Consider the following 71,417-nt stretch of genomic DNA (forward strand, 5'->3'; position numbering starts at 1 on the left):
AGCACCTATTTATAAACTCCTAAGACAACCACAGCAGGAGTTAACTGACCCCAATCATATGCTTGTTATTACACAAAGCTAAGTTATACAACTAGCGAAAGGATCTTACTGTTACCACATACCAGTATTTATATCCAAACCCACTTACATGAAACACATTCACACGATAAATCATACATTCAGGGATAAGTCAAAGTGGGAACCAAACCCACAACCCAGCTGTTGCTGATACCATGATCTCACCATCTAAGTATGGGGGCTGAACAAGCCCGCGGGTTTCTTCCTGTCGACGGCCCTGTTTGACACCAACACAGGAGGGGACTGGAGCTTTGGTGGTAATACCTGAAGCATTTAGGAGGGTTCTGACGAATCAGCGACATGTGGTAGCTAAGCCCCGTTGACGTAACGACTCGGACTCAACTTACCTAATGAACGACAGTAAACACGTCACATTCATTCAGGCACTAATGAAGTGTTACAAAGTATTTTTTTAACCTTTCTTTTTTTACTGCACACATAACGGAATAGTTATTGTACACAAAAAGGTTTGTTTGATGTAAGAAGTGCACAGTCAGATGTAACGTTTGAAACATCTTCACTTTGTATTCCCTGCTTGGGCCATCAATGAAATACATCAAAACTAGCTTCTATTCGGCAGGCAGCCTAGTAGTTAAGAGTGTTGGAACAGTAACCGAAAGGTTCGAATCCCCGAAGCCGACTAGGGGAAAAAATCTGTCGATGTGCCCTTGAGGCACTTAACCCTAATTCCTACCGTAAATCACTCTGGATAAAGAGCGTCTGGTAAAACAACTAAAAGGGAAATGTATTTAAGGAACATCATGACCTGATTTGAGTTTTGTTGCACCATAAAACATCAAATGGCACCTTTTAAAGTGACTCGATAAAAAAACCAGACAGCCTCTCTCACACAGACATACACACAACAGCACACGCATATACGGATGCAGCATACCCACCCTCCCTCCCTCCCGGAGGAAAAGTGACCATTGAGATCTTGAATACTCTTCATGTCTCTTCATAGCTGGAATCTGGCACTTTACACTTCTCCTTCATCGTCATCCCCACCATTGTGTCTATTCCCAGGGCCCCCAGGCTCCAGTGCCAGGGTCACACCTGGGGTCGTCATCAGGGAAGGTGATTGGCTGAGACCTCTGCAGGTAGTGGCCTAGTCTCCTGAGGAGGTTGTCCACCACGTTGGGGTGTTGGTCAGACACCTCATCCCTTTCTTCTGGGTCCGCCTCCACATCAAACAGCATCACAGGCTTCAGAGGATTAACAGAAGCAGAACTGTTGGTTCCAGAACTGTTCGCCAAGCCTGGACGGGTGAACCATCGGTCACAGCCTGGAGGAGGACGGTGGAGAAATATGAAATATAGCAGGGACGTGTGTGTGTGTGTGTGTGTGGCTGTGCGTGTGTCTTTGCGCATACAATCGGTGAATATACTACCCTCATGCTATAGTGCTACATGCTACAGAGATCGAAACTAATAAAAACCCAGTCACACTTTACTTCCTCCGCTGATCAAACGCACCCGGCAGTTATGATGTGTCAGCTATGAGGTGTCATAAACTGACAGAGACAAGCTAGTTACCTGGGTAGCCAGTCAGCAGCTTCCACTGCATGCTGCGGATGGCAGCGTGGATAGACACGTTGAAGCCTGAGTTGGACCAGGACCAAGGGTTGGAGGTGGAGCCTCCACGCCTCACTGGAGCATTAGAGACAGGCAACCCCTGGGAAGCACTGCCTGGACCTGGGAAGAGGGAGGACGGAGCGGGAGGAAGGAGAGCGGGAGAAAGGGGAAAGGAGAGAGAGAGAGAGGGGGGAAAGGAGGGAGAGAGGGCAGGGGAGAGAGAGGGAGATGTTGGAGAGGAGGGAGAGAGAATCAACAGAAGTGAAATAGGGGATGGACGATAACGGAAGCCAATCTATATTTCCCCAAACACTCTAGTATAATAATAAGAGAGAGAAAGTGGAAATCGCTGAAAAACGTAGCAGTGGTCGACCACTGGACACAAAGCGCTCACTGTAAGAGAGACTAAAGAGGAAGTGAAGTAGAGAGGCCGAGACACTGAGCACTGCAGCATACCTGAGAATGGCCTAGACGTGGGCTAGGCAGGCCGTATAGAAAGATGTGTGAAAATAAACAGAGCAATGAGAAAGAGCTCTTTCTTCCCCACAGGCCAAACAATGAAGCAGCAGGAATGGAGAAGGCTTTTGTAATTGGAACGTTGGCTAAAATGTGGAATTCAAGGTGTGAGATCTCTCTGGACTCGCACAATTTCTGGGGTCGGACTGGGAAGAATTCGCCCTTCCCTTTGATGCCAAGGTCAGCTACTGGGTAGAGCAGAGTGGGCAGTCGGAGTACCAGCTTTGCTCACTTCAAACAGAAACGGCAACTTGTTTTGATTCAAATGAGAGAAGACTGATGATTAGAAGGATTGAGACCAGAGAGTCCTTATATTACACAGATAACGGATTCACTGCTCCTCAGGTTAAGATCGAACGGCCCTCGGTTTGCCTCATCAGATTCACCACATCAGCAATACTTCCCCACTCCTGAGGTACAGTGGGGCAAAAAAAGTATTTAGTCAGCCACCAAATTGTGCAAGTTCTCCCACTTAAAAAGATGAGGGGCCTGTAATTTTCATCATAGGTACACTTCAACTATGACAGACAAAATGAGAAAACAAAATCCAGAAAATCACATTGTAGGATTTTTAATGAATTTATTTGCAAATTATGGTGGAAAATAAGTATTTGGTCACCTACAAACAAGCAAGATTTATGGCTCTCACAGACCTGTAACAACGTCTTTAAGAGGCTCCTCTGTCCTCCACTCGTTACCTGTATTAATGGCACCTGTTTGAACTTGTTATCAGTATAAAAGACACCTGTCCACAACCTCAAACAGTCACACTCCAAACTCCACTATGGCCAAGACCAAAGAGCTGTCAAAGGACACCAGAAACAAAATTGTAGACCTGCACCAGGCTGGGAAGACTGAATCTGCAATAGGTAAGCAGCTTGGTTTGAAGAAATCAACTGGGAGCAATTATTAGGAAATGGAAGACATACAAGACCATTGATAATCTCCCTCGATCTGGGGCTCCACTCAAGATCTCAACCCGTGGGGGTCAAAATGATCACAAGAACGGTGAGCAAAAATCCCAGAACCACACGGGGGGACCTAGTGAATGACCTGCAGAGAGCTGGGACCAAAGTAACAAAGCCTACCATCAGTAACATACTACGCCGCCAGGGACTCAAATCCTGCAGTGCCAGACGTGTCCCCCTGCTTAAGCCAGTACATGTCCAGGTCCGTCTGAAGTTTGCTAGAGAGCATTTGGATGATCCAGAAGAAGATTGGGAGAATGTCATATGGTCAGATGAAACCAAAATATAACTTTTTGGTAAAAACTCAACTCGTCGTGTTTGGAGGACAAAGAATGCTGAGTTGCATCCAAAGAACAACATACCTACTGTGAAGCATGGGGGTGGAAACATCATGCTTTGGGGCTGTTTTTCTGCAAAGGGACCAGGAAGACTGATCCGTGTAAAGGAAAGAATGAACGGGGCCATGTATCGTGAGATTTTGAGTGAAAACCTCCTTCCATCAGCAAGGGCATTGAAGATGAAACGTGGCTGGGTCTTTCAGCATGACAATGATCCCAAACACACCGCCCGGGCAACAAAGGAGTGGCTTCGTAAGAAGCATTTCAAGGTCCTGGAGTGGCCTAGCCAGTCTCCAGATCTCAACCCCATAGAAAATCTTTGGAGGGAGTTGAAAGTCTGTGTTGCCCAGCAACAGCCCCAAAACATCACTGCTCTAGAGGAGATCTGCATGGAGGAATGGGCCAAAATATCAGCAACAGTGTGTGAAAACCTTGTGAAGACTTACAGAAAACGTTTGACCTCTGTCATTGCCAACAAAGGGTATATAACAAAGTATTGAGATAAACTTTTGTTATTGACCAAATACTTATTTTCCACCATAATTTGCAAATAAATTCATAAAAAATCCTACAATATGATTTTCTGGATTTTCTTTTCAATTTTGTCTGTCATAGTTGAAGTGTACCTATGATGAAAATTACAGGCCTCTCTCATCTTTTTAAGTGGGAGAACTTGGACAATTGGTGGCTGACTAAATACTTTCACCCCCACTGTACATCCACATTACGCTGGTAGCGAGCTCTGTTGTAGTCTGGGTACCAGTTATTTTTTTGGCTGACACTCCACTACTTAGAAAAGAATGCCTGTCGGTTTAATGCTGTTAAAAACAACCCTCCCAACATTCATTTTGTATGTGTAGCTACCCACAAGCCCTTGTTCTCCTCTCTCTGAGATGCAACAAGCACAAACTCATTTCTTAGTTCATGGCTCCCTCGCTGCTGTAACATGACAGACATTTAAAACACGTCCCATCTCAGACCACATGACGAGCATTGCGACATTCAAATCTATTGATCCGCTTATGAATGATGTGTGGGCTTTCCTCACAAGCTAATTGTTATCACATGCATTCAGTTAGACAACTGGTGAATACCCCCACCCAGATTCTTAAGTGTGCTGCATTGCAGATTTGATTGGATCCAACCAAGCGGAGGTTGAGTAAATGTGAAAGGGTTTGGGGTGATTTTGAGGTAGAGTTTTACAGTTTGGTGCCAGAATGCCAGTGCTTCACAGGCAGACAGAGGCCCCGGGAAAGTCCCAAATCATCCCAGCTATATCCATTATCTCCAACCCAACGGATAGCATGGGATGTAAGCAATATGGTGGAAACTGAACCTGTAGCCTATCACCATGTTAGAAGTGAAGGTGAACGTTGGTGAGAAGGTCAAGGGTCACAGGGGTAATGGGCTTGTATAGTAGAGGACATGAATATGAAGGATTAGCCTGAATCCTATATAGGGAGAACACTTAGAATACTAAGGAGACCAGAGCAGCCTGTTCTAGAGTTTGATGTTCCCTCCTTTACCCCCATCACACTGTGTTCCCCCCCCCCCCACATACTCGTTTACTCTTATTTCCCCTCTCTCCGCAGGAACGACAGAGTGCAGCAGACGGCCAGGGCCTCTACATCTGGATCCAACTGCACAGCGGGACCAGTCCCAAATTGGACGGGGGAAGAAAGGAGGAGAGGGGGTGGAGAAGAGGGAGGAGGAGGGGAAGAAAGGAGGCGGAAGAGGTAGGGAGAGAAGGAGAGCAGGCGGAGAGGGAAGAGAAGGAGGGAAGAGAAGGAGAGAAGGGAGGGGGGAGGGTGTTAGGGAGAGATATGGAGAGAGGTAAGAGGGGGGGAGAGAAGATGGGAAAGAGGAGAGCGGGGGGGAAAGGAGAGCGGGGGGGGGGGGAAGAGGAGAGCGGGGGGGGGGGGAAGAGGAGAGCAGGGGGGGAAAGAGGAGAGCGGGGGGGGAAAGAGGAGAGCGGGGGGGGAAAGAGGAGAGCGGGGGGGGAAAGAGGAGAGCGGGGGGGAAAGAGGAGAGCGGGGGGGAAAGAGAAGAGCGGGGGGGAAAGAGGAGAGCGGGGGGGGGGAGAGGAGAGCGGGGGGGAGAGAGGAGAGCGGGGGGGAAGAGGGCGTAAGGAAGGTGGTGGACAGGGGGAGAGGAGGAGTAGAGGGAATAGAGGGGAAGTCAGAGGGATTTGGGGTTTGGACGGAGTCCAGGATCTCGCTCTCTTTCTCTGCCTAGACGTTTAGAGAACCCCCTCCCTCTTTCTGCTCCACTTAAAGACGGAATCCTTCAGTCAGATAGGAAGAGGGAGGGGAGTGAGGGATTGAAAGAAAGACTGGGAAGAAGGGATTCGACAGAGGAAAAGTGGGAGAAAGAGGGGGGAAATGTGAATTAGAGGAAGAGAGGGGGAGAGAGAAAGAGAGGGGAAATGTGAATTAGAGGAAGAGGGGGAGAGAGAAAGAGGGGGTGGGAGATTGACAGAGGAACGAGAGAGTGAAAACGGGAGACAGAATCCCTCGTCAAATAGAGCAAGAAAGAGAAGGATGTGGAATGAAAGACAAGAAAGAATAGAATGTAGAATGTGTTGAATAAAAGGAGAGTGGGGTCTCCTGCTAGAGACAACACAGGGAGAAGTGTGCTGGTCACTGTGGTCACAGGGTTCCAACTTCCCACTAACTAATGAATTAATACATTAAGACATGAATGTATGGGGCAGAGAAGTTATTATAGTATGAGATGTTCAAACCTTCAAAAAATGTAGCTTCGGGGCACAATATCGGGCGTGTGTGTATTGGTTGGACTCCCCGAGTTGTACATCGTTCTGGTGAGCAACTGTAGATATCAGGCCAGGTGACGCAAGTGCACCAGGGTGGCTACTAGCTCGTTTAGATCTGCTACCTGCCGTTGACATGACTCTTCTGAACAAGTCGTAGGGTCAGTCTGAATTGTTACGGTGTGAAGGCTTTCCTCTCCGTATCATAAACTCCATCATTTACTTCAGGATCAGTCAGCGAGGAAGCCAAAATCACCAGAAAGTCAATTAGCTTATGTCAGTATAGCTGTTCTTGTGTCAGTATGGCTGCTACCTCCCAGGCACCTCAGTGTTGTAATTTCTAGACTCAAGGCAGGTATAAACCAATCATGTGCCAATTGCTTGAGGCCTTGCCTGGCTGGGACACCCTGGGCCAAGGAAAGCAGCGCTAGCCTTGAACCGGTGGCCATTCAACAGATCTCTGTTCTGAAAACAATAAAAGCCTCTTAATAACAATCAGGGGTTTGAAAGTTGGCTGGTTTCCTGTAGAACCTCCAAGAACCAATGAGCTGAGCCGCTAAATCTCCACGGAAACACCAGAAAGGGGGTCAACTCCAATGATGTCATACATACACATACAGTACAGTCAAATAAGGATGTTTCTGGTTAACTCACACTCTCCTGCGAAAGCGATGACCTAAGTTGACAAAGTAGATCAAAGCGATGATGTACTGTAACATACAGCAGATTGTTGCGTATCCTATCAGTTTGGTGATTGAAACATTTATGCTTGAATGACAGGCAGACAAAAATAGTCTGGGGGTATTTAAGGGAGTGAAGCCAAGATAGCCTCCCTTGTTGTCTAACTAGGTGTAGAAGAAGAGAACCCAATCTCTACTCCACTGCACAGCCCTTTGTTCAACACAGTCAGACACCCTGAACTCTGACCAGGGACCCCCACACCCCTCTGAGAAGGAAGTGGTTAGCGCCACCTAATGTTAAGTGGTTAAGATGAGAATGAGAGTGCTCCATTGTGGTTCAAGGCGGGGTGGGGGGGGGTCCGGCAGTCACAAGACCCATTTCCTGGAATCCCTCCAACAAATCACACACACACCTTCTCAAACATCAAGTATCTCAAGTTTCTACATTGTTTTGGAGATTTCATTGTTACCCTGTGTGTGTGTGTGTGTGTGTGTGTGTGTGTGTGTGTGTACACTGATTGATCAAATCTAATCACATTTTATTTGTCACATGTGCCGAATGCAACTGGTGTAGACTTAACCGTTAAATGCTTACTTATAAGCACTTTCCCAACAATGCAGAGTTAAAAAGGGAAAAGAAAAAAAGGAAATAGTAACACAATAAAATACCTACAACAAGACTATATTCGGAGTACCGGGACCGAGTCAATGTGCAGGAGTATGAGGTAATTGAAGTAATATGTACATGTAGGTCGGGGTAGAAATGACTAGTCTATCAGGATAGATAATAAACAGAGTAGCAGCAGCGTATGTGAAGAGTGTATGTGTGAGTCATCAATATGCATGTGTGTGTTTTGTATGTGTGAGCGTGAGTGTGTGTGTGTGTTTTGTATGTGTGTGAACGTGTGTGTGTGAGCGTGTGTGTGTGTGTGTGCGTGTGTGCGTTTTGTATGTGTGAGCGTGTGTGAGCGTGTGTGTGTGTGTATAGAGCAAGAGTGTCAGTGACAATAAAAAAGGGGGATCAATGCAAAGAGTCCAGGTAGACATTTGATTAAATGTTCAGCGGTCTAATTGGTTGCGGTAGAAGCTGTTCAGAAGCCTTCTGGTCCCAGACTTGGCGCTGCGATACGCTTGCAGTGCTGTAGCAGAGAGAGCAGTCTATGACTTGGGTGGCTGGAGTCAGACAATTTTTAGGGCCCTCTGACACCGCCTGGTATAGAGGTACTGGATGGCAGGGAGCTTGGAACCAGTAATATACTGGGCCGTACGCACTACCCTCTGTAGCGCCTGACAGTCGGATGCCAAGCAGGTGCCATAACAAACGGTGATGCTCTCAATGGTGCAGCTGTTGAACTTTTTGAGGATCTGAGGGCCCATTCCAAATCTTTTCAGCCTCCTGAGGGGGAAGAGGCATTATCGTGCCCACTTCACGACTGTGTTGGTATGTTTGGACCATGATAGATCCTTTGTGACGTGGACACCGAGTAACTTGAAGATCTCGACCTGTTTCACTACAGCCCATCGATGTGAATGGGGGCGTGCTCGACCCTCCGTTTCCTGTAGTACAAGATCAGCTCCTTTGTCTTGTTGACATTGAGGGAGAGGTTGTTGTCTTCGCACCACACAGCCAGATCTCTGACCTCCTCCCTATAGGCTGTCATCATCATCGGGATCTGGCCAACCACCATCATGTTGTCGGCAAACTTAACGAATGTGTTGGAGCCTTACGCGGCCACGAAGTCATGGGTGAACAGGGAGTACAGGATGGGACTAAGCACGCACCCCTGAGAGGCCCCCGCGTTGAGGGACAGTGTGACAGATGCGTTGTTACCTACCCTCAAAACCTGGGGGCGGCCCGTCAGGAAGTACAGGATCGAGTTAAAGAGGGAGGTTTTCAGTCCCAGGGTTGCGTCATCTGTGGATCTGTTGGGGCGGTATGCGAATTGGAGTGGGTCCAGGGTGTCTGGGATGATGGCGTTGATGTGAGCCATGACCAGCCCTTCAAAACATTTAATGGCCACAGATGTGAGTGCTACGGGGCTATAGTCATTTACACAAGTTACCTTCGTGTTCTTGGACACAGAAACTATGGGGGTCTGCTTGAAACATGTAGGTATTACAGACTGGGTCAGGGAGAAAATGTCAGTGAAGACACTTGCCAACTGATCAGCGCATACTCGGAGTACGCTTCCTGGTAATCTGTCTGGCCCTGCGGCCTTGTGAACGTTAACTTGTTTAAAGGTTTTACTCACATCAGCTATGGAGAGCGTGATCACACAGTTGTCCGGAACAGCTGGTGCTCACATGCATGGTTCAGTGTTGCTAGCCTCGAAGCAAGCATAAATGCATTTAGCTCATCTGGTAGGTTCACATCACTGAGCAGCTCAGTTTCCATTTGTAAATCGGTGATAGTTTGCAAGCTGTGCCGCATCCAACAAGCGTCAGAGCCAGTGTAGAAGGATTCTATCTTAGTCCTGTATTGAAGCTTCGCCTGTTTGATGGTTCGTCTGAAGGCATAGCGGGATTTCTTAATGTCCCGCTCCTTGAAATTGGCAGCTCTAGTCTTTAGCTCAGTGCGGATGTTGCCTGTAACTTTGTATGCGTCTCTGTGTGTGGAGTAAAGGTGATCTAGAGTTTTTTTCGCCTCTAGTTGCACAGATGACAAGCTGGTAGAAATGAGGTAAAACGGATTTCAGTTTTCCTGTATTAAACTCACCGGCCACTAGGAGTGCCGCCTCTGGGTGAACATTTTCTTGTTTGCACATGGCTCTATACAGCACATTGAGTCTTAATGCTAGCATAAGTTTGTGGTGGTAAGTAGACAGCTATGAAAAATACAGATAAACTATTGGTAAATAGTATGGTCTACAGCTTATCATGATGCATAGAAAACAAACTCAAAGACAGAAGCAGGAACTGGAACAACTAGGAATAGGACTAGATGTAATATTCATGCATCCAAAACAAAGTAAACAATAAAAAAACTAGGTGGTACTGGTGGTGACTGGGTACTAGGTGATACTGGTAGTGTTATTGGTGACTGGGTACTAGATGGTACTGGTGGTGACTGGGAACTAGGTGGTACTGGTGGTGACTGGGTACTAGGTGGTACTGGTGGTGTTATTGGTGACTGGGTACTAGGTGGTACTGGTGGTGACTGGGAACTAGGTGGTACTGGTGGTACTGGTGGTGACTGGGTACTAGGTGGTACTGGTGGTGACTGGGTACTAGGGGGTACTGGTGGTGTTATTGGTGACTGGGTACTAGGTGGTACTGGTGGTGTTATTGGTGACTGGGAACTAGGTGGTACTGGTGGTGTTATTGGTGACTGGGTACTAGGTGGTACTGGTGGTGTTATTGGTGACTGGGAACTAGGTGGTACTGGTGGTGACTGGGTACTAGGTGGTACTGGTGGTGTTATTGGTGACTGGGTACTAGGTGGTACTGGTGGTGACTGGGAACTAGGTGGTACTGGTGGTACTGGTGGTGACTGGGTACTAGGTGGTACTGGTGGTGACTGGGTACTAGGGGGTACTGGTGGTGTTATTGGTGACTGGGTACTAGGTGGTACTGGTGGTGTTATTGGTGACTGGGAACTAGGTGGTACTGGTGGTGTTATTGGTGACTGGATACTAGGTGGTACTGGTGGTGTTATTGGTGACTGGGTAATAGGTGGTACTGGTGGTGACTGGGAACTAGGTGGTACTGGTGGTGTTATTGGTGACTGGGTACTCGGTGGTACTGGTGGTGACTGGGAACTAGGTGGTACTGGTGATGTTATTGGTGACTGGGTACTCGGTGGTACTGGTGGTGTTATTGGTGACTGGGTACTAGATGGTACTGGTGGTGTTATTGGTGACTGGGTACTAGGTGGTACTGGTGGTGTTATTGGTGACTGGGTACTTGGTGGTACTGGTGGTGTTATTGGTGACTGGGTACTCGGTGGTACTGATGGTGTTATTGGTGACTGGGTACTAGGTGGTACTGGTGGTGACTGGGTACTAGGTGGTACTGGTGGTGTTATTGGTGACTGGGTACTAGGTGGTACTGGTGGTGACTGGGTACTAGGTGGTACTGGTGGTGTTATTGGTGACTGGGTACTCGGTGGTACCGGTGGTGTTATTGGTGACTGGGTACTCGGTGGTACTGGTGGTGAGTGAGTGGAAAACACACAAAAGGGCAACAATGATAAACACACACTAACGTGATGCTGACCAGACCCGGACACAACACAAGTCTATATCCCCTCACATAGACACAGAACACACACACTGACCAATCTCCAACACATACTCAAACACACTAAAGAGAGAGACACAGAAAGGGAGAGAGAGAGAGCGGCAACGAGAGACAATGGCAGAGAGAGAGAAGAAAGCGAGATACAGAAAGGGAAAGGGGGGATACCTAGTCAGTTGTACAACAACGTATTCTACTGAAATGTGCCTTCCGCATTTCACCCAACCCCTCTGAATCAGAGAGAGAGAGCCTGAGGGCAGTTAAGTTCCCAGGTGATACCACAGTCTGAACATGTTTTATCATCTTGCTCCTGTCAGAGTCTGTCTGATGACTTATGGCTCCAGGTATAAGTTGCCCTCAGGCACAGATTTAGGACCAGCTGTCCCTCCCACACCCCAACTTTTACCACGAGGAGGAGTAAACACAAAACCGACCCTAGATCAGCATCTATTCAACTTCCTAGTCCTGCGTATGGGACTCAGTGTCTGTCTCCTTCAGAAGAGAGTGAGACTGAAACTCTAAAGGCGGTCACTCCTCATGTCCAGTCACTTATTCACTCAGTCAATGAGCCACCTGATCACTCACTGATGCGCAACACATCATCTACAGATCTGAGCAGCAGAGTGGAGATGTGGCTACTCTAGTGATCAATCTCCCCCCTGATGATACGTTCATTTGATTCAAGTGTTGGGAAATAAGAACACGGCTGTCACTAATGACGTGGACGGATACATCATGTAGTAGTCAGAGTGGAAGCAGACCAGAGGTTAGGTTAGGTTAGAATGAATCAGACGCATAACGAACATGAAATCACACACGCGCACACACACGTTCTGGCTCGGAGGAATGTATTGTGTCACTTCTCGCCCCCCCCCCCCCCCATCTGGAGCGGAGCCTTTTCATCACTGCATTAATCAAAACTTTTATAGACATCACACACACACTGAAGGGGATTTGGCCTTTGTGTTAGGGAATCAGGCAGCCATTACAGGAGAATGACATCATCTCTCTATGAACCAAGCAGACCTTAACGATTGAAAGAGTCCAGTGGCGTGTGTGCGTGTGTGTGTGTGTGTACGTGCGTGCATGCACAGTGCTGCTCACGCACCGGGACACACACTTCTGTTCGAGTGTGTCTTGGCTGTGTTTTGTGTAGAATATGAAATCATAATATAACGGTCCAATGTGAATCATTTGAAACTAAACAAAGTAGTGCTGACGACTTCATTACCAGCAAGTACCCAACTGTCATACTTGAGTTAAAGTAACGATACCTTAATAGAAAATTACTCAAGAAAAAGTGAAGGTTACCCAGTAAAATACTACTTGAGTAAAAGTTGAAAAGTATTTGGTTTTAAATATACTTAAGTATCAAAAGTCAAATGTAATTTCTCAAATATAAGTATTTGTAATTTGGTGGTGTTATTGTAATTTCTCAAATAAGTATAAATCATTTCAAAATCCTTACGTTAAGCAAACCAGACGGCACCATTTCCTTGTTTAAAAAAAAGTTACGGATAGCCATGGGCACGCTCCAACACTCAGATATCATTTAGAAACTAAGCACGTGTTTAGTGAGTCTGACAGATCAGAGGCAGTAGGGATGACCAGGCAAAAATATAAATAGTAAAGTAAAGTACAGAAACCCCCAAAAAACGACTTAAGTAGTACTATAAAGTATTTTTTACTTAAGTACTTTATACTACTGCAACGGACACTGAAACAGTACTCAGAGGAATTCAGTGCTCTGTGCCTGTAGTTGCGTTGTCCAGTCAATATGAACCACTGTGTACTGGATGAAGGTGAACATAATGACTGTAAATACGTGGTGGTGATCGAGCGGGTGACTCACATGGAGCGATGTCAACGTAGAGAGGGTCAATGTTGTGTAGCAGCTCCAGTCTGGGTGAAGCGTGACCTTTACTGGAAGACAAAGAAACACACTTTCAGTCCGTCTCTCGACTACCCCAGAAGGGTCTGGAAATCTAAAGCAGACATCTACGTTCATAAAGCGGTCCCAGGCTTTGACCACACTGGACCACAAGAGTGACCGCAGCGTGCGCTAATACACAGCAAGAATAACTTTCTTAAATCACATGTTGCTGAGCTTTTTGGGAGGGTAACATGTTTTCAGTGTAAACTTAAATGACCAAAAACATTTTATTATTTTTATTATATAAAGTATGTAGAAAAGATAATGGCTCTGCAGTGCATTCGGAAAGTATTCCAACCCCTTCACTTGGTCCCCATTTTGTTACGTTACAGCCTTACTCCAAAATAATTCAATAAGATCATCTTTGAGAACCAAAAACAAGCCGTATGTATTTTGTTACTACGTTTGAGCAAAAGAACGCAGGATTAGCCATTGCAAAATGTATAGAAATGCAGGAAATTAGCTTAAAAACGGCTAAATGTTCTCTCAGCTCCATTGCACAATATGTAGAATGGCATGAAATGTGCAACAATCTCACAGTACCATGGAGAAACTTGACCACACCCCCTGCTACACCCACCGCCTAAGCCCCTTTTTGGATCCAGAACCCCCCCCCCCCCCCCCCCCCCCCCCACACACACACACACACAAACAAACAATCACACAGCACTCAAAGCAGACTGGGACCATAAAAGACAAACAAACAAACAGGAATGTGTTTCAGTAGCCAATAGGGCCAAGGACACATGACGACACGTACACAGTCAAAACACACCAGACAAAAGGTAATGAAACAGCCAGGTGGCCAGCCACAGCCAATAGGAGAGAGGGCTGGACTGAGAGCAGTTGTTTGTGGGTAACCACAGGCTGTGGGTTTCTGCTGCAGGCCTCAATTCAACCCACTTTCATTGTGTCTGCTTTTAGTTTACGAATCTAATGTGTCACTCACGCAGAATGAAGGCAATGATTGCCTTAGTCATTTTGAAAGCTTCTGGCTAGCTTATGTAAGTCTTGTCCTGGACACCGGCCCCCCTTTAAGTGGTCAATGACTTTATGACTTGTACGATAAGTCAGGAGTGACAGAGTAAGAGAGGGACAGGCGCTATAGAGGGAGGGAGGTGGGGGAGAGAGAGAGAGAGAGAGAGAGAGAGAGGAGGTGGGGGAGAGAGAGAGAGAGAGAAAGAGAGAGAGAGAGAGAGAGAGTAAGAGAGAGAGAGAGAGAGTAAGAGAGAGAGAGAGAGAGAGAGAGTAAGAGAGAGAGAGAGAGAGTAAGAGAGAGAGAGCGAGAGAGCGAGAGAGCGAGAGAGCGAGAGAGAGAGAGAGAGAGAGAGAGAGAGAAAGAGAGAAAGAGAGAAAAGGAGCGACTACAAATTTGTGTGAAAATGAGTGATGGAATTTCCTTCTCTTTGAAGTCCCATCGTCCCGGTAACAAAGAGCTTATTGAAAGACCAGAGAGGGAGACAGATTGGTCAGGGGGGAGGGAGGGGGGAAAAAAAGAGAGGAGGAGGAAAGGGGAGAGGAGAGAGGAGTTGTCAAACACAAGGAAATATTTGACCTGATCTGAGACGTATGAAACTCCTGAAGTGTCTGGCCAGAGTGTAGGACAGACTCACATAAACAACTCAGAAATGATGACAAGGTGCGCACACACACCCCCCACTCCAGGCTTACCTGATAGCGTTCCACACATTATAGCCATCCAGTGGCTTCGTCCCATCGGTCGATCCCCCGGCCAGGCCCACCAGCGTCGGCAGCCAATCAGAGATGTGTATGAGTTGGCGGCTGACAGTCCCAGGTTGTTTCAGCAGCGGGCTAGTTACAAAGCCAACGCCCCTAACCCCACCCTCCCACAGTGACCACTTCCTGCCTCTCAGAGGCCAGTTAGAACCCCCCGCCAGAGTCTGACCCCCGTTATCTGGAGAGAGAGAGACAGACAGAGAGAGAGAGAGAAAGGCAGAGAGAGAGGGACGTCATTCTACTGAAAAGTGTATTATGATGTTTACGTAAATGCATTTTATAGAAAGTTTGATTTGATTCTCATTGCATATCACTGACAGAGGGTAAGAAATAATCCCTCTCCACTGATTAGAGCAAGGCAGCCATTTTATTACTAATGACACGTGAGGGGAACAGATTTTGGTTGTCATTGTCAAGTAACTGGAGAGCCAAACCAAAGCTACCTTTCAACTCCTCCTCATAAAAACACTGTTTGTTCTTTCCCTTTCCACTGACTGATGCACAAATGACACATCAATTCCAAGATGACACATTGAATTCACCATGAGAGTACAGCGTGCTTGATAAGCCCTACTTACCAACATGACTTGATCTAGGAGTTCTGAGGGGATTCGTATAGTGAGGCTTAACAGTGATGCCAAGTGGATTCATCCCATGAACAACAGTGGTTAGACCTCCGAAGCACAACGCTCATAGAGGAACTCCCTCAAGGCAGAGAGACAGGAGGGAGGTGGAGATTAAACATGGCCACCGTTTCTTAGATTGAGGAACTTCCTGGAAGCTGCGAGTCATGGTGGGTTGTTCGACCAATGGCCACGTGTCTTGGGGTTAGGGTTCATGGAACTGATCCATACACAAAAGGCTGTTTGATGACTAAGTTCTAGCTTTGCAAATACATAAAAAGTTTTTTTTTTAAATTAAACAAATTTGTCTCCCTCTTCCTGTGTCTTTTTATTTTGTCTATGCTTCTCAGACAGACAGTCATCCTCCCTTGAGGCCAGTCCAGTATAAACAAAATAGACCATTCACCCTGGGCTCTCCCTGCGCTAGAGAGAGGAGAGGGGGAGGAAAGGAGGGGAAGAAAAAAAGAGGAGCGCCATGTGAGTTCAGGAAGTAGTCTCTGCAGCTTCCAGGTTGTTCTCAAAAGAGAGCCCTCTCTTCACTAATTCATTTTCAAACTGTTTCTGCTCCTTCTCTATGCCAGCTCTCTCCCTCTTTCCGTCTCTCTCTCCAACACTTACTCACACACCCGCTCCTATTCTTTCTCTCACACCCTCTCTTTCCCTTTCTCTCTCACACCCTCTCTTTCCCATTCTCTCTCACAGACTCGCTCCTATCCTTTCTCTCTCACCCTCTCCCTCTCTTTCCCATTCTCTCTCACAGACTCGCTCCTATCCTTTCTTTCTCCCCAGCTCTCTCTTACAGTAAGACCCCAGTGTGCGCCAGTTAGCTAACAGAGAGTTTCATCGCTAAGGAATCTCTCTGAGTGCTCCTCCAAACGTTTCTAAACCGTGTGTTTATGTCTGAACAGGGCTGGGGTGAGACATACTATGTAGGCCGTTAGTTAGCTCACACACTGTGACTCAGCAAGCAGTAAGCCTTGATGGGGCATGAAATAGTAATGATTCATTCACAGTATATTCTCGACTAAAGAGCAAAACCATGAATAATACAGGTTTTATCACCTCGACTCCCTCACAAACGTCATTCTCTATATGTAAAAGCTTTTGGAGGGGAAACACAGAAGACAAGTCACAATCTTTGCCCAACAAGCAGAGTTTAACGGTAAGGGTTAAGATGCGAACTAGTGAAGCAGGCCACATACCTGAGCCCACCACAGACACAAACCTCTCCCCTACCCCTTATAGCATTGTTCCTAACTTCTAATAAGCCTGTAAAGCCATGCTACTCCGAACGAAAGAAAAAAAACGTTATCCCCCCCTCCACCTTCGAAGCTGCATCTGACTAGACACAAACCATTAACAGGCCCAGATTTAGAGGAATCCAACCAGCCTCTCTGCTGTATCACACACTCAAACTGCAACATAGAATCAATGGGTGACACAAGCATCTATTGTTATATGGATCCATCTTCCTATCAACCAAAACCCAGTGCTGGGAATAGTGGTATGTATTGACAAGTGCTCCTCCTACATAATGGTAAAGGGGGCCTCTACACTGGTAAATTAGGTCAATGTTGGTGGATTTCTGATTACACACCATTGCCTTTAACAGTAGGCCTCCACGGCACATCTTGACTTCCCCCTGCTCACACTTGTCTGAGGGTCTGCGGCTACTGGGAGCCGCTCAACTCAGGACTGTTTCCGTTTCCTAATGGCTCCCAGCTGTGTGATAAGGCTCCTCTACAGAGAGGAGATGGGGCTGATGGAACAAACCACAGTCAGATACAAGGACATGCTGACCTCTAGTGGTAACTATGGAAATTATTGAAATTGTTCAGACTGTCAGCATAGTATGAGTTTAGGGTGCGAGTCACCTGAAGCGATGAAAATAATACCTGCTGGAACTATGACACACCACAGATGATGGTGACAAGTCCGCTCTGGTGAATCAAAAAGTGCTATGTAGCTCGTTCAACTGGCTGTGTAGCGCAGTGCAGAGAACAGAGTAAACATTGGCTTTAATCACTGTCACTTTAAAGCCAAACTTCCCAGCTACTCCTGTCCCTCCGTGTGAACTGGCTCTGTGGTGCTGATGGAAAATTCTCTGTGTCCTGCCCGGAGACATTAAGAGTGATTACTCCGTCTTTAACTGCTCACAGAGTTGGGATCTGTTCACATCTGACACTTCATAAAAACCCAGTGTTCCACAACCACATGTAAACTACAGAGAGTGGAGAGAGTCACACACACACACACACACACACACACACACACACACACACACACACACACACACACGAAGCAGAAGAAAACAGTCTAAAAGATAAGCGGTACACACTGGGGGAAAACAACAACTGCCATTCAGGGGGAACGATTAACACTCACACCCCAGCAACACAACATGTTACTGTCGATGGGGAAAGAGAGAGGGCCAGAATAAGTGAGACGTCAGCAGACCTATAAACATTCATTCACAGGATATGAGGCAGATAATACAAACCATTCTAACTCTGTCCTCCAGGGTCCGGGATTAATCCTGCTTCCACACCATAGGGTTCTCAAGGTAAGCACAAAGCAATGTTTGCTGTTGACTCAAGTGTGGGAAGGTTCAGGGACTATGCTCTATAAAATGTCTCTGTCTGAATTTAACCGTACACACACAAGCTCTTGTTATGTACCTGTAGAGAAGACCAGTACAGTGTTGTCCCAGAGGCCGGTCTCCTGCAGTGCCAGCGTAATGTTGCCCACAGCCTCGTCCATAGCGGACACCATACCAGCATACAGCCTGCGGTTCAGGTCCTTTATGAAACTGTAGGGGGCGACGTAGCGCTCTGGAACTTGTAGAGGGGCGTGGACCGCTTGAAGAGCCACGTAGAGGAAGAGGGGCTGCAAGACAGGACAGGACAGGACAGGAGAACACACACCAGCCATGAACATTATTCTAGTCTTGCTTCATTTTTCAAGGCTACACAGAGGAAGAAGGACAGAAAGACTGTGTGGGCATGTGTGTGTGTGTGTGTGTGTGCCGTTACCCTTTTGGAGTTGTGTTTAGCGATGATGCTGGTAACCCGGTCAGTAAACAGCTGAGTGGAGTAGGTCCCTGTGTATCCCGTAGCAACCTCCTCCCCCTCTCTCAGGTCCAGGGCACAGCGGGTCACGTTCAGGAGAGGGACATGACTGCAGCGCTCGTGACTGAAGTAGTCCTCACTGCCTGTCAGATAGCCTGGTGGGGACGGAGTGACAGACACAGGGGGGAGAGGGGGACAGAAGTGGAACAGACAGGTTTAGTCCAATATCTGAAATACTGTAAGACAATAAATACCCTATATTGAGTACATGGTTCAATCTTGATGTACCTGAACTGTTCGCAGTGCTTTCAAGTGTGCAATGGTGTGAATCTGATGTTACACACAGACGTGTGGCGAGCCCTAGCCACATCCTGATGAAGACATAACCGATCATGAGATGTAAGTGAAGTGAAATGGAGGACGGCTCACACGACCGTGTGCAAAAGTGAACGTGTGCGCAAGAGTCATTTTCATCACTGATGACCAACCGGTGTTTCTTATTTCCAGTAGCATACCTAAGAGAGGCAACATGGTCTGTCTGTGTCTGTGTGTCTGTGTCTGTGTGTGTGAGCTGACAACCTACCGAAATAGGAGTCGAACCCTCTGCGTGTTGGCAGGCAGTCTTTGCGGTACATGCCCAGGTGCCACTTTCCCACCATGTGGGTGGCATAGCCTGCCTCTCTCATCAGCTGTGGCAGCATCTTCTCATCCAGAGGGACACAGTAGGGCTGGCACGGCCAGATGATCTGGTGCTGCATGCCTGTGTGGATCTGACAATCAAACCCACAGGCTTAGATAGACATCACATTATTGTGTGTGTTCTATTATGGTGTCTGCGAGAGCTTGGCAGTGCCATTGAGGCCATCTCCATTTTGAAGTAGTCCATTTTATTATTTTACTACTTCTAAGAGTTGGCAAACAAACTTAATAGGGTGCATACTGCCACCTGTAGTGTGTTGTTTGCAGTAGTGTAAAGTACTTTAAAGTACTACTTAAGTAGTTTTTTGGGGTAACATATACTTCACTACATTCCTAAAGAAAATAAATGTACTTTTTACTCCATACATTTTCCCTGAAACCCAAAAGTACTTGTTACATTTTGAACGCTTAGCAGGACAGGAAATGGTCCAATTCACTCACTTATCAAGAGAACATCCCTGGTCATCCCTACTGCCTCTGATCTGGAGGACTCACTAAACAGAGAACATCCCTGGTCATCCCTACTGCCTCTGATCTGGAGGACTCACTAAACAGAGAACATCCCTGGTCATCCCTACTGCCTCTGATCTGGAGGACTCATTAAACAGAGAACATCCCTGGTCATCCCTACTGCCTCTGATCTGGCAGACTCACTAAACAGAGAACATCCCTGGTCATCCCTACTGCCTCTGATCTGGAGGACTCACTAAACAGAGAACATCCCTGGTCATCCCTACTGCCTCTGATCTGGCAGACTCACTAAACAGAGAACATCCCTGGTCATCCCTACTGCCTCTGATCTGGAGGACTCACTAAACAGAGAACATCCCTGGTCATCCCTACTGCCTCTGATCTGGCAGACTCACTAAACAGAGAACATCCCTGGTCATCCCTACTGCCTCTGATCTGGAGGACTCACTAAACAGAGAACATCCCTGGTCATCCCTACTGCCTCTGATCTGGCAGACTCACTAAACAGAGAACATCCCTGGTCATCCCTACTGCCTCTGATCTGGAGGACTCACTAAACAGAGAACATCCCTGGTCATCCCTACTGCCTCTGATCTGGCGGACTCACTAAACAGAGAACATCCCTGGTCATCCCTACTGCCTCTGATCTGGAGGACTCACTAAACAGAGAACATCCCTGGTCATCCCTACTGCCTCTGATCTGGCGGACTCACTAAACAGAGAACATCCCTGGTCATCCCTACTGCCTCTGATCTGGCGGACTCACTAAACAGAGAACATCCCTGGTCATCCCTACTGCCTCTGATCTGGCGGACTCACTAAACAGAGAACATCCCTGGTCATCCCTACTGCCTCTGATCTGGAGGACTCACTAAACAGAGAACATCCCTGGTCATCCCTACTGCCTCTGATCTGGCGGACTCACTAAACAGAGAACATCCCTGGTCATCCCTACTGCCTCTGATCTGGTGGACTCACTAAACAGAGAACATCCCTGGTCATCCCTACTGCCTCTGATCTGGCGGACTCACTAAACAGAGAACATCCCTGGTCATCCCTACTGCCTCTGATCTGGCGGACTCACTAAACAGAGAACATCCCTGGTCATCCCTACTGCCTCTGATCTGGCAGACTCACTAAACAGAGAACATCCCTGGTCATCCCTACTGCCTCTGATCTGGCGGACTCACTAAACTGAGAACATCCCTGGTCATCCCTACTGCCTCTGATCTGGCGGACTCACTAAACAGAGAACATCCCTGGTCATCCCTACTGCCTCTGATCTGGTGGACTCACTAAACAGAGAACATCCCTGGTCATCCCTACTGCCTCTGATCTGGCGGACTCACTAAACAGAGAACATCCCTGGTCATCCCTACTGCCTCTGACCTGGCGGACTCACTAAACAGAGAACATCCCTGGTCATCCCTACTGCCTCTGATCTGGAGGACACACTAAACAGAGAACATCCCTGGTCATCCCTACTGCCTCTGATCTGGCGGACTCACTAAACACACATGCTTCTTTTGTCAATGATGTTCGAGTGTGCCCCTGGCTATACGCAAAATAGAAAAACAAGAAAATGGTGCCGTCGGGTTTGCTTAATATAAGGAATTTGAAAACATTTATACTTTTACTTTTGACACTTAAGTATTTGAGCAATTGCATTTACTTTTGATACTAACGTACATTTTAAACCAAATACTATTTCAAGTAGACTTTCACTTGAGTCATTTTACTCAAGTATGACAATTGGGTGCTTTCTCCACCACTGGTTGTTCGAAAAGGTATAAAGGTTGGAGATTTACTGCCTCCTGCAGTTATGAAAAGTTTGCACGCGAGTAGAATTCATTGGCTGATCCCTCCTGATGACCCGGATAAAATCATGTGATCCTTCCTTAACCAGTGGCATCCTGTCATTCAGGGCACCTGTTTTGAGCCACACATTTTTAGCCCTGTTTTGCATGTTATTTTGGCATTAATACATGTCACATGTCAGTCTTGAGTAAGGCAGCTGCAAAATGTAGGTGTTTCAGCCTAGTTCTTTCTGTGTGGGTGGGGCAGCCAGCGGAAAATACGGAGCGTAGGTGTTATTGCTGTTGTGCGTATTGTTAATAATCAGGGAAGGGGAGGTTAGTTAAAAAATGTACCTCAAAAGGTCATTCGATGATCCATTAAAAGGGTTTCTTTGAAGAACTTATAGGGGTTCCCCCACTGTTCAATTTGAAGAACCCCTAAAGGATACTCCAGGAACCTTTTTTAGAGCGTACAAAGGTTCTAACAATAAACGTAGCATTAAGATGCTTTTGAGAAACTGGGGCCTGTTGTTTACGAAGTGTGTGACGAATACAAATGTATTTTATTTGAATAGCTCAGCCTTTCCAACATAGTGTAGCCTACAAACAGTGGTGGAAAAAGTACCCAATTGTCATACTCGAGTAAAATAAAAGATACTTTAATATAAAATGTCTCAAGTAAGTACATTTTTATTTACGGACAGGCAGGGGCACACTCCAACACAGACATAATTTAACAAACTTAGCGTTTGTGTTTAGTGGGATGACCAGGGATGTTCTCTTCATAAGTGCGTGAAATGGACAATTTTCCTGTTCTGTTAAGCATTCAAAATGTAACGTGTAAGCCTACTTTTGGGTGTCAGGGAAAACGTATGGAGAAAAATAAGTACTTTTTAATTTATTTTTAGGAATGTTTTGGAGTAAAGGTTTTTAGTTAAGTACTTTACACCACTGCCTACACACAGGGGTGTCTCACCTGATATCTTCCGGTCATAAATTGGTTCCTGGAAGGTGTACATAAAGGTTGAACGTAGTAATTCTCCAGCCGGACACCTTTAGCCGACAGTTTGTCCAGATTCGGAGTCTTGATCTCTGAACCGTGGTATCCAACATCGTTCCAGCCGAAGTCGTCAGCTAGAATGAAAACTATGTGTGGCGGCTGTTTACCCTCTAAAAACAGGGGGCATGACAGCAAGATAATTGCAGTGGCAATCATACAACTCAATGTTACAGGAAACATTGTCCCCCTTCCTCAAATCGAAGAACCTCGAAAGAAATGATACTATTCATGTAAACAAGGAAGTACTAGTGCAGTACAGATCTACAGTATCTGCAACGCCTGAACGGCAGTCGAAAGCATGATTCAGAAAGGTAATGTAGTTTATTTAATTAAAAAAGCAACAAATCACAAGATGTGTTGATGAGGAAATGCACGCGCAATATTGTTTCGCTGTCTTCCAGGTTGAATATTTTTAACTTCCTCTACAGTAACCAATCAGATGACTGCCGGTCACATGAGTAAGTGTCTTTATATGGGCATATGAGTCACGCCTCAATGTATTGTCTAGCAAGCACACTAAAAAGAAAAGGTCCCTGGGGTATCAAATCAAAACTGTGGGGGAACCCTTATAACCCTATTTTATTATTAATAATAATACACATTACAATAACAAAAATAACAATATTTTTTGTTCTCTGTGTTTATTATGGTTTTAGTGCAAAGCAGATTTTTTAAAAATCCAAATAGGAGGTAAACTCCCAGCAAAGCCCCAAGTTCAATGGGTATATCCTCTGGCGTCCATAATGTAGAGGCCTATGGGATAGTCATTGACGAGGTATGGAAGGAGGATGGTACATGTGATCTGCATAACATACCAATTGACCTAATTTTGAACTCCTCCTTGTCTACATACCTACAGACACAAAAGTGAGCAGTTCAGTTATCTGCGCCCAATACAGCCAGCCTTCAACATATTCTTATAGCCTACATGTTCTTACCTCTTTGTTGATTGATATCCATTGAATTGTGTCAATTTTCTGTTTGAGAAAGATTTGCACAACTATGAAAAAATAGATGGTATCATCATAAAACAACATCAACATCAAGGAACAAACCTTACCGTACCTTATTTTACTGGAGTATGCCAATTGGGTACTTTTTCCACCACTGTTTGTAGGCTACACTATGTTGGAAAGGCTGAGCTATTCAAATAAAATACAACAGTATTCGTCACACACTTCGTAAACAACAGGCCCCAGTTTCTCAAAAGCATCTTAATGCTACGTTTATTGTTAGAACCTTTGTACGCTCTAAAAAAGGTTCCTGGAGGATCCTTTAGGGGTTCTTCAAATTGAACAGTGGGGGAACCCCTATAAGTTCTTCAAAGAAACCCTTTTAATGGATCATCGAATGACCTTTTGAGGTACATTTTTGAACTAACCTCCCCTTCCCTGATTATTAACAATACACACAACAGCAATAACACAATATTTTAGTTCTCAGTGTTTATTATGATTTTAGTGGCAAAGCAGAATTAAAAAAATCCAAATATGAGGTAAACTCCCAGCAGAACCCCAAGTCTGATGGATATATCCTCTGGGGTGTTGATGTTCTCTGTATCCATAGCCAGAATGATTTTGCAGTGCATGGTGATCGAACAGGTTTCCTGTTATATTCATCAGAGGTGTAGGGAGGGTGAAGTCTGTGAATCCAAAAATAGTAATTATACAGATGATTAACAAAACACGCACACGACAGAATTCATACCTTGTTTTTTTGGTAAATGTGAATTTAAGAAACTTTTTGATAATGGTTTTCATGCATATACTATGTCCATAATGTAGAGGCCTATGGGATATTCATTGACGAATTAAGGGAGGAGGATGGTAATGTGATCTGCATAACCTACCAATTGACATACCTTTTATGCCTACTTGTCTGTATACCTGCAGACACAAAAGTGAGCAGTTCAGTCATCTGCACCCAATACAGCCAGCCTTCAACATATTCTTATAGCCTACATGTTCTTACCTCTTTGTTGATTGATATCCATTGAATTGTGTCCATTTTCTGTTTTAGAAAGATTTGCACAAATATGAAAAGATGGATGGTATCATCATAAAACAATATCAATTTAGATCATGTAAGGAACAACCTTACTTTAAATTGAGGAGATCTTCACATTTTTCAGTTAAGTACCTGCACCTGCTGTCCTATCAAATTCAAATCCAAAGGTTTCAGTTGGGCTGTTAGGTTCTTGCAAGAACCCTCACCAACAAAGGTTCCTCGATGAACCCCACCTCCTATGGGGTTATTGGAAGAACCTTTTGGGGGCCATGTTCAGTGCCAAGAACCCTAAGGTTCTTCAAAGAATTTTGAGGCTCTTAGAAGAACCCTTGTTGAACCCCACGTTTTTAGAGTGTAGGACTTTCTGGGAGTGGTCTGAGAGGGCAGGGGGAAACAGAGAGGTTTGGAACTCTGTTTCAAGTAATTTACCGCCTGGTGATGTCACCAAGCAGGCCAAAACTCCATCCCACCACAACAGGTTGAAAGACTTTTCAAAAAGCTCTTACACTTCAATATATAAATATTTTTTAAGCATTCACTTTGCTTCTGGAGGTTATAGCTTTCAAGTGACTTTCCCTTCGTCTCCAGCTCCAGAGCCATGCTCCAGCAGGGTCGTTTGAGTGGGCGGGATTTAGCGTAAAGACACACCTTGCCCAGAAGGCCAGCCCAAAGCGGCTCAGCGCTCAACAGTTGGGACTAGTTACCACAGCCACAAAGTCACACACCCTGCCAATTTCTACAATTTATGTTCCTAAAAATGTTATTTTAAACCTAACCTTAACCCTAACCTCAACCACACTGCTAACCTTATGCCTAACCCTCCTAACCTTAAATTTAGACCAAAATGCACATTTTTGTTTTCATGAATTTTTACAATATAGCCAATTTTGACTTTGTGCATGTGCTATCTAGTGGAAACCAAGGTTCCAACCCCCTTGTTTTCGTTCAAAGTGAAAAATCAGCTTTAAGGCTAGGGGCATTTCTTCTTCTTTTTTATATAGACTTTTCACATTTTTGGGATAATTCCACGAAATGCGTCCCTTTTGCTTGCCTTTGATATTGAAGAGAAATTGTGCATCAATATTTAATTTAAAAGCCTGTTATATGAAATGAAGTGCCCTTTAACATGGACCACTTAGTCAATAAATCTATTTAAAAATAAATACCCTACTGTTCAAAGTTTGGGGTCACTTAGAAATGTCCTTGTTTTTGAAAGAAAAACACTTTTTTCTACATTTAAAATAACATAAAATTGATCAGAAATACAGTTTAGACATTGTTCATGTTGTAAATGACTATTGTAGCTGGAAACGGCAGATTTTTTTAAATGGAATATCTACATAGGCGTACAGAGGCCCATTGTCAGCAACCATCACTCCTGTGTTCCAAAGGCACGTTGTGTTAGCTAATCCAAGTTTATCATTTAAAAAGGCTAATTGTTCATTAGAAACACCCAATGTATGTAGATATTCCATTAAAAATCTGTAGTTTCCAGCTACAATAGTCAATTACAACATTAAGAATGTCTACATTGTATTTCTGATAAATTTTATGTTATTTTAATGGACAAATAATGAGCTTTTCTTTCAACAACAAGGACATTTCTAAGTGATCCCAAACTTTTGAACGGTAGTGTATATAAATAAGCCAAAATTCAGCACTTTGTCCCGCTGTGCACCCTCTGTGAATTTCCAGAAGATTTTAACCTACTTTTTTTTACTTTTTAACCTATTTAGATTTTAACCTACTTTTTTTTAAATTACTAAATTCTGCAGCATTGATGGTCCCCAAAAACACAATGGCCTCCATCAAGTTGAAGAAGTTGGGAACCAACAAGACTCTTCCTAGAGCTGGCTGCCAGCCAAACTGATCAATCGGGGGAGAAGGGCCTTTGTCAGGGATGTGACCAAGAACCCGATGGTCACTCTGACAGAGCTCCAGAGTTCCTCTGTGGATATGGGAGAACCTTCCAGATGGACAACCATCTCTGCAGCACTCTACCAATCAGGGATTTATCGTAGAGTGACCAGATGGAAGCCACGCCTCAGTAAATGGCACGACAGCCCGCTTGGAGTTTGCCAAAAGGTACCTAAAGGACTCTCCTGAATGCCAAGCATCACATCTGGAGGAAACCTGGCACCATCCCTACGGTAAAGCATGGTGGTGGCAGCATCACAGTGGGGATGTTTTTCAGTGGTAGGGACTGGGAGACTAGTCAAGATGGAGGGAAAGATGAACAGAGCAAAGTACAGAGAGATCCTTGATGAAAACCTGCTCCAGAGTGTTTAGGACCTCAGACTGGGGTGAAGGTACACCTTCCAACGGGACAACGACCCTAAGCACACAGCCAAGTCAACACAGGAGTGGCTTCGGGACAAGTCTCTGAATGTCCTTGAGTGGCCCAGCCAGAGCCTGGACTTAAACCCAATCAAACATCTCTGGAGCGACCTGAAAATAGCCATACAGCGATGCTCCCCATCCAACCTGACAGAGCTTGAAAGGATCTGCAGAGAATATTGGGAGAAAGTCCCCAAATACACTTGTGCCAAGCTTGTAGCGTCATACCCAAGAAGACTCAAGGCTGTAATTGCTGCCAAAGGTGCATCAACAAAGTACTGTGTAAAGGATATTAATATTTATGTAAATGTGATATTTAAGTTTTTAATAAAAAAATTGACACACATAATACCAAAGAGGAAATATGTTTATGTTCGTGACCAAAAATGTCAATTTAATCCATTTTAGATGCAGGCTGTCATGCAACAAATTGTGGAAAATGTCAAGGGGTGTGAATACTTTCTGAAAGCACTGTATAGGTAAAGTGACAAGGCAACAGGATAGATAATAGACAGTAGCAGCTGTGTGTGTGTGTATTTGTGGCGTCATTATGCATGTGTATGCGTTTTGTCAATGCAGGTCTGGATAGCCATTTGATTAGCTCTAAACCAGTTGTTTATCAGTCTTATGGCTTTCGGATAAAAGCTGTTCAGGGTCCTGTTGATTCCAGACTTGGTGCACTGGTATCACTAGCCGTAAGGTAGCAGAGAGAATAGTCTATGGCTTGGGTGGCTGGAGTGTTTGATAATTTTTGGGGCCTTTCTCTGACACCGCCTGGTATAGAGGTCCTGGATGCCAGGGAGCCTGTAATCCATGACTTGTGGTTGGGGGATGTACGTGCTGTCACTGTGGGAACAACATTGTCAATGTACTTTTTAATAAAGCCGGTGACTGATGTGGTAAATTCCTCAATGTTATCGGATGAATCCCGGAACACATTCCACTGTGCCAGCAAAACAGTCCTGTAGCTTAGTATCCGCTTAGTCGGACCACTTCCGTATTGAGCGCATCACTGGTACTTCCTGTTTTGAGTTTTTGCTTGTAAGCAGGGATCAGCAGGGTAGATTTATGGTATGATTTGCCAAAGGGAGGGTGAGGAAAGAACTTGTATGCGTTTCTTTGTGTGGAGTAAAGGTGATCTAGAGTTTTTTTTTTTTTGTCTCTAGTTGCACAGGTGACATGCTGGTAAAAATGAAGTGCCACCTATCAGTAATGATTGCCTCTGTTGCTAAGCAGTTATGGGTTGAATGGTTTCAAGACTCCAACCAAACAATCCGTCCATGCTAGTATGGACATTGGAACCTAGAGTTGAGCTCTTATGCATATTCTGGGTTACTTTAGTTGTTCCTGCTTCTTCCTAACCAGGTGACCAAATAGGAAAGAGGAAGTCATTTTTAATGTCTTTTTTACATCACTGTCAAAGTCTCCATCTCAAATGATGCCATATTCCCTGTATAGTGTGCACTACTTTGGGCCACACAGGGTATAGGGTGTCATTTGAGTATTGTTCATCACATGTCAGTCGTTTTCATCATAAGTCACCATAATCATAACAGTAACACTGTCAACCAGCATAGTTCATAGTGTCAGTTCTTCTGTTTGGAGATTCTAAACGGACCTGGGTCGCAATTAGCACCAGAAGGTAGCTAAATAAAGCACACCTTTTCTGTAAATACTTGAAAGAAAACAGATATCCTATTTGGATCCAGATCTGGTACTCTGGTTCTAAGCTGGGTTCCCCCCCCCCCTAACTCCCCCCGTGTGTAGGCCTTAATCTTAACCTTCTTCTGCAGCCGGTTCTTGGTGGGTTAAGTGAAGACCAGTGGCTCCTAGACTACCATGGCAGGGTATGTCCTCCCCAACATCTCCACCTCCACCCTCTGCCCCACAGGACACAGCTCCACTGGCAGATAGGCAAATGCCAGACTCCTCTGGGTGGTGTAGCTGTAGGTCCCTGATGTAGTGTTGCCAACCACCTAGGAGAGAGAAGAGGGCAATAAGCTATATGCTTTTCTATAAGATGGTTGCAGGTACTGTAGGAAAATGCTGGGTGGTGTAGAGTTTAGAAACAATTATTAAAGTGTCACTCCACAATGATACAATTATTGACAATACATATTACGCATAAAAAAAAACATTGTGGAACACCTAGAATGCATTACATAATCTACATTGTTGGTAACATTGTTGGTGTAAGTGAAAGCCTCTGTTGTGTTGCCTCGTTACCACCGGGCGCACACACACAGCTCACCTTGCCGTTGAGCCAGATGGTCCCGTCGACAGCTTCCTCTTCAGACCTTTAGCTTTGATCTCCTGCAGTGCTGTCTTACCGATGAATTCTGCAGGCTGGAGACAGGGAGAGTGATGTTTGTGTGTGTGTGTACTGTGTGTACTGTAGTTAAACAGCATTTATTAAAGAATACATGTGTGTAGGAGACTTAGAATACTGGCTACATGGCCAGAATTTCACAACATCTAAACATAACCCACCTGGTTTTTGAATATGAACACCTCTACTTGAACCCACAGACGGTGGCTGACTGGTGAGAGAGTAGTAGCTAGTAACAATGTCTACCTTGTTGAGATTGATGAAGTAGTCCAGACCAGCTTCCAGAGGGTTGGTGTCAAAGTTCATCTGATAAAAAAAACAACCCGTCAATCCATACCGCATGAGAGTACGTGTGTGTGTGTGTGTGTGTGTGTGTGTGCACCCCAGCCTCTAAAGCCCTTCTCCAGTCGTAGTGATGACATGGTGTAGGTACCAAAGTTGTCGATTCCCTCATCCTGTCCTGCTTTCATGATAGCATGGTACACCGCTGCCATGTCCTTCGGAGGTAGATAGAGCTCCCAGCCCAACTCGCCTGAAACACACGCAGTCAGTTACGCTGTACATGCTACACATGTACTCTTAAACAATTGTAAGCTAACACACACACACACACCTGTGTAGGAGATCCTGGTAGCTCTGAGGTTGATGCCAGCCAGTTGAAGGGGTTTGCAGTGGAGTAACTTGAGGCCTGCATCGCTTATAAAAAAAAAAAGAAGATGGCAACATTTAATTGAACTTTTTTTTTTAACCAAGCAAGTCAGTTCAGAACAAATTCTTAATTACAATGACGGCCTACCCCGGCCAAAACAGGACGACTCTGGGCCAATTGTGCACCTCCCTATAGGACTCCCAATCACGGCTGGATGTGATACAGCCTAGATTTGAACCAGGGACTGTAGTAACGCCTCTTGCACTGAGTTGCAGTGCCTTAGACCACTGCATCACTCAGGAGCCACTCATGTCCTCCTGAGTGACTTTCTGTAGAACATCTCTAGTCTTTGGTCCAGCCACAGCCAACACCCCAATGTCCTCTGTCACGTTAGCGATGTCTACGTTATCCCTTCTTCTGTCTCCTATCCACCTGGGTTTAGAGAGGGATCCATAGGGTTATATGGTTAAACTTACAATTTCAAGGAATAGAAACGCCTGCACAATGTCGATTCAATTGAGCCACCAATCAAAGTCTCCATTAAGGACTTGATCAGTTGAATCCGGTGTTCTACTGCAGGGCTGGAGCAAAACCAGGTGGAACTTGGTGGAGCTTGGTGGAGAAGATTTGCCACCTCTGCCTGCAGTGCAGATTTCCTGACTGTCAGTATTCTCCTGATACCACTAGGGGGCGAAATACAATACTAAGCTGTCTCAGGGTGTGTGAGAGAGCTGAATGAATAGGAGATGAATTCGTTTTTAATGTGCTGTTCCGTATTGGAGCAGAGAGAGGGGGAGTTTACATTAACAGCTGCTGTGAGGAGTTGGAGTACAGAGTTATACTAGCAGTGGGCATAGTGCTTTCCTTACCTTGGGCATAGTGCTTTCCTTACCTTGGGCATAGTGCTTTCCTTACCTTGGGCATAGTGCTTTCCTTACCTTGGGCATAGTGCTTTCCTTACCTTGGGCATAGTGCTTTCCTTACCTTGGGCATAGTGCTTTCCTTACCTTGGGTATAGTGCTTTCCTTACCTTGGGCATAGTGTTTTCCTTACCTCGGGTATAGTGCTTTCCTTACCTTGGGCATAGTGTTTTCCTTACCTCGGGTATAGTGTTAGCGAACAGTCTGTCCAGTTGTTTCTGGGAGTCCTTCCCTTTAACCATGAACTTGCCGAAGGGTGTAAGGTCCACGACCTCAACCTTCTCCATCACCAGGTTAGACTCCCTCCCCACTGGACCGAACCAGTTGGTACGCCTGAAACTCGGCCTGGGGAGAACAGACACACACTTGGGGGTTAGTTACTTGGTTTATTTCAAATGTAATGACTGAAAGTATTAACTGAGACAGCAGTTAGTTACTTTATATATTTAACAATTATATTTGAATAAGTAAGTTAACTGAAAGTGAAAATACATTCAGAGTAATGACTTCAGAGGAGGTGCAGGGGATAGGAGATGCTTACGGACTAGCGTTTCTTGATAAACTTAACGCTGTGTTATAATAAAACAGTCATACAAGGATGGCTCTAGAAAGGAGACTATTCACTGCAAGTACGTACATAATGTTATGTCACTGGGCCCTTACACGGAAGGTTTCATAGTTTTCATATGGAAAAACTGTATTTTCATATACCATGGGCATCATTTCAAAAATAAATCCCACAGATGGTGCTAAATTCTCAGAGCCAATTAAAAGCTTAGTCAGCCACTGGTAGATGGCCAACTGAAAGCTAACCGTGAGTTGGATTGGCAAACTAGATCCTAACCTGGAGTTTGAACATGTCAATTTGGAACCTAACCCTGAGTTCGATCTCTCAATCGCCTCCAGCTCTTAAAACAAGAGTGGTTTCAGACCAACACATGAATGAAGTGGGACTGATATTATCAGACTGTATAGAGTATTGAACAGTAAGTACAGAGCGGTATTATCCCAAGGCATTACATGTGAATAAAAACTGGAAGCTGTCCAGCCTTTCCCCACCCTCAATCCCAAAAGGAAAGAATACCAAGTCCTCAAACAGTCTAACATACACACAGGAACACACAGCTGCACTGGGACAAAACACACACAACATTGCTACAATGTGTGTGCATGTAGTGTCTTCACACTCAAGGATGCAGAGAGTTCCAGGCACAAAGGAGATAGTGATGTGCCAGACAGACAGCTTAGGAATTAAAAATTCCTAAAGCCACACTATGCTTTCCGTATGTGTACACGCCATAAAACACGCCATAAAACACATGAACCTGAACTTCCTTCACTACTGTCCACTGGCATGATGGTCCAGTAGTAGCAATAGTAGTGTAACATGATGGTCCAGTAGTAGTGTAACATGATGGTCCAGTAGTAGTGTAACATGATGGTCCAGTAGTAGCAGTAGTAGTGTAACATGATGGTCCAGTAGTAGCAGTAGTAGTGTAACATGATGGTCCAGTAGTAGTGTAACATGGTGGTCCAGTACTAGTGTAACATGGTGGTCCAGTAGTAGTGTAACATGATGGTCCAGTAGCAGCAGTAGTAGTGTAACATGATGATCCAGTAGTAGCAGTAGTAGTGTAACATGATGGTCCAGTAGTAGCAGTAGTAGTGTAACATGATGGTCCAGTAGTAGCAGTAGTAGTGTAACATGATGGTCCAGTAGCAGCAGTAGTAGTGTAACATGATGGTCCAGTAGTAGCAGTAGTAGTGTAACATGGTGGTCCAGTAGTAGTGTAACATGATGGTCCAGTGGCAGCAGTAGTAGTGTAACATGATGGTCCAGTGGCAGCAGTAGTAGTGTAACATGATGGTCCAGTAGTAGTGTAACATGATGGTCCAGTAGTAGTGTAACATGATGGTCCAGTAGCAGCAGTAGTAGTGTAACATGATGGTCCAGTAGTAGCAGTAGTAGTGTAACATGATGGTCCAGTAGTAGCAGTAGTAGTGTAACATGATGGTCCAGTAGTAGCAGTAGTAGTGTAACATGATGGTCAGGTAGTAGCAGTAGTAGTGTAACATGATGGTCCAGTAGTAGTGTAACATGATGGTCCAGAAGTAGCAGTAGTAGTGTAACATGATGGTCCAGTAGCAGCAGTAGTAGTGTAACATGATGGTCCAGTAGTAGCAGTAGTAGTGTAACATGGTGGTCCAGTAGTAGTGTAACATGATGGTCCAGTGGCAGCAGTAGTAGTGTAACATGATGGTCCAGTGGCAGCAGTAGTAGTGTAACATGATGGTCCAGTAGTAGCAGTAGTAGTGTAACATGATGGTCCAGTAGTAGTGTAACATGATGGTCCAGTAGCAGCAGTAGTAGTGTAACATGATGGTCCAGTAGTAGCAGTAGTAGTGTAACATGATGGTCCAGTAGTAGCAGTAGTAGTGTAACATGATGGTCCAGTAGTAGCAGTAGTAGTGTAACATGATGGTCAGGTAGTAGCAGTAGTAGTGTAACATGATGGTCCAGTAGTAGCAGTAGTAGTGTAACATGATGGTCCAGTAGTAGTGTAACATGATGGTCCAGTAGCAGCAGTAGTAGTGTAACATGATGACCCAGTAGTAGTAGTGTAACATGATGGTCCAGTAGTAGCAGTAGTAGTGTAACATGATGGTCCAGTAGTAGTGTAACATGATGGTCCAGTAGTAGCAGTAGTAGTGTAACATGGTGGTCCAGTAGTAGCAGTAGTAGTGTAACATGATGGTCCAGTAGCAGCAGTAGTAGTGTAACGTGATGGTCCAGTGGTAGTGTAACATGATGGTCCAGTAGTAGCAGTAGTAGTGTAACATGATGGTCCAGTAGTAGTGTAACATGATGGTCCAGTAGCAGCAGTAGTAGTGTAACATGATGGTCCAGTAGTAGCAGTAGTATCGTAACATGATGGTCCAGCAGTAGTAGTGTAACATGATGGTCTAGTAGTAGCAGTAGTAGTGTAACATGATGGTGTAACATGATGGTCCAGCAGTAGTGTAACATGATGGTCCAGTAGTAGTGTAACATGATGGTCCAGTAGTAGTGTAACATGATGGTCCAGTAGTAGCAGTAGTAGTGTAACATGATGATCCAGTAGTAGCAGTAGTAGTGTAACATGATGGTCCAGTAGTAGCAGTAGAAGTGTAACATGATGGTCCAGTAGTAGTGTAACATGATGGTCCAGTAGTAGCAGTAGTAGTGTAACATGATGGTCCAGTAGTAGCAGTAGTAGTGTAATATGATGGTCCAGTGTAGTGTAACATGATGGTCCAGTAGCAGCAGTAGTAGTGTAACGTGATGGTCCAGTGGTAGTGTAACATGATGGTCCAGTAGTAGCAGTAGTAGTGTAACATGATGGTCCAGTAGTAGTGTAACATGATGGTCCAGTAGCAGCAGTAGTAGTGTAACATGATGGTCCAGTAGCAGCAGTAGTAGTGTAACATGATGGTCCAGTAGTAGCAGTAGTATCGTAACATGATGGTCCAGCAGTAGTAGTGTAACATGATGGTCCAGTAGTAGCAGTACTAGTGTAACATGATGGTCCAGCAGTAGTGTAACATGATGGTCCAGCAGTAGTAGTGTAACATGATGGTCCAGTAGTAGCAGTAGTGTAACATGATGGTCCAGTAGTAGTGTAACATGATGGTCCAGTAGTAGTGTAACATGATGGTCCAGTAGTAGTGTAACATGATGGTCCAGTAGCAGCAGTAGTAGTGTAACATGATGACCCAGTAGTAGTAGTGTAACATGATGGTCCAGTAGTAGCAGTAGTAGTGTAACATGATGGTCCAGTAGTAGCAGTAGTAGTGTAACATGGTGGTCCAGTAGTAGCAGTAGTAGTGTAACATGATGGTCCAGTAGCAGCAGTAGTAGTGTAACGTGATGGTCCAGTGGTAGTGTAACATGATGGTCCAGTAGTAGCAGTAGTAGTGTAACATGATGGTCCAGCAGTAGTGTAACATGATGGTCCAGTAGTAGCAGTAGTAGTGTAACATGATGGTCCAGTAGTAGCAGTAGTAGTGTAACATGATGGTCCAGTGTAGTGTAACATGATGGTCCAGTAGCAGCAGTAGTAGTGTAACGTGATGGTCCAGTGGTAGTGTAACATGATGGTCCAGTAGTAGCAGTAGTAGTGTAACATGATGGTCCAGTAGTAGTGTAACATGATGGTCCAGTAGCAGCAGTAGTAGTGTAACATGATGGTCCAGTAGCAGCAGTAGTAGTGTAACATGATGGTCCAGTAGTAGCAGTAGTATCGTAACATGATGGTCCAGCAGTAGTAGTGTAACATGATGGTCCAGTAGTAGCAGTAGTAGTGTAACATGATGGTCCAGCAGTAGTGTAACATGATGGTCCAGCAGTAGTAGTGTAACATGATGGTCCAGTAGTAGCAGTAGTGTAACATGATGGTCCAGTAGTAGTGTAACATGATGGTCCAGTAGTAGTGTAACATGATGGTCCAGTAGTAGTGTAACATGATGGTCCAGTAGTAGCAGTAGTAGTGTAATATGATGGTCCAGTAGTAGCAGTAGTAGTGTAACATGATGGTCCAGTAGTAGTGTAACGTGATGGTCCAGGAGTAGCAGTAGTAGTGTAACATGATGTTCCAGTAGTAGCAGTAGTAGTGTAACATGATGGTCCAGTAGTAGCAGTAGTAGTGTAACATGATGGTCCAGTAGTAGCAGTAGTAGTGTAACATGATGGTCCAGTAGTAGTGTAACATGGTGGTCCAGTAGTAGTAGCAGTAGTAGTGTAACATGATGGTCCAGTAGTAGTAGCAGTAGTAGTGTAACATGATGGTCCAGTAGCAGCAGTAGTAGTGTAACATGATGGTCCAGTAGTAGCAGTAGTAGTGTAACACGATGGTCCAGTAGTAGCAGTAGTGGTGTAACATGATGGTCGAGAGGTAGCAGTAGTAGTGTAACATGGTGGTCCAGTAGTAGCAGTAGTAATGTAACATGATGGTCTAGTAGTAGCAGTAGTAGTGTAACATGATGGTCCAGTAGTAGTGTAACATGATGGTCCAGTAGCAGCAGTAGTAGTGTAACGTTATGGTCCAGTAGTAGTGTAACATGATGGTCCAGTAGTAGTGTAACATGATGGTCCAGTAGTAGTGTAACATGGTGGTCCAGTAGTAGCAGTAATAGTGTAACATGATGGCCCAGTAGTAGCAGTAGTAGTGTAACATGATGGTCCAGAAGTAGTGTAGCATGATGGTCCAGTAGTAGTGTAACATGATGGTCCAGTAGCAGCAGTAGTAGTGTAACATGATGGTCCAGTAGCAGCAGTAGTAGTGATACATGATGGTCCAGTAGTAGTGTAACATGATGGTCCAGTAGTAGTGTAACATGATGGTCCAGTAGTAGCAGTAGTAGTGTAACATGATGGTCCAGTAGCAGCAGTAGTAGTGTAACGTGATGGTCCAGTGGTAGTGTAACATGATGGTCCAGTAGTAGCAGTAGTAGTGTAACATGATGGTCCAGTAGTAGTTTAACATGATGGTCCAGTAGCAGCAGTAGTAGTGTAACATGATGGTCCAGTAGCAGCAGTAGTAGTGTAACATGATGGTCCAGTAGTAGCAGTAGTATCGTAACATGATGGTCCAGCAGTAGTAGTGTAACATGATGGTCCAGTAGTAGCAGTAGTAGTGTAACATGATGGTCCAGCAGTAGTGTAACATGATGGTCCAGCAGTAGTAGTGTAACATGATGGTCCAGTAGTAGCAGTAGTGTAACATGATGGTCCAGTAGTAGTGTAACATGATGGTCCAGTAGTAGTGTAACATGATGGTCCAGTAGTAGCAGTAGTAGTGTAATATGATGGTCCAGTAGTAGCAGTAGTAGTGTAACATGATGGTCCAGTAGTAGTGTAACGTGATGGTCCAGGAGTAGCAGTAGTAGTGTAACATGATGTTCCAGTAGTAGCAGTAGTAGTGTAACATGATGGTCTAGTAGTAGCAGTAGTAGTGTAACATGATGGTCCAGTAGTAGTGTAACATGGTGGTCCAGTAGTAGTAGCAGTAGTAGTGTAACATGATGGTCCAGTAGCAGCAGTAGTAGTGTAACATGATGGTCCAGTAGTAGCAGTAGTAGTGTAACACGATGGTCCAGTAGTAGCAGTAGTAGTGTAACATGATGGTCGAGAGGTAGCAGTAGTAGTGTAACATGGTGGTCCAGTAGTAGCAGTAGTAATGTAACATGATGGTCTAGTAGTAGCAGTAGTAGTGTAACATGATGGTCCAGTAGTAGTGTAACATGATGGTCCAGTAGCAGCAGTAGTAGTGTAACGTTATGGTCCAGTAGTAGTGTAACATGATGGTCCAGAAGTAGTGTAACATGATGGTCCAGTAGTAGTGTAACATGATGGTCCAGTAGCAGCAGTAGTAGTGTAACATGATGGTCCAGTAGCAGCAGTAGTAGTGATACATGATGGTCCAGTAGTAGTGTAACATGATGGTCCAGTAGTAGCAGTAGTAGTGTAACATGATGGTCCAGTAGTAGCAGTAGTAGTGTAACATGATGGTCCAGAGGTAGCAGTAGTAGTGTAACATGATGGTCCAGTAGTAGCAGTAGTAATGTAACATGATGGTCTAGTAGTAGCAGTAGTAGTGTAACATGATGGTCCAGTAGTAGCAGTGTAACATGATGGTCCAGTAGTAGTGTAAAATGATGGTCCAGTAGTAGTGTAACGTGATGGTCCAGCAGTAGTAGTGTAACATGATGGTCCAGCAGGAGTAGTGTAACATGATCGTCCAGCAGTAGTAGAGAAACATGATGGTCCAGTAGTAGCAGTAGTGTAACATGATGGTCCAGTAGTAGTGTAACATGATGGTCCAGTAGTAGCAGTAGTATTGTAACATGATGGTCCAGTTGTAGTGTAACATGATGGTCCAGTAGTAGCAGTAGAAGTGTAACATGATGGTCCAGTAGCAGCAGTAGTAGTGTAACATGATGGTCCAGTAGCAGCAGTAGTAGTGTAAAATGATGGTCCAGTAGTAGCAGTAGTAGTGTAACATGATGGTCCAGAAGTAGTGTAACATGATGGTCCAGTAGTAGCAGTAGTATTGTAACATGATGGTCCAGTTGTAGTGTAACATGATGGTCCAGTAGTAGCAGTAGTAGTGTAACATGATGGTCCAGTAGTAGTGTAACATGATGGTCCAATTGCAGCAGTAGTAGTGTAACATGATGGTCCAGTAGTAGTGTAACATGATGGTCCAGTAGCAGCAGTAGTAGTGTAACATGATGGTCCAGTAGTAGCAGTGGAGTGTAACATGATGGTCCAGTAGTAGTGTAACATGATGGTCCAGTAGTAGCAGTAGTAGTGTAACATGATGGTCCAGTAGTAGTGTAACATGATGGTCCAATTGCAGCAGTAGTAGTGTAACATGATGGTCCAGTAGCAACAGTAGTAGTGTAACATGATGGTCCAGTAGCAGCAGTAGTAGTGTAACATGATGGTCCAGTAGTAGTGTAACATGATGGTCCAGTAGTAGTGTAACATGATGGTCCAGAAGTAGCAGTAGTAGTGTAACATGATGGTCCAGAGGTAGCAGTAGTAGTGTAACATGATGGTCCAGTAGTAGCAGTAGTAATGTAACATGATGGTCTAGTAGTAGCAGTAGTAGTGTAACATGATGGTCCAGTAGTAGCAGTGTAACATGATGGTCCAGTAGTAGTGTAAAATGATGGTCCAGTAGTAGTCTAACGTGATGGTCCAGCAGTAGTAGTGTAACATGATGGTCCAGCAGGAGTAGTGTAACATGATCGTCCAGCAGTAGTAGAGAAACATGATGGTCCAGTAGTAGCAGTAGTGTAACATGATGGTCCAGTAGTAGTGTAACATGATGGTCCAGTAGTAGCAGTAGTATTGTAACATGATGGTCCAGTTGTAGTGTAACATGATGGTCCAGTAGGAGCAGTAGTATTGTAACATGATGGTCCAGTTGTAGTGTAACATGATGGTCCAGTAGCAGCAGTAGTAGTGTAACATGATGGTCCAGTAGCAGCAGTAGTAGGGTAACATGATGGTCCAGTAGCAGCAGTAGTAGTGTAACATGATGGTCCAGTAGCATCAATAGTAGTGTAACATGATGGTCCAGTAGCAGCAGTAGTAGTGTAACATGATGGTCCAGTAGTAGTGTAACATGATGGTCCAGAAGTAGCAGTAGGTGTGTAACATGATGGTCCAGTAGCAGCAGTAGTAGTGTAACATGATGGTCCAGTAGCAGCAGTAGTAATGTAACATGATGGTCCAGTAGCAGCAGTAGTAGTGTAACATGATGGTCCAGTAGTAGCAGTAGTAGTGTAACATGATGGTCCAGTAGCAGCAGTAGTAGTGTAACATGATGGTCCAGTAGTAGTGTAACATGATGGTCCAGTAGTAGCAGCAGTTGTGTAACATGATGGTCCAGTAGTAGTGTAACATGATGGTCCAGTAGTAGTGTAACATGATGGTCCAGTAGTAGTGTAACATGATGGTCCAGTAGCAGCAGTAGTAGTGTAACATGATGGTCCAGTAGTAGCAGTAGTAGTGTAACATGATGGTCCAGTAGCAGCAGTAGTAGTGTAACATGATGGTCCAGTAGTAGCAGTGGAGTGTAACAAGATGGTCCAGTAGTAGTGTAACATGATGGTCCAGTAGTAGCAGTAGTAGTGTAACATGATGGTCCAGTAGTAGTGTAACATGATGGTCCAATTGCAGCAGTAGTAGTGTAACATGATGGTCCAGTAGCAACAGTAGTAGTGTAACATGATGGTCCAGTAGCAGCAGTAGTAGTGTAACATGATGGTCCAGTAGTAGTGTAACATGATGGTCCAGTAGTAGTGTAACATGATGGTCCAGAAGTAGCAGTAGTAGTGTAACATGATGGTCCAGAGGTAGCAGTAGTAGTGTAACATGATGGTCCAGTAGTAGCAGTAGTAATGTAACATGATGGTCTAGTAGTAGCAGTAGTAGTGTAACATGATGGTCCAGTAGTAGCAGTGTAACATGATGGTCCAGTAGTAGTGTAAAATGATGGTCCAGTAGTAGTCTAACGTGATGGTCCAGCAGTAGTAGTGTAACATGATGGTCCAGCAGGAGTAGTGTAACATGATCGTCCAGCAGTAGTAGAGAAACATGATGGTCCAGTAGTAGCAGTAGTATTGTAACATGATGGTCCAGTTGTAGTGTAACATGATGGTCCAGTAGGAGCAGTAGTATTGTAACATGATGGTCCAGTTGTAGTGTAACATGATGGTCCAATAGTAGCAGTAGTAGTGTAACATGATGGTCCAGTAGCAGCAGTAGTAGTGTAACATGATGGTCCAGTAGCAGCAGTAGTAGGGTAACATGATGGTCCAGTAGCAGCAGTAGTAGTGTAACATGATGGTCCAGTAGTAGTGTAACATGATGGTCCAGAAGTAGCAGTAGGTGTGTAACATGATGGTCCAGTAGCAGCAGTAGTAGTGTAACATGATGGTCCAGTAGCAGCAGTAGTAGTGTAACATGATGGTCCAGTAGCAGCAGTAGTAGTGTAACATGATGGTCCAGTAGTAGCAGTAGTAGTGTAACATGATGGTCCAGTAGCAGCAGTAGTAGTGTAACATGATGGTCCAGTAGTAGTGTAACATGATGGTCCAGTAGTAGCAGCAGTTGTGTAACATGATGGTCCAGTAGTAGTGTAACATGATGGTCCAGTAGTAGTGTAACATGATGGTCCAGTAGCAGCAGTAGTAGTGTAACATGATGGTCCAGTAGTAGCAATAGTAGTGTAACATGATGGTCCAGTAGCAGCAGTAGTAGTGTAACATGATGGTCCAGTAGTAGCAGTGGAGTGTAACATGATGGTCCAGTAGTAGTGTAACATGATGGTCCAGTAGTAGCAGTAGTAGTGTAACATGATGGTCCAGTAGTAGTGTAACATGATGGTCCAATTGCAGCAGTAGTAGTGTAACATGATGGTCCAGTAGCAACAGTAGTAGTGTAACATGATGGTCCAGTAGCAGCAGTAGTAGTGTAACATGATGGTCCAGTAGTAGTGTAACATGATGGTCCAGAAGTAGCAGTAGTAGTGTAACATGATGGTCCATTAGTAGTGTAACATGATGGTCTAGAAGTAGCAGTAGTAGTGTAACATGATGGTCCAGTAGTTGTGTAACATGATGGTCCAGTAGTAGCAGTAGTTGTGTAACATGATGGTCCAGTAGTAGCAGTAGTAGTGTAACATGATGGTCCAGTAGTAGTGTAACATGATGGTCCTGTAGTAGCAGTAGTAGTGTAACATGATGGTCCAGTAGTAGTGTAACATGATGGTCCAGTAGTAGCAGTGGTAGTGTAACATGATGGTCCAGTAGTTGTGTAACATGATGGTCCAGTAGTAGCAGTAGTAGTGTAACATGATGGTCCAGTAGCAGCAGTAGTAGTGTAACATGATGGTCCAGTAGTAGCAGTGGAGTGTAACATGATGGTCCAGTAGTAGTGTAACATGATGGTCCAGTAGTAGCAGTAGTAGTGTAACATGATGGTCCAGTAGTAGTGTAACATGATGGTCCAGTAGCAACAGTAGTAGTGTAACATGATGGTCCAGTAGTAGCAGTGGTAGTGTAACGTAACATCAAATCAAATGTTATTTGTCACATGCGCCGCATACAACAGGTGCTTACTTAAAAGCTTAACCAACAATGCAGTTTTATGAAAAATAATTGTTGAGCAAAAAATAGAGAAGTTAAAAATAACAAATAGTTAAAGAGCAGCAGCGAGGCTATATACATGCTGTACTGGTACAGAGCCATTTGATTAGCTGTTCAGGAGTCTTGGGGGGCTTGGGGGTAGAAGCTGTTAAAGCCTTTTGGGGCCTCCCGGGTGGTGCAGTGGTCTAGACTCTGGCCTCCAGAGACTCTGGGTTCGAGCCCAGGCTCTGTCGCAGCCGGCTGCAACCGGGAGGTCCATAGGGCGATGCACAATTTGCCTAGCGTTGTCTGGGTTAGGGAGGGTTTGGCCTGTAGGGATATTATTGTCTTATCCCGCATTAGCGACTCCTGTGGCGGGCAGGGCGCAGTTCACGCTGACCAGGTCGCTAGGGGCACGGTGTTTCCTCCGACACATTGGTGCGGCTGAATTGGGTTGGATGCACGCTGTGTTAAGAAGCAGTGCGGCTTGGTTGGGTTGTGTTTCGGAGGATGCATGGCTCTCGACCTTCGTCTCTCCCAAGCCCGTACGGGAGTTGTAGAGATGAGACAAGATAGTAACTACTAAAAACAATTGGATACTACGAAATTGGGGTGAAAAAAGGGGGTACGTTTTTATTTAATAAGCCTTTTGGACCTAGACTTGGTGCTCCGGTACCGCTTGCCCTGCAGTAGCAGAGAGAACAGTCTATGACTAGGGTGGCTGGAGTCTTTCACGATTTTTAGGGCCTTCCTCTTACACCGCCTGGAGGTCCTGGATGGCAGGAAGCTTTGCCCCAGTGATGTACTGGGCTGTACGCACTGTACGCACTCATTTTCCTGTAGTCCACAATCATCTTATTTGTCTTGATCATGTTAAGGGAAAGGTTGTTATCCTGGCACCACACGGCCAGGTCTCTGACCTCCTCCCTATAGGCTGTCTCATCGTTGTCGGTGATCAGGCCTACCGCTATTGTGTTGTCGGCAAACTTAATGATGGTGTTGGAGTTGTGCCTGGCCATGCAGTCAAGGGTGAACAAGGAGTACAGGAGGGGACTGAGCACGCACCCCTGAGGGGCCCCCGTGTTGAGGATCAGCATGGCAGATGTGTTGTTATCTACCCTTACCACCTGGGGGCGACCCGTCAGGAAGTCCAGGATCGTTGCAGAGGGAGGTTTTTAGTCCCAGGGTCCTTAGCTAAGTGATGAGCTTTGACAGCACTATTGTGTTGAACACTGAGCTGTAGTCAATCAATAGCGTTCTCACCTATGTCTTCCTTTTCCCCAGTTCGGAAAGGGCAGTGTAAAATGCAATAGAGACTGCATCATCTGTAGATCTGTTGGGGCGGTATGCAAATTGGAGTGGGTCTAGGGTTTCTGGGATAATGGTGTTGATGTGAGCCATGACCAGCCTTTCAAAGCACTTCATGGCTACAGACGTGAGTGCTACGGGTCAGTAGTCATTTAGGCAGGTTACCTTAGTATTATTGGGCACAGGGACTATGGTGGTCTGCTTGAAACATGTTGGTATTACAGACTCAGTCAGGGACAGGTTGAAAATGTCAGTGAAGACACTTGCCAGTTGGTCTGCGCATGCTCAGAGTACATCTCCTGGTAATTTACTTGTTTAAAGGTCTTACTCACATCGGCTACGGAGAGTGTGATCACAGTCGTCTGGACATGCTGATGCTCTCATGCATGCTTCAGTGTTGCTTGCCTCGAAATGAGTATAGAAGTAATTTTGCTCGTCTGGTAGGCTCGTGTCACTAGGCAGCTTGCATTTTGTTTTCCTTTGTAGTCTGTAATAGTTTGCAAGCCCTGCCACATCCAACGAGCGTCGGAGCCTTTGTAGTACGATTCAAGCTTAGTCCTGTTTTGACACTTTGCCTATTTGATGGTTTGTCTGCGGGCATAGCGAGATTTCTTATAAGCGTCCGGGTTAGAGTTCCTTGAAAACGTCAGCTCTACCCTTTAGTTCAGTGCGGACGTTGCCTGTAATCCATTGCTTCTGGTTGGGGTATGTACGTACGGTCACTGTGGGGACGACGTCATCAATGCACTTATTGATGAGGCCAGTGACTGATGTGGTGTACTCCTCAATGCCATCGGAAGAATCCCGTAACATATTCCAGTCTGTGCTAGCAAAACAGTCCTGTAGCTTAGCATCTGTGTCATCTGACTACTTCTTTATTGACGAGTCACTGGTGCTTCCTGCTTTAGTTTTTGCTTGTAAGCAGGAATCAGGAGGATATAATTATGGTCAGATTTACCAAATGGAGGGCGAGACAGAGCTTTGTACGTGTCTCTGTGTGTGGAGTAAAGGTGGTCTACAGTTTTTTTCCTCTGGTTGCACATTTAACGTGCTGGTTGAAATTAGGCCACTAGAAGAAATTAATTAGGCCACTAGAAGAGCTGCCTCTGGATGAGTGTTTTCCTGTTTGCTTATGGCCTTATACAGCTCATTGAGTGCCAGCATCGGTTAGGGGTGGTAAATGGACAGCTATGAAAAATATAGATGAAAACTCTCTTGGTAAATAGTGTGGTCTACAGCTTATCATGAGATACTCTAACTCAGGTGAGGTTTATGATTTTGGGGTGGAGTGAAAGGAGTCCGCAACCTGCACTAATAAATTGGGAAACGATGCTTAACGCTCAGTGGTAGTGTCATACTTGTATTGATTGACTGGGTATCTTACTTGTATCCTGCGATGTATCCAGGCTTATATAACCAGTGTGGTCTTTCCCAGCCAGCATGGAAGCCTTACCCTTTAGTAGCTCATACACACCACTGATCCTGTGGGTCGGACGGCCCGCAAAACGCTCCTCTTTAGAGTAGCCTGCTGAGGGAGGGAGGGAGGGAGATAGAAATTAAAACATACATTTTCAACATTCTTTAGTAAACATGCCTTTACTTCAACCAGTAAAGATATCCCATTCATTGAAAACCCACTCACCCATTGTCCAAAATCCTTTTCTACTATAGGCCAGCGAGGGTAGTGAGTACTCACCTAGGTTGTTGAATTCATAGGACTCTCTGACCTTGGTACACAAATAGGGTACCGTTGTCCATTTGCCATTGAGGTCATAGGGGGAGGGGGGGGGGGGGGGGGTTCCCCAGTCACAATCCAATCACTGAGGAACTTCCCGATGCCCATACCTGGGACATCGCACACAGTCGGACCATGCGGTAATGCCTTTGACCTTCAACCTCCCACTCCCAGTCAGCCAAACGTAACAAGGCTTACCTAGTTTTTACAGCAGGGAAGATGGTAAGACCTTCAGAATTAAGAACTTTCACACTACACCATCCAATCACATCAACTTACTTCAGCATCCACCCCTGACCCCAACCCATTGCTCAGGGCTCCCCCAAACAAACACTCGCACACAATCCCACTCCTATGTTTACCCGAAGCCGATGGCGGTCCAGTGGTTGCCTGCGCCCTGGGCAGGAGGTCAGGAGTGGAGGTGATTGGTCCAGACACAATGTTGATGATGTCCGCATTCTTCACCACAGGTACCATCTCCATGGCCATCTCCACATGGTCCATGATACGGTCCTGGTCTGACTCAAACAGCTCCTTACCAAAACATGTACAACACACACACACACACACACAGAGGAGTACAACTGAGGTTAGGCATACAGAGAGGTAGAGAGAGAGTCTGTGTGAGAGAGAGTGGGACAGAGCGAAAGAGAGCAAGATAGACAGACAGACCTGGTGGTACTCCATTTGTAACCCAGGAGTCCTACAGCACCATCTTCTCTCTCTCGTAGGGCCCAAACAGCAGTCCGTCTCTCTCTTCTGTCTGAGGTATTATGAGCCCTCCAGGTCCCTGATCACTGGCAGCTCTGTCTTCAGGGCCTTTCACCTAGGCACAACAAAACATATCAAAATGTATTAATCATCTAATTAAACATCACAACACATGTTACTTTAAAACAATTTAATTAAATTAGTACCTCAGGCACTGTTGCTTTGACAGCATACTGGTGATGGACAGGGATAGTGGGGTGCTCAAAGCCAATCAGCTGGCCAATTTCCCGGGCCCAGATTCCTGTAGACCAATCAAAGAACAGTAATTATTTCATGGTCTGAAAAGGTGCACCTTCAGTGGGGTCAATAGAAACTAGAAACATCCAGGTTTTTTTCAGGGGAAAGGAAGGAGAGCCTGTGACGCGACTTCCGCTTTTGGACGTGCGCCTTGCTGTTTACAGTCCCGACCCCAGTGAAACATATCAGATGCCTAAAAATAGCGCCCGTCTTTCTTCGAGATGAAGACACTACATACCAATTTTGTTGATGTCATTATTGCTAGATAAAGCTAGCTAATATTTGGCTAGCAGCTAGCTACGGCACGTGTTCGCTTGCTCTCTGAAGATGTTTCCATGCGGAAAATAAACAAGGCGACATTCCATCTTCACTCCTTCTGTTTCCCCCTCGTCATGACCAGAATATGGGGTATCCTGCTCAGGTGTTTATTTGACACCTCCTAGGTTGGGTTAGCATAGATGTTTTGAGGAGACCAGGAAGCAGACACAGGAGTATGGAGAAAGACGCCAGTAGGGTGTAAACAGCCATCCTTGAACTACCCCGGTCTCCACCGCAAGGAAAGCAAAACAAGTTTAAGAACAGAGCCTCACACACCGACTCTTTCTGCCTTTTACTAACCCAGCCTTCACTTTCTCAGATCAAAATAGTGCAAAGCCAGCTGGGTCACACAGATTTTGCAATGATAATGACAGAAATGGAGCAGAAAATGGCCGTAAAATTGTAGAATAGTAGAATCTCAGATGCAGAGTATGAAAGCTGGTAGATTGGTTGAGTAAAAACATGACTTGTTACAGTACTATGGTGTACTCTATGACACTTAGACATGGTTGTGTCTGAAATGATACCATATTCCCTAGATAGTGCACTACTTTTGGCAAAAACCATGGGGCTCTGGCCAAAAGTAGTGTCCTATATAGAGAAGAGGATACCATTCCAGACTGAGGCATGGTGTTAAGGGCCCGTCACATTAACACTAACACAATTATCTGTCTGTCTGTGGCTCCAACACTATGACTCCACATCTTAAGACAAAGATAGGAGACCCCCTGTTCTACCAGCTGATTCACTTTAGAGTGAACGTGGAGTTACACGGCATAGAAGGTTAGTCTTGTTTTAAACTTCATCAAAGACTTCATTTACAAAGGACTTCATTTTCTAGGAGCTATTTCAGGTGGTCAGCTGAGATTCCAACACCTGGCTGTTGGTGATAATGCAATCTGATCCGATCTGATGTTTGGTATAACGTCAGACGACTGGGTTTTCTGACCGCTCTTTCTAAGGCCTTCTTCTTTTGCGGTTTAATGGCAACGTGCAAACCAACGTTTTAGGTGCGTTACCGCTTTTCTTGGGAGCATTTAAGCATTTAACTGTCTCCCTGCTTGTTAGCTCCCCACCGAAACACTGGCACAAACACGAATGTTCCTACTCCGTAACATTCTAAAAGAGAAGGAAACAGACCAGCCAGAGCCACTACGTCCACAGGGACATGGATACCCCCTAAAACGGAACATTTACTCACTGCAGTACCTGTGTAAGTCACAGAACTATTGCTTGACCGTGACAAGCGCAAACCCAAGTCAGCACATAGTCCTACATAAAATGTATATACATTTACTCATATACTGTAACACAAAGATTTAAAAAGACACTTTTACAAATGAAATAAAAGATTCATTAAAATAATGTATGGCATTGCCTCTGTGCACAGTAGACTGACCACAAACCAGTATAGGAAGCCTGTTGCTAGGAGCCTCTTGCCCGATCAATATTCTGATTACCGGGGCAAGAGTCAGCTGCCCTCCCTCTGCACACAGACAAACACACACACCATTACCCCTGCTGACACTACAGCCGTTTGTCCCTACAGAGCACAGGCTGTTAACGGCCTGCAGGAACCAGTTGTTGTGACAGCTGAAAGAAATGTCACATAACCCCACTTGTTGACTTCTGCCGCTTTCTGCGGAGTTGAAGCTGTTCCACACCAGACCCCGCGTCAAGTACATAAATACTTGACATAAATACTTGAGGTACAAGTAGGGAAAAGTGTAACGGTAGAGTGTGCGTCTATAACTTTAGACCGTACCCGGGCGCGAACCATGGACCCTCTGCACACATCAACAACTATCACCCACGAAGCATCGTTACCCATCGCTCCACAAAAGCCGCGGCCCTTGCAGAGCAAGGGGAACTACTCCTTCAAGGTCTCAGAGCAAGTGACGTGACTGATTGAAACGCTATTTAGCGCGCACAGCTAACTAAGCTAGCCGTTTCACATCCGTTACACTCACCCCCCTTTTGACCTCCTCCTTTTCCGCAGCAACCAGTAATCCCGGTCAACAGCATCAATGTAACAGTATAACTGTAGACCGTCCCCTCGCCCGGTATGGGCGTGAACCAGGGACCCTCTGCACACATCAACAACAAAAGCCACGGCCCTTGCAGAGCAAGGGGAACTACTACTTCAAGGGCTCAGAGCAAGTGACGTCACTGATTGAAACGCTATTCAGCGCGCATCGCTAACTAAGCTAGCCGTTTCACATCCTTTACACGTAGAGTAACGGTAGAGTATGCAAGTCTGATCTAATCACTCATTTTATATACTGCTTTACAGCGTATCTCTCAAATTGAGCAGAGTTCTGCATTATAACTTCAGCTTTGTTAAAAAATGTTTAGCTCAGAGGGATACATACTCTCTCTACCTTTTTTAAAAGGTTGCCTTTCCTTATTTCTGTAGGCTATGGCCAGTTAGGACCAGAGCAGAGCTGCTGGGGGGGTCCGAGTAGATAGCACACATGTTAACCAGCTCACTGTAGCAGGATCATTCAAGGTCATTCACAAACCCATTCACAAACCCATATATCCACAGTACACCCACCGCACCTGTTAACTAACCAAATCAAAATCGCATTTTTATTTGTCGCATGCACCGAATACAACAGTGAAATGCTCACTTACAAGCCCTTAACCAACAACGCAGTTTTAAGAAAAATAAGTTAAGTAAAAAATTAAAAGTGACAAATAATTGAAGAGCAGCAGTAAAATAACTAACGCACTCACTCCCTTTCCTCCTTATTTATGAGCACCAGTGATAGCGTGGTAAGCTAAATCATTTCTAAAGGCCAGAGACTGTCTCTCTCTCTGTGAAACAGTACTGTCCATTTTCTGTTCACGGTACATATAGCTCCCACTTAGGAATAACAGGTTTCACCCGTGATTTGAGGAGGTCCTGTGTGGAGGCCTTTCACTGGTTGTCTCAGCGGCCCGTTCTCCTTTTGGTTCCATTAGTATGTCACGGCCCACATGGTGAAACCGATCCTTCGGGGGGAGACACATTCCTAGAACCGCAACCCCTGACCTTACTCTGGGGGATTCTCATTGGTCAAGGTGCCAAACGGTGGTTTCAGGAAGAGGGAGTGTCATGTTTTGAAGGTGGGGGAGGAGAAGATAAAAAGACGGGATACAGGACTTTACTCCAGCCCTGGAGCAGCTGCTCCTGGGGACATTGATTTGTTCAATCCACTGTGTTAGAGCAGGGTTGGAGCATAAGCAACAGCCGGCACACCCAGTAGCTCTCCGTGAGCAGGCTTGGTCACCAGCGACCAAGAAGAAAGAGAGAGGCAGCAAAAGAGGAAACGTTTGGGATGACGAGGCCTGGCAAGTGGGGTTGGGAGAGAAGACGAGAGTCAATGAGAGGGAGGAAAAATTGAAGGGTTTAGAAAAAGGGGTAAGAGAGAGAGAGGAGGGCAAACAGGGAGTTGGAGGAAAGAAGAGTTGATAGAGAGGGAGGGAAGGAGCCGAGGAGAGAGTAAAGGGAAGGAGCCAAGGAGAGCGTAAATGGAAGGATTAGGGTATGTGGGGGAGGTAGAGGTGGTTGGGAGTCAAACAAGGGAATGGGGTGAGTGTGAGGCAGTGGAAGGAGAGAGAGATGGAATGGGGTGAGTGTGAGACAGTGGAAGGAGAGAGAGATGGAATGGGGCGAGTGTGAGTGGAAGGAGAGAGAGATGGAATGGGGTGAGTGTGAGATAGTGGAAGGAGAGAGAGATGGAATGGGGTGAGTGTGAGACAGTGGAAGGAGAGAGAGATGGAATGGGGTGAGTGTGAGACAGTGGAAGGAGAGAGAGATGGAATGGGGTGAGTGTGAGACAGTGGAAGGAGAGAGAGATGGAATGGGGTGAGTGTGAGACAGTGGAAGGAGAGAGAGATGGAATGGGGTGAGTGTGAGACAGTGGAAGGAGAGAGAGATGGAATGGGGTGAGTGTGAGACAGTGGAAGGAGAGAGAGATGGAATGGGGTGAGTGTGAGATAGTGGAAGGAGAGAGAGATGGAATGGGGTGAGAGTAAAGGGAGGGAGCGTTGGAGAGAATGGAGTCTGTGAGGAATGCTGCAGCAGCACTTTAGGATCTGCTTTCACATGGAGTTATTTCTGCAGACCACAGCTCCAGCAAACATAAATCACGTACCCTTCCCTGACCTGCATGTCAAGGGTTAAACCCCCAAATCCCACCACACTTAGGGCTCCCGAGTGGTGCAGCGGTCCAAGGCACTGCATCTCAGTGCTTGAGGTGTCACTACAGACACCCTGGGAGTCCCATAGGGTGGTGCACAATTGGCCCAGCGCCATCTGAGTTTGGCCGGTGTAGGCCGTCATTGTAAATAAGAATTTGTTCTTAACTGACTTGCCTAGTGAAATAAAGGTTAAATAAAATAACTTTACACAACTCACCCACCCACTACAGGAGAGATGAGGTTGACCCGAGGGTTCGAGAGAGATTTGTATTGTAATGAAAGATATGAACTCCCCAAGGTTATGTATAGAGAGAGAGGGAGGCTTTGCTGGAAACAACAGAAAACCTGACAGTGAGTGCTCCCATCGTAATTATCATACCAGGGTTATTCCCACATATCCAAACAATGTTCTCAGAATGTAAAAAAAACTCAACCACAAAAGCAGTGGGCCCATTTCACAGTAGAAGAATGAGGTTAAAAGATTTAAGTCCTGGAGGAGTGGTTTTAAAAGGGGTGTAGTAACTGAACACCCAGAGACTCTCAGACGGTTGTGTGTGTGTGCGTGTGCGTGTGCGTGTGTGTGTGTGTGTGTGTGTGTGTGTGTGTGTGTGTGTGTCTGCGAGTGCAAACAAACACAGCAACTTACATAATCGCCACACAAACCTCCACTCCTGGACCTGTACGTACTGTACATGAGCTGTACTACTTTACTGGACCATATGGAGACGGTAGTCATTACCGCACTGGTCAAACACTACAAATCCACAGTGTCCGGTGGGGTTTCAAGTAAATCCTTTAGCTCCACTATGGGATGTTTCCATTGTACCCCTGACAAAGTGGACTTCATTTCCCCCCAGCAGCTATACGTGTAGCTAGCTATATGTTTCTCTCTCCATGTTGATCGTACACCAAGTACAACGTATAGGACATAGACTGTCATGCTCTCACCCACTGTGACTTACATGAGTTACATTTGTGAAGGCCAGTGAGAGAGAGAGAAATGGGAAGAGAGGAGAGAGATTTTGAGGTGAATTCTTTGACTTGGATAAACAGCAGTGGAAGGAAAGGAAGAAAGGAGCCATATTTGCCAACTGAATCGTCCCAGAACTGGTATGATCCAGTTCAAACCACGTGACCCCATTTCCCCTGAACTCAGGTTCCTAATAAACCTGCCAGGCAGATTTAACTCCTCGGAATTCAGACATGAGAAATAGAAACTAAATGAGGCAGTCAGTACGAGTCCAAACCAAACAACAACTACAGTTGAACTCAACCTTAAAGCATTTGGCTAATCCACTGCTTTTGTCTTCAGAACTGGGGGTATACAGATCTCAACTGTGCTCCTTAGTCTGTTCTTTCCACTATAGGCTTTGTTGTCATTGACCAAAACAGCTGAACTGAAAATAAGTTAATGACAAGAGACTGGTTTGATTGACTTGAGAGACATGGGGTTCTGCAGTCTATCCAATCCAAACTGTGGGATAAGTCTCCAACAACCTGGGAGAGGCTACACGGGATGGGTATCAACTTGTTCAGTTATCAGCTTACTCAAACTTTGCAGACATTACGACTAGAAAAATGTTAGTCACCTGAAGTGTGTTTGTTTGTTCAAACCTTTTGGCTGGTCATAGTTTCTCAATCACGTTTTCCAGTGAGAATTCAATGTGACCCCAGACCTGTGTTTAACAGGACTGTGTTTTTGAATGCCCAAACTACTTGAGTACGACCCAAACATCACGACAACCTCTTGTATAGCCCTAAAAAAAACACTATAACACAACCAAGATACTACAGTGCTTAATGCAATGTATTGATATTCAATTGATGTAAAAAATCAATAATCAATGCATGTTCTGTTGCTGAGTGGTATGGTTCTTACAATGTTTGTTTGAACATACTGACTTGTGCGAGGAGCGATCAATCATGGTTTGCAGCGCAAACACACTCTGCACAATAACCCAGTCCCTGGTTGCTCAACTTCCAACTACACCAACCCTCTGGCTCTCTTTCAAAACACATTCTAGCACGAAGCTCAGCCTCCCAGTCTGCCAAAGGCTCTTGTTTCTATTTTCCACGTTTGCAGCAAGAGGTACATGTTGTGCATATATGCTTGCAAGCTTGTCTTTGTCCATGTATTTGTGTGTACCAGTGATGGCTGGTGTCACTTTTAATCAGAGGACGGACTGGAATGGAATGAATGGAACCCATTCCAGCCATTACAATGAGCCTGTCCACCAATTTCTCCCTCCACCAGCCTCCATTGGTGTTTACATAGAGACAGATATTTTGCCACGGACAGATATTGGACCTGTGGCGTTGACTATGCGGTTAGCTCTGGCGGTCCCGCGTGGGGTCTGGACGTCCCACTTCCCGTCACTGGTGGGTGTGAGACCAGAGACCGGAGCTGGTTTGTAGATCTGGGCTCCGTAGATACGGGGCCCCAGCTGCCAGGGCCATGATCAGTGAGTAGGGGTCAATATGGCCGTCTCCTGGGTTATACAGACCCATTAGCACCTGGGGGAGGTGGCGATTAAAATGTTACTGTTACTCTCATGTCTATGTTCTGCACTGTTTCAAACATGGTCTATAACCCTGTTTCTATCCACAGTTTATATGAGGGTAAAGTGAAACAGCAAAACAACCACAACAAAATCACGGCAGCTGTAATGGAAACAGGAAGTTTCAGTACAATTTTATAAATGCAGACAGACCATTTGTTTGTTCGACATGGTGGGATCTTTTTGTGTCGGTAAAATTCATTATGCGAGAAATGGCGGTGGGAACGCCTTTTATGCGCAAACATTGGTATAATAACCATCATATCGAAGTAAACGTGGAATCACGCAGTGATACGTTGTGTTGTCCTCTCACTACGACTCGGGAAGCCATGCAGTTTATTAGGATACAGATTAAAGAAATGATGATGAACTTCACAGGGTGGTAAAAGTGCACGGTGATCTTGACGCTCCTTTCCAATCAATATCGAAAGGTCTTATTCTGGTGACATTATGATTGATGCTTGACATCGTTTTGACAAATACAAATATTCTCGCTCTCATCCATAGTAATGTCATCATGTAGACTAGACAACCCGCACAGCTACCTGCACTGTATCTGCGAGCTGTTGGCTAGCGGGCAGGTGCCAAGACCAGAGTAGGCACATTTGCTATTTGACGCAACAGTTTGTGACAAAAAAAAATTGAGATTTTTATTCGGTACATGAAAACGAGAGCAAAAAAAGTCAATTTTGTGTGCAATACGTCATCATAGGGATTTTTATCAAGTCTGTTTGGTGGAAACACCACTGGTGGGAAAATGCGCATATTTTCTTTATGTAGATTGTAGAATATTCAAAAGAGAATATTTCGCCAATTGGATGGAAACCTAGTTACAGACACCAGTGGAGGCTGGTGGGAGGAGTTATAGGAGGACGGGCTCATTGCAATGGCTGGAATTGAATAAATGGAACGGAGTCAAACGTGTTGTTTCCATATGTTTGATGTGTTTGATACCATTCCAGACATTACAGCTTGCCCGTCCTCCTATAGCTCTTCCCACCAGCCTCCTCTGACAGACTCCCTTATAGGCTTTAAAGATTATACACCAGGGAAGTTTAGTTGCCCTTTTGGCTCCGGAGAACCTCCAGGGGCCTATATTCTGTGTAGCCTCTTTATGTCATTACAGAATCTCCATTAGGCTCGTAAATCATGCCATAAAACTGAAATCATGACGTTCTTGATCATATTAGCCTGGTCCAAGATATGTTTGTGCTGTCTTGTCACACCCCTGACATTTAGGAGTTGACCAGACAACACAAACCTATCTGGGACCCAGGCTACATGTCTATGAAGGATGTGACTGTATTTCCCCTCAGGTCCAGACATTGTCCATGTTGAGCAGGGGGAAGAGCTCCTTGATCTTCTCCGGTGTGATGAGCCACTGGGGCGTGGGGTGTCGGTGGGTCCTGGACATTTGGTACTTCAGCTTAACCACTCTGACAGGGGTGGAGGCAACACGGATGCTGCCTGGCTGGTGGGAACCCACCGCCTAGAGACACACAGAGAAAGTGAAGGTGTGAACATACAGATACAGACTCACATTATCGTCCATTGTGCCGTTCTGTGGTTTATGTGTAGTGTACGAGACTCTCATACAGATTGATGCTGTGGTAGTGGACCTTCTTCAGGTTGATACCAGGGTGGGAGTATGTGGTCAGACCAGCAAAGAACAGACAATAAACATGGATAATTAGAGGAGGAGGCATGGAAGTGTACATATGATCGCTGACTACACTTAATGGACTGTATGGACCCTGCAAGTTTGCAAAGCAATGTTTTGAAAGTGCATCTTTTTTTACATACAGTGGGGCAAAAAAAGTATTTAGTCAGCCACCAATTGTGCAAGTTCTCCCACTTAAAAAGATGAGAGGCCTGTAATTTTCATCATAGGTACACTTCAACTATGACAGACAAAATGAGAAAAAAAATCCAGAAAATCACATTGTAGGATTTTTTATGAATGTATTTGCAAATTATGGTGTAAAATAAGTATTTGGTCACCGACAAACAAGCAAGATTTCTGGCTCTCACAGACCTATAACTTCTTCTTTAAGAGGCTCCTCTGTCCTCCACTCGTTACCTGTATTAATGGCACCTGTTTGAACTTGTTATCAGTATAAAAGACACCTGTCCACAACCTCAAACTACTTCTGTGCATGTTGCTGTGTTGCTGATAATGGGCCTCTGTACCAAAAATACATTCTAAGTGACTCCAAACTTTTGAGCGGTAGTGTGCAAGAAAAGTATGTGAACCCTTTGGTAATACCTGGGTTTCTGCATAAACTGGTCATACAATTTGATCTGATCTTCATCTAGGTCACAATTATAGACAAACACAGTTTGCTTAAACTAATAACACACAAACAATTCTACGTTTTCATGTCTTTATTGAACACACCGTGTAAACATTCACAGTGCAGGGTTCAAAAAGTATGTGAGCCCTTGTATGTAATAACTGGTTGACCCTCCTTTGGCAGCAATAAGCTCAACCAAACGTTTTCTGTAGTTGCGGATTAGACCTGCACAACGGTCAGGAGGAATTTTGGACCATTCCTCTTTACAAAACTGTTTCAGTTCAGCAATATTCTTGGGATGTCTGGTGTGAACTGATCTCTTGAGGTCATGCCACAGCATCTCAATCGGGTTGAGGTCAGGACTCTGACTGGGCCACTCCAGAAGGCATATTTTCTTCTTTTGAAGCCATTCTGTTGTTGATTTACTTCTGTGTTTTGGGTCGTTGTCCTGTTGCATCACCCAACTTCTGTTGAGCTTCAATAGGCGGACAGAGCCTAACATTCACCTGCAAAATATCTTGATAAAGTTGGTAATTCATTTTTCCATCGACGATAGCAAGCTGTCCAGGCCCTGAGGCAGCAAAGCAGCCTCAAACCATGATGCTCCCTCCACCATACTTTACAGTTGGGATGAGGTTTTGATGTTGGTGTGCTGTGCCTTTTTTTCCCTCACATAGTGTTTTGTGTTCCTTTCAAACAAATCAACTGTAGGTTCATTTGTCCAGAGAATATTTTGCCAGTAGCACTGTGGAACATCCAGGTGCACTTTTGCAAACTTCAGACGTGCAGCACTGTTTTTTTTGGACAGCAGTGGCTTCTTCCTTGGTGTCCTCCCATGAACACCATTATTGCTTAGAGTTTTACGTATCGTAGACTCGGCAACAGAGATGTTAGCATGTTCCAGAGAATTATGTAAGTCTTTAGCTGACACTCTAGGATTCGTCTTAACCTCATTGAGCATTCTGCGCTGTGTTCTCGCAGTCACATTTGCAGGACGGGCACTCTTAGGGAGAGTAGCAACCGTGCTGAACTTTCTCCATTTATTGACAATTTGTCTTACCGTGGACTGATGAACATCAAGGCTTTTAGAGATACTTTTGTAACCCTTTCCAGCTTTATGCAAGTCAACATTTCTTAATCTTAAGTCTTCTGAGATCTCTTTTGTTCGAGGCGTGGTTCACATCAGGCAATGCTTCTTGTGAATAGCAAACTCAAATTTTGTGAGTGTTTTTATAGGGCAAGGCAGCTCCTAACCATCATCTTCAATCTCGTCTCATTGATTGGTCTCCAGGTTAGCTGACTTCTGACTCCAAATAGCTTTTGGAGAAGTCATTTGCCTTGGGGTTCACATACTTTTTACAACCTGCACTGTGAATGTTTAAATGATATATTCAATGTAGACAAGAAAAATACAATAATTTGTGTTATTAGTTTAAGCACACTGTGTTTGTCTATTGTTGTGACATAGATGAAGATCAGATCAAATTTGATGACCAATTTATGCAGAAATCCAGGTAATTCCAAGGGTTCACATACTTTTTCTTGCCACTGTGTACGTATATATATATAATTATTATTATTAATTATTATTGTTATTTTTATTTATTTCTATTTAGTAATAATAATAATAATAATAATAATAATAATATGTTTAAACAATACAAACAACGACATACAGACACACACAAACATCCACAACATCACCCCTGCCCAGACTCACACCCCCACCTCCAGCGGCCGCATCACTCTCTGCCACATGGCCTCAAACTTCATCATTTGTTTCTCTCCCTCGCCCATGTACTTTCAAAAATGTAGATAAAGGATTTGCTCTTTCCGTTGAAAATGGATTAAAGTGAGATTTGTCACTGGCCTACACACAATACCCCATAATGTCAAAGTGGAATTATGTTTTTCCAAATTTTCACAAATGTATTAAAAATGAAAAGCTGAAATGTCTAGTGTCAATAAGTATTCAACCCCTTTGTTATGGCAAGCCTAAATAAGTGCAGGAGTAAAGATACGGATAACAAGTCAAAATAAGTTGCATGGACTCACTCTGTGTACAATTATAGTGTTTTTAATGTGATTTTTGAAGGACTACCTCATCTCTGTATTTTACACATACAATGATCTGTAAGATCCCAGTCGGGCAGTGAAATTCAAACACAGATTCAACTATAAAGACCAGGGAGGTTTTCCAATGCCTCGCAAAGAAGGGCACCTATTGGTAGATGGGTAAAAATACAAAAGACATACATTAAATATCCCTTTGAGCACGGTGAAGTTATTACTTTGGATGGTGTACCAATACACCCAGTGACTACAAAGACACAGGTGTCTCTCCTAATTCAGTTGCCGGAGAGGAAGGAACAGGCTCAGTGACTTCACCATGAGGACAATGGTGACTTTTTAAAACAGTTATAGAGTTTAAGAGGAGAAAACTGAGGATGGATCAACAACATTGTAGTTACTCCACAATACTAACCTAATTGACAAGGTGAAAAGAAGGAAGCCTGTACAGAATCAAAATATTCCAAAACATACATCCTGTTTTCAACAAGGCACTAAAGTAATACTGCAAAAGATGTGGCAAAGCAATTCACTTTTTGTCCTGAGTATAAAGTGTTATGTTTGGGGCAAATCCAATAGAACATATTACTGAGTATCACTCTCCATGTTTTCAAGAATAGTGGTGGCTGCATCATGTTATGGTCATGCTTGTAATCGTTAAGGACTGGGGAGTTTTTCAGGATTAAAAAAAACGTAATGGAGCTAAGCACAGACAAAATTCTAGAGGAAAAACTGGTTCAGTCTGCTTTCCATCAAACACAGAGACTAATTCACATTTCAGCAGGACAATAACCTAAAACACAAGGCCAAAACTTCACTGGAGTTGCTTACCAAGAATACAGTAAATGTTCCAGAGTGGCCGAGTTAGTTTTGACTTCAATCTACTTGAAAATCTATGGTAAGTACTGAAAATGGTTGTCTAGCAATGATCAACAACCACTTTGAATAATTTTGAAAAAAAATATGGGCAAATGTTGCACAAACCAGGTGTGGAAAGCTCTTAGAGACTTACCCAGAAAGCCTTAAAGCTGTAATTGCTGCCAAAGGTGCCTCTAAAAAAGTATTGACTTAGGAATGGGAATAGTTATGTAAATTAGATATTTCTGTATTTCATTGTCAACAAATGTAGATAAAAATTAAAACATGTGTAGACGGTTGATTTAAAAAAAAAAATCTGTAATCCATTTTGAATTCAGGCTGTAACACAACAAAATGTGGAATAAGTCAAGGAGTATGAATACTTTCTGAAGGCACTGGACAGAGAAGGAGAAGTTAGATAAGACTACTAAGGAAGTTGGGCCCCTGACATTTGAGCAGCATGTAGACTAACCTCTACAGCAGGGATCATCACCTAGATTCAGCCGCCGACTGATTTGTTTCTTGAGTCAGGGGGCCGGGAACCTAATTACAAATCATTTGTAGACTGCAAATTGACAGCAAGAAGCCCAAACATATACAATATTTGACTCAAAAATAATTATTTCAAACCTTGCTTACATTTGTATACGATCACATAGTTTATCCCTATTATGGGTGGGAATACTGTGGAACAGATGTCCAAAATTACAATCACTTGGAGTCGATTTGCTGGTGTTTTTTAAGTCTTTTATGTCCACCAAATTCGCCAGTTGGAGAACCCTGCTATACAGGATGGAATTGTTTGAGGGTGATAAAGAGGCAGAGCTAGGCCATCAGTTCCTCGGCAGAACCACCTAGGCCTGGTTCTTTTGACAGCAGCTGTCTTTGACACCTACCATAACTCAGATCTTCTTACATGCCTCCATCTACTTCTTGGAAATCTCAACCTCTCCTTCTGCCGAGTGGACTATCTGATATGTCTGTAGTATCTTAGGTTCTTCCCGGTAGCTGTAAAGTTGCTCTGGATAAGAGCGTCTGCTCAATGGCTCAAATTAAAATGTAAATATCTTGAGTGTGGTCTCTCACTGCGGTCTCGCCATGTTGAATATTTCTGACCTACATTGCCTTTCCCTCTGATAGTGTGTGTAATAACACTTAATTATAATGAGGAGAAATGTGAAAACTCTGTTGCCATGCTAACTGCTGTAGTAGTGGAAGTACGTCTCTGGTCGAAACGGGGCTGCAGTGGAAATGCGGCATGTGTTTTGAATCCTTTCCAAATGTTACGCAAAAGGTAAAGGTGTTGTTGGGGGTTTTGCTGTGGCTGTTGTGCCATGTGCTAGGTGTCAGACCATCAATCAATATGTTCAACACCAGACTCGATACATAAAAACCCTCTGAAGCCATTTGTTGTTCCCAGGTCAGTTCTGTCTTTTTTCCCATCATATGAGATTAGGTTTTGAGTCAGGCAAGTTGATCCTAGATCTGTTGTTGTTGACCTACAGCGTGCTCAGTGGTTCCAGCAGTATGTTCAGACTTCTCCAGCAGAACCAGATCCTTCTCTCCAGCCTTGGCCAGGTGATAGGCTACACTGACTCCCACACAGCCCCCTCCGATGATCAGTCTCAGCCGTGTCCTTCCACATCTTCCCCAGGACCGTGTGACTGTCCCTGGGAGGAGGGAGATTTTAATCAATTTCAATCCATTTCAATCCAGCTAAAGATGTGTGGAGTCGTTGTGTGACTTCTAAGAAGTCGAAAATATTGTGAAGAGAATTGACCCTGTGCTCAATTCGGACATGACATACCCCAGGAGGGAAATGCAACACTCCATTGGGAACAAACTGATTGAATCAACGTTGTTTCAACAACATTTTTCTACGTATTGTGACGTGGACTCTTAAGTGGAAAAGTGAAATACTTGAAAATGTATCTACAGCAATCCTTTGGTCTCCCATCCAGGGTTTTAATAAAGCCCAGCCCTGCTTAACTTTGATATATGTCACTGGCTATTACCAAAGTGCTATCGTGAGAATGATTGTGGCGGGACTGGTGCTATCAAAGTCATTCCAAAGGGTAGGTTTAACAGAGTAAATGAAATGTAACTATAGTAGGCTACTATTATCAAGGATGCCATTTGGGCCTATATAGCATTTGCGAAATCATAAACAGCTATTTAGGATTCAACTAAAATATACATATAAACCTAGGGTTTCAAGTTGGTTTATTTCAAGTGTAATTATATGATAGTGATATTGAGTTGTGTTTGGTTGTCAACGATACCAAATATCAACATTTGAAGGAGATGTATCTTCTGCTTGAATAGTTCCATCTGTGCCATTGATTTAGTCTGGCTTTAATTCCAGTTTGTCTGCAAATGGCTTTTTATTTTATTTTTTATTTCACCTTTATTTAACCAGGTAGGCAAGTTGAGAACAAGTTCTCATTTACAGTTGCGAACTGGCCAAGATAAAGCAAGGCAGTGCGACAAAAACACAGAGTTACACATAAGCAGTTCGACACATACAACAACACAGAGTTAAACATGGAGCAAAACAAACATACAGTCAATAATACAGTTGAAAAATAAGTCTATATACAATGTGAGCAAATGAGGTGAGATAAGGGAGGTGAAGACAAAAAAAAAGGCCATGGTGGCGAAGTAAATACAATAGAGCAAGTAAAACACTGGAATGGTAGATTTCCAGTGGAAGAAAGTGTAAAGTAGAGATAGAAATAATGGGGTGCAAAGGAGCAAAATAAACAACGTAGGGTGAGAGGTAGATGTTTGGGCTAAATTATAGATGGGCTATGTACAGGTGCAGTAATCTGTGAGCTGCTCTGACAGCTGATGCTTAAAGATAGTGAGGGAGATAAGTGTTTCCAGTTTCAGAGATTTTTGTAGTTTGGTTCCAGTCATTGGCAGCAGAGAACTGGAAGGAGAGGCGGCCAAAGGAAGAATTGGTTTTGGGGGTGACCAGAGAGATATACCTGCTGGAGCGTGTGCTACAGGTGGGTGCTGCTATGGTGACCAGCGAGCTGAGATAAGGGGGAATTTACCTAGCAGGGTCTTGTAGATGACCTGGAGCCAGTGGGTTTGGCGACGAGTATGAAGCGAGGGCCAGCCAACGAGAGCGTACAGGTCACAGTGGTGGTGAGTATATGGGGCTTTGGTGACAAAACGGATGGCACTGTGATAGACTGCATCCAATTTATTGAGTAGGGTATTGGAGGCTATTTTGTAAATGACATCGCCGAAGTCGAGGATCGGTAGGATGGTCAGTTTTACAAGGGTATGTTTGGCAGCATTAGTGAAGGATGCTTTGTTGCGAAATAGGAAGCCAATTCTAAATTTAACTTTGGATTGGAGATGTTTGATGTGAGTCTGGAAGGAGAGTTTAATCAGACACCTAGGTATTTGTAATTGTCAGAACCGTCCAGAGTAGTGATGTTGGACAGGCGGGCAGGTGCAGGCAGCGATCAGTTGAAGAGCATGCATTTAGTTTTACTTGTATTTAAGAGCAATTGGAGGCCACGGAAGGAGAGTTGTATGGCCTTAAAGCTCGTCTGGAGGGTTGTTAACACAGTGTCCAAAGAAGGGCCAGAAGTATACAGAATGGTGTCGTCTGCGTAGAGGTGGATCAGAGACTCACCAGCAGCAAGAACGACATCATTGATGTATACAGAGAAGAGAGTCGGTCCAAGAATTGAACCCTGTGGCACCCCTATAGAGACTGCCAGAGGCCCGGACAATACGCCCTCCAATTTGACACACTGAACTCTATCAGAGAAGTGGTTGGTGAACCAGACGAGGCCATCATTTGAGAAACCAAGGCTATCGAGTCTGCCGATGAGGATGTGATGATTGACAGAGTCGAAAGCCTTGGCTTTGGCCAGTATTGTTTCTTATCGATGGCGGTTATGATATCGTTTAGGACCTTTAGCGTGGCTGAGGTGCACCCATGACCAGCTCTGAAACCAGATTGCATAGCGGAGAAGGTATGGTGGGATTCGATATGGTCGGTAATCTGTTTGTTGACCTGGCTTTCGAAGACCTTAGAAAGGCAGGGTAGGATAGATATACTGTAGGTCTGTAGCAGTTTGGGTCAAGAGTGTGTCCCCCTTTGAAGAGGGGGATGACCGCAGCTGCTTTCCAATCTTTTGGAATCTCAGTCTACACGAAAGAGAGGTTGAACAGGCTAGTAATAGGGGTGGCAACAATTTCGGGCAGATAATTTTAAAAAGAAAGGGTCCAGATTGTCTAGCCCGGGCGATTTGTAGGGGTCCAGATTTTGCAGCTCTTTCAGAACATCACCTGACTGGATTTGGGAGAAGGAGAAATGGGGAAGGCTTGGACGAGTTGCTGTGGGGGGTGCAGTGCTGTTGTCCGGGGTAGGGGTAGCCAGGTGGAAAGCATGGCCAGTCGTAGAAAAAATGCTTATTGAAATTCTCAATTATAGTGGATTTATTGGTGGTGACAGTGTTTCCTATCTTCAGTGCAGTGGGCAGCTGTGAGGAGGTGTTCTTATTCTCCATGGACTTTACAGTGTCCCAGAACTTTTTTGAGTTTGTGTTGCAGGAAGCAAATTTCTGCTTGAAAAATCTAGCCTTGGCTTTTCTAACTGCCTGTGTATATTGGTTTCTAGCTTCCCTGAAAAGTTGCATATCACGGGGGCTGTTCGATGCTAATGCAGAACGCCATATGATACTTACATTTATATGTTTGATTCACGTCTCCATCTCAATCAAACATTGGAGTTAAAGAATTCGACCAAATCAAACTTTGTTTTGAAGTGCATTTAAAAGTATGATTTGCTTTGATTTAGTCCTATTCTTTAACTTAGATTTTTGGTTGAGATGGAGACGTGAATGCAACATATATGTCCAACATAGTGCTTATTAATTTTTAGACAAACTAGAAATGAAAGCCACACTAAGTCAATGGCCCAGACGGAACTATTCAAGAAGGTTAATCTCATTAAAACGATGATACTTGGTCCCGTTCACAACCAAACACAATTCAATGTAACTTTTGAAATACAATAACCTACTAACTTGATGACAAGTTCAAATCAAGCTTTATTTATACAGCACATTTCACACATTTAAAGCAACACAATGTGTTTCACAGGAAAGTACAAATTAAAACAAAAACTTAAATATTTACAACACAAAACATAAGAGGATAAAAACTAAAGATTGACAAAAACTGAACGACTAAAAAACCACAGTTTTGCCCCCCCCCCCCCCCCTCAGATTCTCTGTCATTTTAACATAGACACTGGGAGTCGAGAAGCAGGTGCAGCTGGTGAGTTTAATAATGCAATGAACATGGAACGGTACAAAAACAAGAGTTGCGTCTGGACATGAAACACATAACCAATATTGCCTAGGGAATGAAACCAAGGGAGTGAAAGATATAGGGGAGGTAATCAGTGAAGTGTTGGAGTCCAGGTGTGTCTCATGATGAGGCGGTGGGGCACGTAATGATAGTTGTCAGAGTCAGTGATTAGTAAACCAGCGACGTCGAGCACCGGAGAGTTGGAGTAGACGTGACAGGCAGGCTATTCCAGAGGCTGGGGGCATGGTAACTCAAAGCTGTCTCTCGGTTCTAGGCTTTGGGATAGTTAAAAGGCCAGAGGACCTGAGGGAACTACTGAGTGCATAACATAAAGGATGTCAAGTCAAATCAAATCATTATTTAGTGGTCACATACAAGTGTTTAGCAGATGTTTTTGCGGGTGTAGTGAAATGCTTGTGCTTCTAGCTCCGACAATGCAGTAATATCTAACAGTTACACAACATATATCCAATACAGACAAATCTAGTAAAGGAATGGAAATAAGAAAATAAAAAAATATGGAGGAGCAATGTCAGAGTGGCATAGAATAAGATACAGTATATACATATATGAGATGGGTATTGCAAAATATGTAAACATTATTAAAGTGACTAGTGTTCCATTTATTGTGGACTGTGATTTCAAGTCTATGTACTGTATATACAGTCGTGGCCAAAAGTTTTGAGAATGACACAAATATACATTTTCACAAAGTCTGCTGCCTCAGTTTGTATGATGGAAATTTGCATATAATCCAGAATGTTATGAAGAGTGATCAGATGAATTGCAATTAATTGCAAAGTCCCTCTTTGCCATGCAAATGAACTGAATCCCCCAAAAAACATGTCCACTGCATTTCAGCCCTGCCACAAAAGGATCAAAATGACATCATGTCAGTGATTCTCTCGTTAACACAGGTGTGAGTGTTGACGAGGACAAGGCTGGAGATCACTGATTGAGTTCGAATAACAGACTGGAAGCTTCAAAAGGAGGATGGTGCTTGGAGTCATTGTTCTTCCGCTGTCAATCATGGTTACCTGCAAGGAAACACATGCCATCATCATTGCTTTGCACAAAAAGAGCTTCAAAGGCAAGGATATTGCTGCCAGTAAGATTGCACCTAAATCAACCATTTATCGGATCATCAAGAACTTCAAGGAGTGCGGTTCAATTGTTGTGAAGAAAGTCCAGCAAGCGCCAGGACCGTCTCCTAAAGTTGATTCAGCTGCGGGATCGGGGCACCACCAGTACAGAGCTTGCTCAGGAATGGCAGCAGGCATGTGAGAGTACATCTGCATGCACATTGAGGCGAAGACTTTTGGAGGATGGCCTGGTGTCAAGAAGGGCAGCAAAGAAGCAACTTCTCTCCAGAAAAAACATCAGGGACAGACTGATATTCTGCAAAGGGTACAGGGATTGGACTGCTGAGGACTGGGGTAAAGTCATTTTCCCTGATGAATCCCTTTTCCAATTGTTTGGGGCATCTGGAAAAAAGCTTGTCCGGAGAAGACAAGGTGAGCACTACCATCAGTCCTGTGGTAAAGCATACAACGGTAAAGCATCCTGAGACCATTCATGTGTGGGGTTGCTTCTCAGCCAAGGGAGTGGGCTCACACAATTTTGCCTAAGAACAAAGCCATGAATAAAGAATGGTACCAACACATCCTTAGTGAGCAACTTCTCCCAACCATCCAGGAACAGCATGATGGAGCACCTTGCCATAAGGAAAAAGTGATAACTAAGTGGCTCGGTGAACAAAACATTGATATTTTGGGTCCATGGCCAGGAAACTGCCCAGACCTTAATCCCATTGAGAACTTGTGGTCAATCCTCAAGAGGCGGATGGACAAACAAAAACCCACAAATTCTGACAAACTCCAAACATTGATTATTCGGAGCTTTTGGCCATGACTGTAGGCAGCAGCCTCTATGCTAGTGATGGCTATTTAACAGTCTGATGGCCTTGAGATAGAAGCTGTTTTCAGTCTGTCGTCCCAGGTTTGATGCACCTGTACTGACCTCGTCTTCTGGATGATAGCAGGGTGAACAGGCAGTGTCTCGGGTGGTTGTTGTCCTTGATGATCTTTTTGGCCTTCCTGTGACATCGGGTGCAGTAGGTGTCCTGAAGGACAGGTAGTTTGCCCCCGGTGATGCGTTTGGCAGACCGCGCCACCCTCTGGGTGAGCCCTGCGAAGGCGGGCGGTGCAGTTGCCGTACCAAGGGGTGATACAGCCCGACAGGATGCTCTCGATTGTGCATCTGTAAAAGTTTGAGCGTTTTAGGTGACAAGCCAAATTGAGGTTGAAGAGGCGCTGCTGCGCCTTCTTCACCACGCTGTCTGACTCTCCTTCACTGCAGCCGAGGTGAGTAAGACATTTAAACGTGTTAACCCTCGCAAGGCTGCAGGCCCAGACGGCATCCCCAGCCGCGCCCTCAGAGCATGCGCAGACCAGCTGGCCGGTGTGTTTACGGACATATTCAATCAATCCCTATACCAGTCTGCTGTTCCCACATGCTTCAAGAGGGCCACCATTGTTCCTGTTCCCAAGAAAGCTAAGGTAACTGAGCTAAACGACTACCGCCCCGTACCACTCACTTCCGTCATCATGAAGTGCTTTGAGAGACTAGTCAAGGACCATATCACCTCCACCCTACCCGACACCCTAGACCCACTCCAATTTGCTTACCGCCCAAATAGGTCCACAGACGATGCAATCTCAACCACACTGCACACTGCCCTAACCCATCTGGACAAGAGGAATACCTATGTGAGAATGCTGTTCATCGACTACAGCTCGGCATTCAACACCATAGTACCCTCCAAGCTCGTCATCAAGCTCGAGACCCTGGGTCTCGACCCCGCCCTGTGCAACTGGGTACTGGACTTCCTGACGGGCCGCCCCCAGGTGGTGAGGGTAGGCAACAACATCTCCACCCCGCTGATCCTCAACACTGGGGCCCCACAAGGGTGCGTTCTGAGCCCTCTCCTGTACTCCCTGTTCACCCACGACTGCGTGGCCACGCACGCCTCCAACTCAATCATCAAGTTTGCGGACGACACAACAGTGGTAGGCTTGATTACCAACAACGACGAGACGGCCTACAGGGAGGAGGTGAGGGCCCTCGGAGTGTGGTGTCAGGAAAATAACCTCACACTCAACGTCAACAAAACTAAGGAGATGATTGTGGACTTCAGGAAACAGCAGAGGGAACACCCCCCTATCCACATCGATGGAACAGTAGTGGAGAGGGTAGCAAGTTTTAAGTTCGTCGGCATACACATCACAGACAAACTGAATTGGTCCACTCACACAGACAGCATCGTGAAGAAGGCGCAGCAGCGCCTCTTCAACCTCAGGAGGCTGAAGAAATTCGGTTTGTCACCAAAAGCACTCACAAACTTCTACAGATGCACAATCGAGAGCATCCTGGCGGGCTGTATCACCGCCTGGTACGGCAACTGCTCCGCCCACAACCGTAAGGCTCTCCAGAGGGTAGCGAGGTCTGCACAACGCATCACCGGGAGCAAACTACCTGCCCTCCAGGACACCTACACCACCCGATGTTACAGGAAGGCCATAAAGATCATCAAGGACATCAACCACCCGAGCCACTGCCTGTTCACCCCGCTATCATCCAGAAGGCGAGGTCAGTACAGGTGCATCAAAGCTGGGACCGAGAGACTGAAAAACAGCTTCTATCTCAAGGCCATCAGACTGTTAAACAGCCACCACTAACATTGAGTGGCTGCTGCCAACACACTGACACTGACACTGACTCAACTCCAGCCACTTTAATAATGGGAATTGATGGGAAATGATGTAAATATATCACTAGCCACTTTAAACAATGCTACCTTATATAATGTTACTTACCCTACATTATTCATCTCATATGCATACGTATATACTGTACTCTATGTCATCGACTGCATCCTTATGTAATACATGTATCACTAGCCACTTGAACTATGCCACTTTGTTTACATACTCACCTCATGTATATACTGTACTCGATACCATCTACTGTATCCTGCCTATGCTGCTCTGTACCATCACTCATTCATATATCCTTATGTACATATTCGTTATCCCCTTACACTGTGTATAAGACAGTAGTTTTGGTATTGTTAGTTAGATTACTTGTTGGTTATTACTGCATTGTCGGAACTAGAAGCACAAGCATTTCGCTACACTCGCATTAACATCTGCTAACCATGTGTATGTGACAAATAAAATTTGATTTGATTTGTGTGGGTGACCATTTCAGTTTGTCAGTGATGTGTACGCCAAGGAACTTGAAGCTTTCCACCTTCTCCACTGTGGTCCCGTCTGTGGATATTGGAGTGCTCCCTCTGCTGTTTCCTGAAGTCCATGATCATCTTTGTTTTGTTGACATTGAGTGAGAAGTTGTTTTCCTGGCACCACACTCCCAGAGCCCTCACCTCCTCCCTGTAGGCTGTCTCGTAATTGTTGCTAATCAAGCTTACTACTGTTGTGTCATCTGCAAACTTGATGATTAGGTGTGCTTGGCCATGCAGTCATGGGTGAACAGGGAGTACAGGATGGGACTGAGCATTCACCTTGTGGGGCCCCAGTGTTGAGGATCAGCGGAGTGGAGATGATGTTTCCTACCTTCACCACCTGGGGGCGGACTGTCAGGAAGTTCAGGACCCAGTTGCACACAGTTCAGCCCCAGGGCCTCGAGGTTAATGATGAGCTTGGAGGGTACTATGTTGTTGAATGCTGAGCTATAGTCAATTAACAGCATTCTTACATATGTATTGCTCTTGTCTAGATGGGATAGGGCAGTGTCATGGTGATTGCATTGTCTGTAGATCTATTGGGGCGGTAAGCAAATTGAAGTGGGTCTAGGATGACGGGTAAGGTGGAGGTGATATTATCCTTTACTAGTCTCTCAAAGCTTTCTTGGGTACAGGAACAATGGTGGCCATCTTGAAGCATGTGGGGACAGCAGACTGGTGTAGGGAGAGATTGAATATGTCCGTAAACACACCAGCCATCTGGTCTGAACATGCTCTGAGGACGTGACTAGGGATGCCGTCTGGGCCGGCATCCTTGTGAGGGTTCAATTATAAAAGGGTTGCATGGAAGAATACAAAAAAATGGATGCAAGGTGAGAGAGTTCTGACAATACAAATAAAAGATCACAAAACACACTCAGTTAACTTCCAAAATATGCATGAAACCTAACACACCATTTTTTTAAAATGTCTTACTCACATCGGCCACAGAGAAGGGGAACCCACAGTCCTTGGTAGAGGGCCGTTTGTTTGGCACTGTGTTATCCTCAAAGCGGGCAAAGAAGGTGTTTAGCTTGTATTGTATTCCGTGATTGTCTTTAGACCCTGCCACATACGTCTCGTGTCAGGTTAAACATTTTAATAAAACAACAAAACCAAGAACAGGACACTAACATATGGCAGAACGCCAATACACAAGAAAAATACTGACTGGTGAGTGAACATGGGAGAGTGACATATAAAGGGGAGGAAATTATGAAGGTAATGGAGTGCAGGTGTGAATCATAATATTAATATGTGCGCATAATGATGAGTGCTAGGTGTGCGTAATGATGAATCCCAGGACTGGTGGTTAGTACTCTGGCGACGTTGTACGCCAACCAGGGGGACGACCCCGAGGACGAGGAGCGGGTCGGTCCGGGCGGCGAAGGTGGAAATCGCGGAGGATGTTTGGGTCCAGAATGTCTTCCACCGGAACCCAACACCGCTCCTCTGGGCCATACCCTCCCAGTCCACCAGATACTGGAGCTGACCCCCACGACGTCAGGAGTCCAATAGGGATCTAACAGCGTACGCCGGGCCCCCCTCGATGTCCAGGGGGGGTGGAGGTGTGTCGTGGGGGACAGCGTCAGCTAGGGGACCAGGAACCACGGGCCTGAGAAGGGAGACATGGAAAAGGGGTGAGATACGGTAGTGAGGGGATAATTGTGTCCTTTATTTCACCTCATTGACCCTCCGGAGAACCTTGAACGGCCCCACAAACTGGGGGCTCAGTTTCTTGGAGGGCAGGTAGAGTGGGAGGTTCCTGGTATAGAGCCAGACACAATCCCCAGGATGGATCACCGGGGTCTCATTGCGGTGACGGTCTGCCTGTTCCTTCTGACGATGGATGCGCGCTGTAGTCTCATGTGCGCATTGTTCCACACTTCCTCCATGTGCTGGAACCCCTCATCTACCACAGGAGCCGTGGTCTGGCCTGGGGACCACAGTCGAGGTCCTCTGGAAGGCCTTAATGCCAGAAGACCTGCTGGAAGAGTGACCTTGAGAGCAGTGGGGAGACCAGGAAGAGGGATTAAACGACATGACTTGGAAAATCTACCCACTACCACCAGAATGGGGATGAAACCATCAGAAGGGGGAAGATCAGTAACAAAGTCAATGGATAGATGGGACCAAGGTCGCTAAGGCACGGGATGCGGCTTGAGCTTCCCTACTGGAGCATTCCGAGGGGACTTGGTTTGAGCACACACGGAACAGGAGTTGACATACCGCTTAACATCCTACACCAAGGTGGGCCACCAGTATTTCTCAGTGAGGGAATGGATGGTGCGAGAAATACCTGGATGTCCAGCGATGACAGCTGTGTGCCCAGGTCAGCAGCCAATCCCCTACCCCTGTGGGAACATAGATGTGTGTGCCCAGGTCAGCAGCCGATCCCTTACCCCTGTGAGAACGTAGATGTGTGTGCCCAGGTCAGCAGCCGATCCCTTATCCCTGTGGGAACGTAGATGCACGCGGGAGGACAATTCCGGGGTGCGGGCTCCCTCTCTAGAGCCTGGCAAATGGCTTCTACGTCCCAGATCACTGGACCCACGAACCACGGGAGGATGGGATTATGGGTGCCCTCTGGACAAGACCCTCTCCCAAATTGTAGATACGGGACTGGGCATCGGCCTTGATGTTCTTAGAAACTAGGCGATAGGTCAGCGTGAAGTTGAACCTGGTGAAGAAGAGGGCCCATCTGGCTTGGTGCAGATTCAGTCTCCTCGCTGTCCATATGTGCAAGGTTCCGATGGTCGGTGAGGATGACAAATGGTTCCTTGGCGCCCTCCAGCCAGTGTCTCCACTCCTCTAGTGCCAACTTCACCACCAAGACCTCCCGATCGCCGGTGTCGTAATTTCTCCCCGTGGGGGACAGTTTCTTGGAGAAGAAAGCACAAGGACACACTTTGTGATAAAATCCCCCCACGTCTACCTCAACCACAAAAGGTAGCATGGGATCTGGGTGTTTCAGCAAGGGGACGGTGGTGAAACACCCCTTGAGGAGACGAAAGGCCTCATCGGCTGCTGCAGGCCAACCCAACCTATGAGGCCCACCCTTGAAGTGGCTCGTAGTGACCAGACATCGTGCTGAGCGCCATCTTCCACTCATGCCCCTCCCGGATGCGAATGAGATTGTAGGCACTCCCAGGTCCAGTTTGGTGAAGAACCGGGCCCAATGGAGCTGCTCGATGGCTGATGGCACCAGTAGGAGAGGATACCGATACTTTGTGGTGATGTCACATTAATCGATACAAGGACGTAATCCTCCCTCCTTCTTGGCCCCCTAAGAGTAAACCAGCCGATGCAGGGGACGTGGACCTGTGGATGAAACCCTGTAGGAGTGCCTCTTGAATGTTGTCCTCCATGGCCTGGGTCTCAGCCACCAACAGATGGTAGTTGCATCTGCGCGGAGGTGTAGCACTGGAAAACAAGTCAATGACACAGTCCCAGGGGCAATGAGGAGGGAGACAGGTAGTGCGGGTCTTGGAGAATACCTCCCTTAGATACTGATATTCCTTTGGGATGTTGGGCTGGAGGGCAACCATAGGACTCTCAACCGATGTGGAACCACAGGGGACAGGGAAGCAGGTCTTCCGGCATTCAGGTGACCAGACGGTGATTCTCATCCTCGACCATGAGATGGTAGGGTTATGGAGTTGAAGCCAAGGTAGGCAGAGGATGATCTTGTGAACTGGTGATGAAGAAGGGGATGTTTTCCTGGTGATTGGGCTCCACGGTGCGGGTGAGTGGTTGGGTGATGTGTGTGTGATGGTTCCGGATCCTAGAGGTCGACAGTCGAGACCTTGAACCGGAAAAGGAGAGGAGAGCAGGTAGGTAGTAATATTGAGAGAGGAGGCAACGGTCCGATCCATAAAGTTCCCCGTGCCGCCGGAATCCACTAAAGCTGTAGACACAGGGCATGAGGGACAGTCAGCCAGAGTGATGGGTACTAAAATGAGTCTAACAGG

The 71,417-nt window shown here is 45.2% G+C and overlaps 2 protein-coding genes across 9 annotated transcripts; both read right to left on the reverse strand.

Moving 5' to 3' along the window:
• Nucleotides 1-485: 485 nt before the first annotated feature.
• On the reverse strand, nt 486-23,063 carry arsb (arylsulfatase B). Of its 2 annotated transcripts, XM_021590681.3 has the most exons (8): nt 22,464-23,063; nt 19,105-19,291; nt 18,486-18,676; nt 18,132-18,339; nt 14,765-15,008; nt 13,013-13,083; nt 1,614-1,772; nt 486-1,363 (listed from the first exon to the last, which is right to left on the reverse strand). In XM_021590681.3, the coding sequence occupies exons 1-8, from the start codon at nt 22,725-22,727 to the stop codon at nt 1,095-1,097; spliced, it is 1,593 nt and encodes a 530-aa protein (XP_021446356.2). In that variant the 5' UTR covers nt 22,728-23,063; the 3' UTR covers nt 486-1,094. The 2 variants fall into 2 exon arrangements, with proteins under 2 accessions (XP_021446356.2, XP_090083207.1); XM_090227081.1 differs by lacking the exons at nt 18,132-18,339; nt 18,486-18,676; nt 19,105-19,291; nt 22,464-23,063 and adding an exon at nt 15,409-15,596.
• A 914-nt stretch (nt 23,064-23,977) lies between these two features.
• Nucleotides 23,978-48,010, reverse strand: LOC110509665 (dimethylglycine dehydrogenase, mitochondrial-like). Of its 7 annotated transcripts, XM_090227084.1 has the most exons (16): nt 47,806-48,010; nt 45,427-45,521; nt 45,182-45,335; nt 44,872-45,043; nt 44,471-44,707; nt 44,228-44,299; nt 30,969-31,134; nt 30,017-30,301; nt 29,834-29,916; nt 29,654-29,752; nt 29,467-29,526; nt 29,143-29,237; nt 28,673-28,867; nt 24,519-24,557; nt 24,409-24,433; nt 23,978-24,189 (listed from the first exon to the last, which is right to left on the reverse strand). In XM_090227084.1, the coding sequence occupies exons 8-11, from the start codon at nt 30,160-30,162 to the stop codon at nt 29,516-29,518; spliced, it is 339 nt and encodes a 112-aa protein (XP_090083210.1). In that variant the 5' UTR covers nt 30,163-30,301; nt 30,969-31,134; nt 44,228-44,299; nt 44,471-44,707; nt 44,872-45,043; nt 45,182-45,335; nt 45,427-45,521; nt 47,806-48,010; the 3' UTR covers nt 23,978-24,189; nt 24,409-24,433; nt 24,519-24,557; nt 28,673-28,867; nt 29,143-29,237; nt 29,467-29,515. The 7 variants fall into 7 exon arrangements, 3 of the variants coding, with proteins under 3 accessions (XP_090083210.1, XP_090083208.1, XP_090083209.1); XR_016493363.1 differs by lacking the exons at nt 23,978-24,189; nt 24,409-24,433; nt 30,017-30,301 and having other exon boundaries at nt 24,492-24,557; XR_016493362.1 differs by lacking the exons at nt 23,978-24,189; nt 24,409-24,433; nt 30,017-30,301 and having other exon boundaries at nt 24,492-24,557; nt 44,228-44,302.
• Between the last annotated feature and the right edge of the window lie 23,407 nt (nt 48,011-71,417).

The sequence above is a fragment of the Oncorhynchus mykiss genome, chromosome 29 (genome assembly GCF_057628025.1).
Source record: "Oncorhynchus mykiss isolate SJ-2025 chromosome 29, ASM5762802v1, whole genome shotgun sequence".
NCBI classification, from domain to species: domain Eukaryota; kingdom Metazoa; phylum Chordata; class Actinopteri; order Salmoniformes; family Salmonidae; genus Oncorhynchus; species Oncorhynchus mykiss.

What these genes read in the sequence shown, in the direction of transcription:
- arsb (XM_021590681.3), bottom strand. Translation starts at nt 22,727, where the DNA reads ATGTTTCCTGTAACATTGAGTTGTATGATTGCCACTGCAATTATCTTG. An exon ending in AGGGTTCGACTCCTATTTCG is followed by an intron (nt 18,677 to 19,104) that starts GTAGGTTGTCAG and finishes CGTCCCCACCAG; the next exon opens with GCTATCTGACAGGCAGTGAG. An exon ending in CTACGTTGACATCGCTCCAT is followed by an intron (nt 1,773 to 13,012) that starts GTGAGTCACCCG and finishes CCCTCTTCCCAG; the next exon opens with GTCCAGGCAGTGCTTCCCAG.
- LOC110509665 (XM_090227084.1), bottom strand. Translation starts at nt 30,162, where the DNA reads ATGCAGTGGTCTAAGGCACTGCAACTCAGTGCAAGAGGCGTTACTACA. An exon ending in GTCGTCCTGTTTTGGCCGGG is followed by an intron (nt 29,917 to 30,016) that starts GTAGGCCGTCAT and finishes TTTTTTTATAAG; the next exon opens with CGATGCAGGCCTCAAGTTAC. An exon ending in TACCAGGATCTCCTACACAG is followed by an intron (nt 29,753 to 29,833) that starts GTGTGTGTGTGT and finishes CGTGTGTTTCAG; the next exon opens with GCGAGTTGGGCTGGGAGCTC.